The sequence below is a fragment of the Papaver somniferum genome, chromosome 1 (genome assembly GCF_003573695.1).
Source record: "Papaver somniferum cultivar HN1 chromosome 1, ASM357369v1, whole genome shotgun sequence".
NCBI lineage: Eukaryota > Viridiplantae > Streptophyta > Magnoliopsida > Ranunculales > Papaveraceae > Papaver > Papaver somniferum.
In genome coordinates this window covers 220,029,451-220,101,539 of record NC_039358.1, presented here as the reverse complement: position 1 = coordinate 220,101,539, position 72,089 = coordinate 220,029,451, and the positions used below count along the sequence as shown (strand labels likewise).

The window sequence follows — 72,089 nt, the reverse complement described above, 5'->3', positions numbered from 1 at the left end:
AATGGTAATGGTTATCAAAAGGATAAATTCGTAAAGACAAAGACAAGATCCGATGCTTCCAATTGGAGAAAGACTAATTGTCAATCCAATTCTCTTCCAAGAATTTTAGAAGAGAGTAATGGGAAGAAGGTTCTGGTTGTTCCTAAACGCACTCAGAAGTGGATACCAAAGAAAGTCAATGATGTTTTAAGTGTGAAAAGGAATGATCTCCCAGAAGATTCCATGACTATGGAGAAGGCATTATCCATGATGTTGGAGATTAACAAGTTTTTTGGAAAAATAGAATTGGATGTGAAAGATTCTAAAAGCGATCTGTTTCATGATAATCCAAAAGTCACTTGTGGTGAGCAAGCCATTGTTCACCCCAACACAACTTGATTGTGTTGTAAGTGCATACTCACCAAGAAATGCCCTGCTATGTATACGGTGAGGGAAGCACAAGAATTGGGGCGCACAGATTATGTTCGGTAAGGCTGTAAAATTCAGTTGGGTTCTTCTAAAAAGGTATGACTATAAACTTGATCAATTTTTGTGTTTATAATAATTCATGTACCTTTCTTATCGTTATTTTCTACCTAACTTGATCTGTGTTTGAGGTTCTTAAATGTTTAGGTATGAAAATAATAGTTCGGGATGTTTGGACTTCATGGTACACCTACCAGGTATGAATAGCATCTTTTAAAATCAAAATCCAGGTTTATAAGTTCGTGGACTTGAAAAATTTGTTTGCAAACCCGTATGCATATTTGCCTGTAGATGTCGATATTCGGTCGACTTGGTTTGGCCGTAACTTCTTCGTCTGAACTCGGAATGAACTCATTCTTTTTGCATTCTCTTTCTTTATGAATTCTCTTCAAAATGGAGATGAGAAACCTTGAATTTGTATGAGTTAAGATGTGCACTACGAGTTTGTTTTGATGCTTAGGAAACTTCTTATGAGAATTTATTCTTGTTTTTGAAGGATTACTAGAGTTTGGAATAGCAATTATTGTGATTACACATAGCTATGTCCAACGTTTTCATCTTCGTGTTTCTAGATTTATTGGTTTAAATTCTAAAAATATTTGGAGGATAATTATTATTGCAGTATTTTCTTGGTTTGTTATATTGCAATATTTTTTATGGGATATGTATTGTTTGCATCCGTGGACTTGAAGGTCCGATATTGCGGTCAAAAGTAAAGTCGTTCATGAATTGGTATTCGTATTGATGAAAGGAAGAATAGACTTTTGACATATACAAAAGTTATGCCTATGCAATCATGTATTTGATGGAAAATAAGATTAAATCTTTTGTGTGACAAGGATAAAGTCTATTATGTTGTTATGCATATAATGATGCAAAGATAGAATAGATCCTTGTATGTAATCCACGGTATTTATCTTCATTGATACATCTTGCTAAGTTTTACCGTGAAGGCTCCATTGTGTGTCTTATGTTGAGCACCTTACAACTAAGTCGATTAACCTTGGCTTTGTTGGTTGTTCAGTAAGATGCTATATGTTGAGCATTTTGAACTAAATTAATCATCCTTGGTTATTTAGTTTGTACTCCATAAGTTTTCCTTCTTATGTTGAGTACATGTACGGTTAAGATGGTCATGTACCATGATAATCTTAGTCGGGGTTCCATAATCTCTTATGTTGAGCCCAAAATAATTAAATTGATTACTTCTGTAATTAGTTTGATTGTTTGCTTTTTGATTAGATTAATTATAAGATCTCTTGTAATTAATCTAGTTGAGTTTTCATATATTCTACAAGTTCTTGTGTTGAGTATATGAACGGCTAAACTATCATGTTCTATTGGTTAATGTAGTCACGTATTCGGTAAGGTTTTCCTTATGTTGAGTACTTGAACGGGTAAGTTAGTCACCTCCATATGATTAACTTAGTCGTAGCCTGTTGCTCCGTGAGTTTACTTATGTTGAGCACTTTCGATTAAATTGATCACTTTTATAATTTTGATTTAATTGCGTATTCCAATTAGAATATTCATGGGTTTACTTGTGAGTATTTTGGTTGAGTTTTGTATATAAGAAATCATTCACATGGTTTTTGGTGTCCAAATAAAAATCCTTCTTTTCTTTTGAAATTAAGGTCGCTCTTGTTGTTCCTTTAGGAATGACATCAAATGGGGGAGAGTTCTTTTGGACTTGTGCTTAATGGTAATATCTTGCGGGGAGTGCGGCTGTGGAATTTTATAGGGGTTATCTTGCGTCTTAAAACTCCTTGATGAATGTTGTTAGCTTCGGATATAATATTGCACCTAAATTAAGATGATATGTTGTCTTTCTTTTGGTCATGAAATGTCTCTTGTGGAAATTTCATTATGAATCCGTTCTTATACCTTTGCCAATTTTATTGACAAAAAGGGGGAGAAATATTGTAGGTCACACTACAAATACATATGGTTTTCGTATCATTGTGTAAGGGGGAGTGGTTTCCATGATCGAGATGGAGTTTTGACTAAGGGGGACTGATACATATCACCATAGTATTATTGTTAAAGTCGTGATGCACTTGGACTTTGTTGTTCATAATAATACTATGACACTGTATAATAATGATCGAGAATCTCGATTTCTCTCATTGTTATAGTTGCGGATCTTCAACAACGGTGATACTAAACTTACAACCTTTGGGATCATTGGAGTACTTGGAAGGACGAAGATTTCAAGGAACGTTGAAGATTGGACTATGGAATAGGAGCCACTACAGTTTATCTTTTTTGTATTCCATATGTAATAATAGTTTTGTCACTAAAATTAAAAAAAGGGGGAGATTGTTAGAGCATAGCTCGGTCAACCTCGCATGCGTTGCTATATCAAGCATGTTTGTCAATGTTAGTGATCAAAACTATAAAGTCTTGATTTCTAGCCTATTAGCTAGGTCTCGGACTAGGATAGAAAAAGTATAGTTGAGCTCAAGGACTTCATGGTGATTCAACGACAATGAAGAAGATCTACACCAAGGAACCGTGGAACTTCATCAACAAAAAGGTATGTGAATACTTGAACTTATCTATCACTCGAAAATTTATCTATTCTTCTCCTAATTCTTATGAGACAAAATTCGTATGCTATGTAGACTAGATCATATACACTTGATATTTCGAGCTGAGTATTCATTGCTTATCTTTTACTCGAAATCATGTGTTGGTAAAGTGTTTCGCTTTAATCAGCTTTATCTTCACCTAGTGACGAAAGTCATGAAAGTTTCAATCACTTTGAGCATTGGTCTGACGTGAATCAGTCTGTGAATAACGGATACATAACGTCCTCTAAGAATGTCTCAATGATTGAAATGAGAGTTTAGATTACATAACCATGTGTTCCTTGAACCGAAGTTTTCGAACTTTGTTGATCAAGAGAAATCAGTAGGATTGTGGAATTGGCTTTCCAAGTCCGCGAACTGACGGTAGTTCTCGGCCGAGAATTTCTGCTGGGATTTCCAAAACTCGTTTGTGTGCTAAGTCCGCGAACTCAGTCCGCAAACCCAGTCCGCGAACTGGCGGAAGTTTTCGACCCGAGAATTTCTGCTGATTTTGGAAAACTCAACCGATTAAATTAAGTCCGCGAACTTGTTTATGAGCTTAAGAGATTATGATCTAAAGATGTGCTCTGAACATGAAAGATTAATTATTAAGGAATGCTTTATGAAAACTGTGGATATAATGTTCATGAGACGATTCTAATCGAATCGAATCATCTTTGTTTCATTTGCGTCTTGTGTAGTTACATAAGATCTCATAGCACTTAAACAAATCTTAACTAGTTCATTTGAGTCAATTGAACTAGTTATGGTGAAGAAGAACATGATTAATATGAGATGCTCATATGGTTGACCTTTTGGGTTATCATGTTGAACCAACATACATGTACTCGTTTGGGCATGGCTTTCTCAAACCCAGTAAACGTATACCCAATTGTGTGTGACAAGCTATGTCTTTCGATCTAACGGTTGAGATATATTGGCTTGAATCTAAATCAGGTTTTCATCTAACGGTGGATAGAGTTTTCTTTGTACCTAAGGAAAAACCCTGATTTGAAAGGCTATATATAGGAGACATCTAGCATTAAGCAAACCTAATCCCCACACGTCTGTGTGCTACTAGTGCGCTCGCTAGAGTCGATCTCCATTAACCCTTGATTTTCTTCTCTAAAATCGGATTAACGACTTAAAGACTTCATTGGGATTGTGAAGCCAGGCCGATACTACTTTTATCGTAGTTGTGTGATCTGATTTTGCATCTTCTATCGTACGAGCACAATCTGTGATTGGATTGAGATCGTGAGAGTTCTCCGATAGGCAAGATAAAGAAGTCACAAACATCTTCGTCTCACTGTTTGTGATTCATCGACAAACCGCCAGTGTAGTCAGGAAGGATTGTAGAGAGGTGATTGATTAATCTAGGCTGTTCTTTGGGAATATAAGTCTGGATTATCAATTGGTTCCTGTTACCTTGATTTTATATCTAAAGACGGAACAAAACCTAGGGTTTATCTGTGGGAGACAAATTTATCCTTTTGATAGACTTTTCTGTGTGAGACAGATTCGTTTATTATGAAGTCTGTGATTTTGGGTAGCAACAACTCTTAGTTGTGGGTGAGATCAGCTAAGGGAATCAAGTGTGCAGTGTCCTGCTGGGAGCAGAAGAGTAGGAGTACAATTGTACCTTGTATCAATGGGAGATTGGTAGGGGTTCAACTATAGATCAGTTCGAAGTTAGTTTGCAGTAGGCTAGTGTATGTAGCGGCTTAATACAGTGTGTATTCAATCTGGACTAGGTCCCGGGGTTTTTCTTCATTTGCGATTTCCTCGTTAACAAAACTTCTGGTGTCTGTGTTATTTCTGTTACGCATTATATTTTATATAATAGAAATAATACAGGTTGTGCGTTCGTGATCATCAATTGGAAATCCAACTTTTGGTTGTTGATTGATATTGATTGATTCTTGGACATTGGTCTTTGGTACCGTCCAAGTTATTCCTTGTATTTGATAAAGACCCGCTATTTATTTTAGCTTGAGTAGAAATCAAATCAAGAGAGAGATATTAACTCCTTGAGACACTTTTATCTAGATTGAGTCTGACTGTCTAGTTGATTCTCTAGCAAAGTATTTCAGAGTTAGTCCATACAGATTGCTAAGCGAAATATTGGGTGGTGTTGTTAGACCCCCGCTTTTTCAAAGTGCATATCTTGTAATGTAGTTTTTTCCAACACTTGCGTAGCCTTGCAGGACTAGTGAGGAACCTAGAGATGTGCTTGCATAGCCGTTATATGAGACATTGTTGATGCGAAGGTGCAGGTTTCCTTTTCTAAGTCAGGTTTGTTTACTTACCTATTATGAGCTCTCCAAATATATGTTTTACATTACTCCTGCCAACAGGTGCAACTTACCACCATAGATTTTTCGGAGTGGATACGTATTAGTCGTTAGGTTTGCTGTAAATGAAGGAGATCGATGCAGCTAACCTGAAAACTAATACGTTCTCCTCTCTAAATCCATTGGTGAATAAAATCTTATGATAATTAGTTTTTCTTGTCATTATTTTATCCTGACTGAAATACTCACTTACTACCATTCTCTTTTTGTTTTCTGAGGACTCATTGACCGGAAGACGTGAAGTTGGAGATATGTTAGTGTCGCAATACCATCTGAAGTGAAGAACAAGATAAGAGACTGTTGTCTGTTCCTGCAAGGCTATTTAAGAGATTGAATAAATGAATGCTTCAAATGATTTTATTTCGAATTTTTGAACATGTCTTGAAGGATATCCGTTGTTTCTCTTGCAGATAGTGCTTACCTTATGGAGATTGATGATGCAGCAAGCCTGACAAACAACCTACTTAATTCCAGTTGGTGAGTAAACTCTTACCACAGTAAAGTTATGGGCATTACTTATCATTATTTTGGTCTCCTCTAAATGAAAATTTTGGTTGATCCATACTACCATTCTCTTTGCTTTTTGAGGATTCATTGATGCAAACACCTGAAGTTGGACAAATGATGAACAAGTGAGACCATGTTAGCCTTGCAAACTTGTACAAGCGAGGGATTAACTTGTAACCAAGATCAAGATTCTTGAATTAAGTTTATCCCTGCCCTTGTATTTGCGTTGCAGGACATTGATAGAGAAATATAATTAGAACTGTTGATGTGCAAGAATACCTGGACATGTAGACAAGTTGGAAGATATGAGACAGTGTTGGTCCTGCGAAGCTGTGGAAGTATGACAACTGAGAAGTAAAAAATTCTCGTCTCTAATTCTTATGGTGAGTAAACTCTTGCTACAACTTTTCAGACTTTTTCATATGAACCGTGTATTGAATTGGAAGTTACAATTTTGTCAAATAAATATAAACTTTTGATACTTAGGTTGTCAATTTTCAAATTATTATGATTGAATGGTATTCAACAATGAAAATATATGAAATCCAGAATGACAATGCACATGTAACTGAATGATTCTTTGTCTCTCCTGCGAACATTGTTTCCAATTTGATTGTCACTAATTTTATTGTTTGCAGAATCATGTAAAACAAAATGCCAAAATTACTGAATGAATATTTCTCTCCTATGAGATCAGTTTCTAATTTTGGTTTCTGTTTCGTTTATTGTTTTGTCAGGATACTAGAATTGATGGGAAGAGCTGTTTAAGGCTACTATGATCTCAATGGACAACTTCTTTTGGCGGATAACAACTTTTTTCAGCCAAGGTATATATAATGCAGAACAACACTTGCTTATATTTAGAAAACTGCTGAATAACACAACCCTTCTCATTTGATTATAACCATATGTGGAACCATGTATTTTTTAGGCTTAAGCAGTTATTCCAATGTAAAGATGATACTCATATGTACTTTACATATGTGAATGATTGAGGAGTATTTATTCCAGAACAATTGAATGAATGAATTCCTTATGCTGCTAGAACGAGAATGTATGTATTGTGGAATGAGATTGAATTCCAGAATAATTGAATGAATGAATTCCTTGTGCTCCTAGAATGAGAATGTATGTACTGCGGAATGAGATTGAATTATGGGTTTCATATTCAGTATTGCAGGTTCAGAAATGAATTGCAATGCAGCTTCAGAAAATAATTGTATTTGCAGCTTCAGAAATGGATTTCATTGCATTGCAGGGTCCAATTATGGGAGCTTATTTATAACAGTAAAAAAACGTTTTTTTTAAACTATTTTTTTTACCAACGTCAAATCATCTTTATAATATTTGTTAGTAATTCGCACACCTGGAAAATTCTTTACTGTTACAATGAATTGTCAACATCTAAAGGCGTTAGTCTATATGTTACAAGCGATAGACACGTGGCAGGCGACAAACGTTACAGTCAGCTGTTACGAATCGAATCGTTACAGCAAGCTGTTAAATCCAAAATGTTACAATCAATCATCAACGTTTAAAGCCGTTACTTTAAATGTTAGAATAGATTGACACATGTCGTACGGCAGCCGTTACACTGAGATATCACGGTTGCAAATCGTTACAATAACTGTTAAACCCAATCTGTTACAATCAACCAAACAACGATTAAAGTCGTCGTTTACACACAAAGTCGTCGTTACAGTATATGTTACACCGAACTATTACAGACCAACAGTTACGATCTGCACAATAACGGCTATCTGTTACAATAAAATGACATCAGATAAATCTTGTGCTGACTAGATAACCGTTGGTGTATTTATTCCAACGAATGAAACCATTATTTAACAAACTTTTATTGTAACAAAATCAACCGATGATAAATTATTGTAACACTAATAATAACGACACTTTTTCAACGTTTTTCTAACGTTACAATATATAGGTAGTAAGTTTTTTCGACGTTACAAATTTCCTGATTTCGTGTAGTGACAATAGGATTACTTATCAAGTAAATATGAATTAACGTTTGTGTAATTTACTTTAATTATAATAAAACAATTATAATGTGGAAAATAAAAGTAAATGACACAACAAGATTTTGTTAACGAGGACACCGCAAATGCAGAAAAACCCCGGGACCTTGTCCAGAATTGAATACTCACAGGATTAAGCCGTTACACAAAATTAAACCAACTTCGTATAGTTGAGACCAAGCAACTAAACTTATAGATCACCTAGTTCCGCATGTATTCCCACGCATCCAACTTATGAATAACTCACGTACTTGGAACAATTCCTTTGGTTCGTATTCCAAACAATAAAGGAACAACAAATATGTTTGGTAGCAACTCTCTTCAACCAAGTGACGTGAGTTCGACAAAGGCTCTTCTGTTTATCTCAATAAACTTCATCGTCAGGTTCTTAGATCTATCTTATTCTCGACTATCGAAGTAATTGTTAAGATTTTGCAATCAATACTTTTAATCACAAAGAATTGTATTGATTCTGATCTACACAACTAATCAATCCAATCTACCACAAGGATAAACCGATTATAGTTGGATCCTCTATACCGAAACAAGTATTTTGCACATCAAAGATTATGAACCCCAAATCAGAAATCTTCAATATCTTCTTTGTCTTCAAATCTTCTTAGATCTTCAATAAACGCATGCACACAACAACTTGAATCTCTTGTGATCAATCACGCACAGAACGGAGTCTGTTAACAATGGATTATTACAAGATCTTCTTTAGAACTACAAACAGTCTAAAGATCCTTGTCGAAACTTCGATCTAGTTTGAGTGAATCTTATATCAGAAGAGAAGATTCTCAAGCATAAACAAACTAGGTGCAATCAAAGTTCAACCACCATTAGTCAATCAAATCAATCGAAAACACAAGATAAACCGCAGTTATCTAGTTTCCCACCAATGGTACTAATAGAGCTTCCCAATCCCAAAGAAGACTTTAAAATGAGAGGTCGTAAGAGATTTCGCCTAATTAGGTTACTCTCCTCTCAATATAGGCGGCTTCACTAGTAAAAACACAACCAAGGAAGTTTGCTATCACGAAAGATTAGTTTGCTAGAAATGCAAACTTCAAGTATTTATAGACAAGGAAGTTTGGACACCAAGGAATTTCCAAAACCGAAAACATTCTCAAGATATGCACTATATTCCAGATTCGGTTTCCATAATTCCTGGAAATGCTCTGTCCAAAATAATGACCGAAAATATCTTTGGAAAATCTTTAACTAGTAAATGCACATTACTAATTCTCATTTTCCTAAAATAAAATTAAGACCTTAATTAAAAGATTCTTAACTTATTTATGTTTCGATCCTGAGATTTTCTTCCTTTAGCTATTAAGGAATAACTTTGAACAATTAAAGATAAGCGTTACTGCACATGTTCAAAGTATGTCGACATCCTTACTTTGTAAGTCATCTTTCATACTTACAACCTTGAAACCGATTTGCCACACTTACACACAAGTTTAGAATTGGTTCATATGACTTTCAAGAACTACGTGATTGATCAAGAACACTCAACCACAAATCATGGGTTTAACGATTCTACCAAAACAAGTTTTTGTTCTACCTCCATGTGACGAATGTGCATAGTCACACTAGCTTTCCAAAATTCGGTTGACTAGGTACTAGGATCGGTTCCCCACATATATATGGTATCTAACTTGAATGTGTTGCACATGTCCATAGGATCGGTTCCCCTTTGCCTAAAATCGTGTTGCACATGTCCATAGGATCGGTTCCCCTTTCTTCTATAAACATGTTGCACCTCGTACAAGGATCGATTCTACTTTGTGATGTGTTGCACCTCTTACTAGGATTGGTTCCCCTCTACCCAGAGACAGTCTTACACAAAATCACAAACTCGATCATACCATCTCAGGTGATTACTTAAGATCGGTTTCACTAATAAAAGTCATACCAATACATAAGTCAGGCCTTTGTGAATAGTTTTACCAAGAACACAAACAAGTCATGAATGATGATACTAATCACACATATTGATTGTTCACAAGATATACGATGAATAAATAAAAATACCAATAACACCTGGCGATATCCTTTTCGATTCACAAAACAAGTTCATGAATTTACTTCCTTAAGACACATGTGAAACATTGTTTCCTAGGATGAAATCCTCACCTCATACTCATACATAATCACAATATCATTTAAACGATTATGTCGATGTCTTATCTACAAATTTTAATGGTTAAGAAATAAACCTCTATTGTATTCCTTAATACTATGTCTATCTAGAGTGTTCATGCTTCGCAGTTTTGTTTTCAATATGCACGACTTGAAAGATACATTAGGGAATGAAACAGTTCAAGTCAAATATCACTAACCTCAAGTGGAAGGATGGTGTTGTCGTTGTAGCTTCTTACTTCTTCACTTATTCAAGTCTTTGCAATACTTGTGATGTCTCATATCCTAATACTTTCAAGCTAACCTATACGAAGTTGACTCTAGTATATAATCAAGCGACTCTTTAAATGAGTTTTGATTCACTAAAATATGACAACCAATCTTGACATACCAACGCTTGGTGGGTTCAACCAAGCTATGCTCTAACAAAATATGGGACAATCTTTTCCCCCTGGTTATCTTCATTTGACATATCTTCCATTCAACGTGTTTGTGGACTGCTTTTCCTTTATTTTTGTCACTTTTTTTGTTCACTTTCAAAATTGGAGGATTTCTTTGTCTTTTAGCAGAAATTTTTTCTTGATTAACTTCTAAAACTTGCACTTTCCTTTTACTATTTTCGATCTTTTTTAAAGTTGTCATATATCTTAGAAACAACAGCTTCAAGTTTGGCATCAAAAAAAAGTAATAGCTTTTTGAGACATTTCAATTGAGGAATATAAAACACTATAGTAAATACTAATAGAGATTTAGTAGAAAAAATTCAAGAAAAATAAATTTTGGTGTGAGTGGAGTGGAGTGTTTCAAAATGGTGGTAATTTATAATGATAAAAATGTAGTCGTTTTTTACTGTAGCAATCTAGCCGTACTACACTTAAGCCAACAACGGTTGTACAATTGCCCGCTCGTGGCTTAGCCTCAACCGCCAGGTGTAGTTTCAAACTAGATCGAACATTTTAGAGTATCCCATTTTTTTAGGCTTTCGAATTTTAGGCTTTCGAATTCTTCATTACAAAAAGGTATACCAAAATTCCCATTTTTTTGTTGCAGTTTTTTATTTTTGAATGCTAGCACACAAAAACACCACAATCAAACAAGAACAACTAAAAAAAACACCACCACCACGCTTGATGGTTGCAAAGTGCAACTAGAGTATTTTGCTAACAGATGAACCAAAATAAAATGTGATACTAATCACCAACTTCATTGCCAGAGAACGCAAAAGCAAGTCCCATAAAAGTGACATTATAAAAGGTGATATTTTGTGGTTCCACCTATTTGTCACCCACACTTTTCTTATTTGCCACTCTCATTAGAATTTCTAAAATAATTTTGGTTTTCAATTCTACTTTTCCTATTTACCATTTATAAAAGTCAAAACCAATTTGACTATAACTACCCATTATTTTTTCTTCTTCTCCATTGATCTTTGTTTTCATTTAAAAACCATTAAAAAAATATAAACCCTAAATTTAGAACTAAAAAAATATGTTGATTAGGACACCATTATCGATTTAATGTGCGGATAATCCATAAATCATCATTATGGAATATTCATGATTGAAATTTAGGGAAAAAAATCCAAACTTTATAATCAAACGTCTAACAAGACTTTGTTTATTCAACCGAAAAGATATCCATTGAAGAAGGTTTGGAGGTAGTGGTCGTTAGTCCGTGTTTTTTTTCCCATTGAACTAGTGGTCATCAGCCGTCCAGATACGGATTATATGGAAGATTTGATTTAGATTTAATTAATAATATTAATCATGTATCATCTAGGGTATAAGACTATGGATTATATGGCATTGACACCCACTCGTCATTTCAAGAGCTCTATTAAATCAATGAGTTCAATCCTACAATGGAACTGTGGAAGTACGCAACCAACAATCAATCTGTAGCCAGCAAGAGGTCTTCAGTTCTACCAACAAAGGAGTAGTAGTATATATACGCTGCTCATCACCCCTAAAATTTTGGAAGTACGTAGCCAGCAATCATTCCATAGCCAGCAATAGGTTCTTCGCTTCTACCAACAACGAAGGAGTGGTACATATCATCACCACTAAAATTTTCCTACTTTCATTTATGTATTCACTGGGCTGGTCGGTTGATGGTGCCGATGATCTTCTTTATCTTCCATAAAACCACTTTTTGATGATCCAAAGTGTTTTGAGACTTGGTGAAGAAGATGATAATCAGTGGAGGGATTGAGTTGAAGAACGGTGGGGGAGTAGAAGACGGTGGCCGATAAAAATTACTTCGGTTAAATTACTATGTTACTTGGGATTTTTAAAAGTTATTTACTGGATGGTTTTATTGTTGGGTATAAACAAAAAAGTCAAAATGTGGTATCTAGGATATATGAAGAAATACATGGAACTATATTCATTTATGTATTCACTGGGCTGGAACAAAAAAGTCAAAACTCGGGTTGGTAATTAATGAGGGTGGCAAATAGGTGGAACTATATTTTGTACGAACGCAAAAGAATCTTTGGTAGGTAAATGGCAAGAGCAAGTCGCATAAAAGCGAGTTAATTTCCCCATTTACCTTGCCACGTGTATGGTCAGTAAATGGCAAGAGCAAGTCCCTCGAAAGCAAGTTAGTTCTTCATTTACCTTGCCACGTGTATGGTCTGATTTTCCAGCTTAGAAAATAGGCAAACATACAATTTATGCACCTAAAACTAAAAATAAACTAATACATATACTCATTCTGATACGGAAAAAATGATATTGTCCCCTATTTTTAAGTTAAAATGAAAAATGATAATATCTTTTTTCAGAAATAGTGATAATATATTTTATATTCGCTGGGTCGGTTTAAGAAAACCATTAAACGTAGATATAAAATTCAACTAATTAGCATTTTTTTAATTCGAATACGTTATATCTCTGTAATACATTATTTCTCTGTCCAGAATTTTGATGTTCGGCCATGTCTGAGACCATCGATTCAAGTTGAACCAATCAACTCAATTTGAGACGAGACGAGTGTGCTCGTATTTGAGCTTTTGCGGATCCAATTTCCCCCTTTGTCCTCTCCTCTGTAGGGGTGGAAATCGGCAAACTTGCCCATTTGCCAATTTTTTCACTGCCACAGGACTTTCTCTAACCTGTTGACCCTTATTTATTTTCTCACTGGACTTTCTCTAACCTGTTGACCCTTTTCTATTATAATGTTATTTACAAATGCCAGTAAAATTCTAAAAATCATATCGGGTATATTAATTATATGTCCCTACTTTTAACACCCAATAAATATATCCTTATTCAACAATAAATATGTCCCTAATTTTTTATAACTTTATTCATTTAATATTATATTACCTTAGTACCCTCACCCATATAATATTTTTCTTTATTTCAAAGTGGAACAAATTTCTTCCTCTACCACTTCACCACCATCACTAGCACCACCACCGCCAACATTCAACTACCATTCCACCACCACCGTTCAACAACCACCACCTACCAACCGCCGCCACCACTAACATTTCACCACCACTCCTTAAGCACCACCATTACACCACCACCAGTCATTCACCACCACTAGTATGTTGCCGCCACCACTACAAGTTCGTCGTCGTCGCCACCACTGGTTCAGATATTTTTATATCAACAACAGTAGTTGATCCAAATAAAAATAGAACCAACAGTAGAAGTTCATCTAGTTTAGGGGATCAACAACGATAGTTGATCCAAAAAAAAAAAGGATCAACAGTAGAAGTTGATCCAATTTAGTGTATCAACAATAGTTGTTGATCCACTAAAATTGGATCAACAATGAAAGTTGATCCATGTAAAATGGAGTGAACTTGGAGTGAGTCGAACACGCATCATCTGACATGGAGTCAGTCATGCTACCATTGCACCACAAGTTCAACATTGGAAGAAATTTACATGATTTAAACTACAAAGCATGATTTAAACTACAAGCATGATTATACTTATCCAAGGAAATATCGTCAACAATAGGAGTTCAAAGGATCAACAACAGTAGTTGATCCATATAGATGGATCAACAACCATAGTTGATCCAATAAAAATTGGGTCAACAACAGGAGTTGATCCCATTGATGGATCAACAATCGTAGTTGATCCAATAAAAAATTGGGTCAACAACAGGAGTTGATCCCATAAAAACATAAAAACAAACAAAAATTGATCATCACCTGTAGCTTCATAAACAACAACAATTTCACCTCCTTCATTGCAGTAGCCAACAACATCATCCTCTGCACCCTAACATACATCTATTTATCTCCAATCCATTCTGACATACATTAGCAGCAATTCATATATGCTAAAACACATACCCATTTATTCACCAGATGCAGTTTCAGATCCACCAACAAAACCATCAAACACCATCTATAATCCATAGCAGCACCACCATTGTCTGCTCTGAAGATTCAACACCAATTCAAACCATCTGAACCACCATGAGCTTAAACCCTAGCTTCAATTTCTTCAAAATCACAAAATCAAATCCTAATTTCACTAAATCACCATTTCTGCTTCATTCTCAACTTTACCACAAGGTCATGAAATCAAGCTGAATCGACACACAACAACGACATCTCGTTCATGAATCATCTTATATCCACAATCATTTGAGTTCTTCCCAACTGAAATCAACACAAAATCAATTTTGAAATCTTTGAAACCTAAAATGAAACCTAAAATAAATTTCAATCGATATTTCGATCGAAAATCTTTATCTCAATCGATATTTCGATTGTAACATTAGCAAAAAAAGAAGGAAAAACAACGGAGACGGTGGTGATGGTGGCGATGGCTGTTCTAAGAAGAGAAGGAGAAAGTAATTTTTGATCTGGAAAGATGGAGATGTAGATTGTGATTAAGGAGATGATGGTGGTAGTTATGGTGATGGTGGTGGTGGAACAATGGATGGTTCGCTGCTGGTGGTGACGGAGATGGAGATGGTGGTGGTGACGATGGAGATGCTGCCGATGGTGGTGGAACAATGGAGGGTTCGTTGTTAAATGAAGAAGAAGAAGAAGAAGAAGTAAGTAGGGATAGATAAAAAGAATAGATAGGAAGGCAAATTTGGAAGAAATAAAAACCTTATTGGATTCCTGATGGGCTTAAAGATGAAGAGGGACATCTATTGTGGGATAAAGATATTTATATAGACCATTGAAAACAGAGACAAATATTCAATTACCACAATGATATTCCGCTGATTTTTTTTTCTCTCAATCAACCGAATAACACACGGAGGGATGTCAACAGCCAACGTCCTGGTGGGATAACCGTGAAGCAAAGGGGCCGGCTGGCCCGGCTCCATACTCAATATTTGCTTATTTAGCCCTATTGTCTTGAGAGTTGTGGCGGTGATTTAAAGATCAAGAACCGGAGAGTATATATGAGCTCTATATAAAGAAGCCTAACTCAACAACAGTGCGGTACGTAACATCCATCCGTCTGTCTCTCCGACTCCCTCTCTCTATCTCCATCTCTCTATCATACCAGCAGTCATGGGATGTATCAACAGTAAGAACCAGAAAAAGAAAATTTTTCCTCATCATTCTGAAGTCGAAGTTTCAGAGAAGAAGGATGATGGTGAAATTAACGCTGTAGAGAAGAATAAAAACAACGCTTTCGAGAAGGAAGGTGGCAATATTTCTGAATTATCTGATGTAAAAGAAATTGATCAAGTTATTATGATCAAAGGAAAGGGTTTAGAAGATATAGTTAGAAGATATGAGGTGAGCCAAAGTAACAAAATCTCCATCAAAAGTGCAATGTGGATACTAAAACATGAAGTGCAATGTGATTCTACAGAAAGGGAGTTTCAAATCTTGATAGATTTCCTTGATAAAGATGGGGACGGGTTTATCAATATTCAAGATTTTATTAGAGTTTTCACCTTCAAATCAAAGTAACTAGCAGGGTTTTTGCTTGATGATCAGCAAATATGATAATTTGTTGATCAATAATTAGGGCTGTCTTTTTCTTGATGATCAGCAAACTAGGATGTTTAATTTTATTTGTTTGCTCAATGAGAATGTTTATTTGACCGGTAATTAGGGTTAAACTGTATCATTTTCTTGTTTAATTGCCGATCATTAAGTATGTTAATGTTATCTAAAAAATAAATAAATTCAGGGTTTTTTGGTTCATTATCTTCTTACAGATTGTTTGCGTAATTCATAAAATTTTCTGCTCCTGCAACACACACTATGGCCGATCAAAAAAAAAACACTTTGGATTATTCCTTGCAATCAATAAAACTTTGGTTTTAGCCAATAATAATAATAATAATAATAATAATAAAAGTCGAAAAAAAAATAGGCTTGAACTGCATTAAAGCAAAAACAAAAATATGTTGCAGAACTATAAGTCGAAAATAGGCTTGAATCGAACTTTTACATACTACAAGTGCTTAATAATAAAAGTCGAAAATTCGCACAACTTAATCAAACAATGAAAAGTTATTACTCTAGATCTTCTTCCTCAGCTCGCAAAGCAAAGTGTTTAGCTTCATACATGTCGCTAAAATCTCTACCAAGAATTTTCTTCTTAATCACATCGCAAAGCCCGTTAATATAACGACACACTTTTTCTTCTTCGTTGTATTGCACATACTGCTTGTGCATCTCGGCAACCATCTCTGACCACCTACTAATTTCTTGCAATCCCTCTTCTACTCTACGAAACTGAAGATCATTCCACCATTCTAATGCAGAATACTTAAAACTAGATACTGCAAGTTGAATTCGCAGTGAATCTCTTACATCCATTACATCGAACGTTGAACGTATTCGCTTGACACGTTTTGGGAGCAAGGCTTACCGGAATCCATTATTCTACTATTGAACTTGTAGAATTTGTTTGCAAACTAGATGTTAAGTTTTTTCTCTCAGTTGTGCAGAGAACTATTTTTATTACCAATCCAATTTATACATAGCCTTTTGGACACAATTATGTGTCTCAAATATCTCTTCTGACGCAAACATACAAACTTTCAAAAGAAAACACTCCCACATGATGAAAACTTTTTCTCCGGCCCGTTTTCATCTATAACAGCAAATACCGGATGTATTCTCATGCCTACAAAGACTGTTTCTGGTTGATCACCACACAAGCGATGAGTGAAACTTGGAACATAGAGATCACAACTTGAAGCCGATGGTCAAGCTATATGGAGACACTGTTGGGTATTCCTCTACCCGTAAGTCCCATTGGAAATGTAGGTAAATTGTAAGGACACAATAAAGTGTATGGAACTTTTACAGGCCCAGCTCTATTTTTCAATTTCTCATCATTGTTCATCTCCATTATTTTATTTTCAACCTCCTTTAACTTGTCACCAAATTTCTTAAATGCTTCCAGTGCTGCTGCGTCTTTAGTCCAGTAATCCGGGTATTCACTTTGTCCAAGATAGATTTCATCAGCAGAATGCCTAGACAAAGTCTCGATGAGGGATAAACCGAGGAGTGCGATGAACTGACTGCTAATTGTTTTTAAGTAAACCGCGTCTGGGTTTTTCTCGAGCTCATCATATTCAGGAGTACCTGGCTCGGGAATGAATCGGCGGCTCATGGTTGGACGGTTCGGATGGTAACCTGCATATGGATATTGTCCAAAATTCACTGCTGCATGGTATGCTGAAGCTAGCCACATAATTGTGGTGCATGATTGAGTTAGTTCTGATAGACTTTGCATCTTTGGCCACCACGGCTCATCTTTCAAGTCACCGTGACCCTGGGTTCTAAGCTCCTCCCACCATGTCTGTAGCTCTGTATCACTTTGGACCGACTCATCATTAGGATAGTAGATTGAACAATATTCACGAACCCAATCATTTATTGCTGACCAGACTTCTAACCCATCCACTGCATATGGATAGTCCTCAATCAATAAGCTTAGGCCATGAGGTTTGCTTGGGTCTTTAACGGCCATACCTCTGAATGAAACAAAATACTTGACAAGTTTGAGAGATACACACATGACATATGTATTCATCTGGAGAAAATTATTTTTTGCAAGTCAATTAATTACCTTTTAATTAGCTCTTCTGGAAGTGCATTATCTGTGAAAACCCATTGTTTGTACGCCAAAGAAGAAAATTGCATAGAGTATTTTGATGGAAATACAACTAATTCTACTAAACCACCTTCACTAACAAGAAGTTGGCGAGCAAAAGCATTGATATTCATCGTATCTCGAAAATGAGGCTGCAAAAGCTTGTAGATTGGATGGAGAACACTTAATTGTCTATTAGTAGCAATTATGAATGGCTCAATTGTTGCATGTGTGTACAACCTGCAACATGAAAAAGTTATACCAAACAAGTTAAAAGGTGTTGGGCATCCAAATATTACAATGGAAAAATTAATTGATAAGTTACCAGTGACTGCAAAGTTGATGACAAGAAGAATCATTAACAGCAACATAAGCTTTAGCCAGCTGCCAGATGGAACCCTCTACACCTTCTTGAGATGGTGTGACAACTTTATTGACAGCACCATGAATCTCGCCATCTGGGTGAACCAAACTCAACTCAATAGCCAAAGGTTTTAAGGTTCCATCCTCTTGCAATAAGAGGACTGTTCTAGCGGCATAGCATTTCGTTGATGTTGAATTTATGAGATTCAAGTATGGTATAGTTTCGTCAATGTGATCTAGTACGAACAGCTTTTTCTTCTCCAATGCCTGCCATTTGAAAATGTTAATCTTACATAATAGTAAGAATGCCCATGTTGGAACGTCTAATACTGCGAACTATTGAGTAGGAATTATTTCTCAAGTAGTACTACCTCATTTACGGTTAGTCCATTTAAGTTCTTCTCAATATGCTCTTTGGTTATTGAACTTGTGTGGTCTCCGTAGACTTGGGGATCAAGCTTGCTAGTTGGGGGAAACTCCTGTGGTATGTAGCATATCGAGATTAGGACCAGATCTGTATATAATTAGTTGCAATCAAAATAAATTTATATAGCCATTTGGATTTGTCTTTATACTTGGAGAAGGGAAATGTCAACTGGGTTTACACCGGAAAGCATTTCTCTTGCAAATTCTTCGTCACTCCTCCAAGCAGACTCATCAACTGAATGCAAACATATCATGTAGTGAATGATAAATATCAGTTATATATACATATATTTCAAACTACTTTCATCCGGATTTTGAAACGCGAACATACCGTGGATCACATCAGCCTTTGGGAATTTGAAAGGTTTTTCACCATCAGAGCGAAAAAGTTCTTTGAAAAACTCAAAACCGCCACTTGAACTCGATGAATTTGGATCTACAGGCTTCTTTTCATATCCTTTGTAAATGCGTAGCACGTCTTCAAAGCTATCGAATTCGTTAATTGTTTTATCACATATACCTTTTATTTCTGGGGGAAGGACCTGACTGAAGGACTTAACAGAGATAGCTAGAAAATCTGACAGCTTTATACGACTGAACTTTTCATCTCTTGGACAATAGATGTTTATGTTAAATGGACACAATCTGGTTTCGTACTTTGAATCTGCAATAAATGGGTAAATTAGCATTTGGCCAACTATATACGGATATAGGTACTTTTCAACAATCAAAGGAGTTAATATGCACACAAAATTAATTAAAAAGAACAAAATCAACAATTCCTGGATGAAAATGACAGTTAGATTTTGATACTGTTTAAATGGACAAAAATATAAAAATAGTCTGGATGTAATCAGTTTCATCCTGCCCATTTTTAAAAAAAAATTATTTTCAATTTACACAGGATGCATCCAGTTTCATCCTTGCTATTTTTTAAATTTATGTCAGGACGAATTCAGTTTCATCTTTGCCATTTTTTTTGTGTCTATTTCACCCAAACTAATTTTTATTTGTCCATTTGAACCGTGTTTTAAAAATATGTGGACAAATGACCCATTTTCCGTAATATGCATGGGTGGTATTTGACACCTTTGTTGCTTGGCTTTCGACCAGTCCTTCCCCTTCGAGGATAAGGAAACTCTTTTGACCCTCCGAGAACAGGACGGTTAAGCCCCACATCGTTGTACACTGCATAGTCGTATACTCGATCCCAAGTCTGAAGTTCTCCTGTTCCATCGCCTCTAAGATTTTTAAGCTCGTCTTCTCTATATTTACGTAGAGGTTCTGGTGTGTTACTTGTCAGGTAACTCTGCCACGATCATAAAAAATCACTACACGATCATTTCATTCTTTTTTTTTTTTTTTTTTACTTTGGACATATTAACAAGCACAAATAAGAGATATTAGTTGTAGCTTGTGTGTTTGTGATTACCTGGTTCGCGAAGAAAATACGGGTATACTTGTAGTATTTGGCAGGGTAAACCCATGAATTGCAAACAAAGTGAGCAGGACCAGAACCAGGCACATCTTCTAGGATTAGCGTTTTAAGAAAGAACTCACTGTGATGATGATTTTTGATAAAGAAAGCACCAGGATTTCCAATTGATTCATCCCATTCAAATGTAACATCAAATTCTACTGATTCTGCCGTGAAAGCTGATATCTTGTGACTCCAGTCTTCCAAATAAGCTTCTTTACCAACCTTCCCTCGCATTTCATTTTCTACAATAGTAATATTATTGGTCAATATAGTTTGACAAAAGTCATACATCTGGCTAAATTAGGTGCCTAGCTAAAAGGTTTTTTTTATTCTTGTTGACTCCTCTGAATCTGTCTCATCTAACTCAAAATTTATTAAATGATAGAGCTATAACATTTTTCTGAATCCAATTAAGCATGTCCTCAAGGAGTCGGGACTGCGAATCAGATGTATGAGCCAAATCAAAGCTCGAGTTAGATATCCTAAAAATAAAAAATAAATTATCTGACTGTTCGAGTCAGACGTAAAGTCAGATTCAGATGGGGAGTCGCATTCAAATAAATACCGCCTAAGATTCTTTTTTTTTTTTGATCCGTATACCGCGTAAGATTCTTCTATACATTTCATTTTCTGGATGGATGATCCTCAAGTTGAGAACTCTGACATTATTAAATATTAATGTTTTAAATGTCAAAATGATTAGTATTCTTATGGATCGATGATGACTGATGAGCAAACCATGCAGAAAAATATGTATATATATGCATGACTGTTTCAGATCTAAATAATTACGCGCCAATTCAATTTTGACTGACGTTAAGATTTAATATAACTAGTTTCCATGAGCAATTAGAAAGAGAATTCAGTTAGTTGGTTACCAGGGTCGCCAGTAATAGAACTGATGAGTTGCAAACAAACTCCATAACCAAACAACTCATGAACTCGATCTAACATAGAAGCACCAAAATCATTTAAATCCAACAGATTTTTTTTCACTAGCACAACTTTTCCTTTTATCTTGATGATATTTTCATTTCTCGCATCTTTATTCGTTCCAAAACAACTCATAGTGACTGACGAATAAGTATCTCCAAAAGATCGTAAGGACTTATAAGGTTGATAATGAAGAAGAGTGAGTTTTGAAGCACAATTTATAGACATATAAGAATAAATTAATAGAAGTACAGTAAGAAAAATAAGTAAACAAATATATCCCTGTTTCGCCTACTAGCTATTCAAAATTCAAACCCAATAGAGAGAGTACTAGCTAGTTTGTAAACTACCAGTAATCAGACATCTTCATTAGTAGTGACTCCATGGTGAGGGCCAAATTATCATCCTAAGTTAGTTGGTTAAGAATAATTTTCTGGTACAGTTAAGTTGTTGAAATCTTTGATTCCGGAAAAACCATGGCTGCTAATGGGGATACCAAATTACTAGGAGGAAAATCCATATAAGCTGAAATGCTTTTCAGTTTCTTTTATATGAATTGGCAATGTTGGGAAAACCAAGATATCTTTTAAGTTTGAAACCAAACTTTTGGGAGTCATCGTGGATATCAGTAAAATAGGCAAGACTTGGCAGTGTTTTTTTTAGGTTGTTAAAACTACAAGAACATATTTGAAAGACACGATCCACGTCATGCAAAAACGTGATTGCAAAAACTTGTATCCCATTGCATTAACAGCAACATCTCAACTGTCAAGGTTGCAAAACCTCAAGAACAAATGAAGCAACAAGTCCTGAGAACGTACTTTCGATACATGCTGCACAAACTACAAATATAGCTTCCAATACGGTGATGATCAATTAAAAACACTCAAATGAACTTGTTACGATAGTAATTATTTTGAATTCTGTGACTATGATTTCTAAATAATATATATACTGTATCGATTAAGAAAACCTACAAGGGATTCCAAATCCTGATGGGATTCCTTTTATAGTTTTAGGAAAGGTGTTCAACTTTATGAATGAGAGTCCTTAAGTAACTATGATTTATTGAACATCTACATAAGCAGAAGAGTGTAGTTTCAATGGACGTACGCACATAACTTGAAATTAGTTTAACAATTCTGAAAGATTTTTCTAAACATGAGTGAGCATGATGAGTTTATGGATGCGAATGATTTTATGGAGCCTGACCTTGCTGAAGGTGCAATCGATCGGGAAATAACCGAGATGGCATCCGGATATTGGTCAAATCCTGATACTTTCTTGGATTGCCTTGATACAGTTGACAACATCTTTGAAGTTTCTAGGTCCAAGCCTTATGCACTGGTGTGGTGGATGAATGATCTCCAATTGAGACAGCTACAGGAAGATGTACGGAAAGTTGCTGATTGGTTACGCGAGATGTTGACAAGGAGGTGGACTTATCGGATTTACCGTAAGTTTGTACCGGATACGTATAATACTAATAGCGCATGCACAAAGCTACTCAGGTGCAGGCAAACAGTCGGTATGAGTGTCTCAGAAGTTACATTCAGGGACTCCAATGGGTGATTCAGTATGATTTGATAATTCGACCCGTTACACACATGAAGGAAGCTATAGAGATTGCTTGTAAATCCGAGATGCTGTGGAAGTTTACCCTTGAAGCTGATATTAATATATGGGAATTGAGAAGAAAGAAGGGAAAGAATGCAGCAGAGTTGCTTGCACCTCTTTGAAAAATTTTGGCTTTAAAAATTAATGAAATATTTTTATACTTACCCAATTTCAGTTCATTGTTTCTGATGATTTTTTTTCTTTGTTTGTCTTATACAATTTGATGCAACACAAAGGCCAAAATACCACAACAAGAAAGTGTGAATTACTTGCTCATTTTATTGGCACAATATTCTGGAATCAGCAACTCCATGGCTTTGAGTGAGATTGACCCAACTAAAATCAGAAGTCGCTTAGGATTACCCCCTCCTGACACCTAAAATCTGTTAGCCAGGACATGCTAGTGCAAAAACTCAATTGCGAAAACTAATACCCAAATGCAATAACAGTAAAATCTCAAATTTGCAAAAACTCAAGGGCAAATGAACCAACAATTACTAAAGAGGCTCTCAAAATGGTTCAACATGACACCTCATGTATCTGATTATTCCTCTACAATTTCTTGAGAAAGTACTTTCAATACATGCTGTACAAACTACAAAATATCTTCCAATAATTCAGGGTAGTCTTTCGATGACAACGACTTCAGCTATTCAACATCAAACCCTTTCTCTTGGAGTTCAGAAATGACCTCATTCCTCATCCGGAACCATAACTTCAAGGATTCTTGTTCAAATTTCTTCGACTGTAATTGCTTCTGAAAGTTGTCGGAGTCATTTCCAGAATCAACAAACCCTTTTGGACTGATGGTGGTTCCGATCATGCCCCCACTTGCAACAAACTGCTCCATTGCTTCTTCATCACCTGGATAAGGATATTTCCTACGCTCGTAAAGATGAGCCATCTCTCTCTCTTCCTGAAATACAAAGAGAAGATGATCTAGAGATTACATTCTTACCCTCGAGGAAAAAATAATATCAGGATTTGCCAACAAGATTAGCTGATCTCAAGACAACATTTAGCGAATGAATTGGTTGTTGAATCCACCAAATCATCCGAGATGAAAGGTTTCAAATAAACAGCATTAGGTAATATCATCACCTATTAGTTTAGACAGAGGTCAAAAACTGAACAAACTGTAAATTACTAACAAAAGCTAGAGGGAGAACTGTTCATTCTTCAAAGCAGTCTCAGATACATGTCCACAAAAGTCAAAATGTGTACGTTATGAGCATTGAGAAGATAAAAAATTGAAGAAAGTTACGAAAAAGATCCGAAAATTCTGATTTCTGGCTTGAGTTATTCATCCATGGCATACACTCGACTGTGTTGCAACAGGATTTCGAAAGCATCTATTATTATACCAACTATGCACAATACCGTTAGAGACCAGAAAATGGTGCAGCTTCTATCAAGATTATTACAGGAACTTCTTTAAATATTATAAGCATGTATCATAATACCAACTATGCACAATACCCTTAGAGACCAGAAAATGGTGCAGCTTCTGTCAAGACAATTACAGGAACTCCTTTAAATATTATAAATAAGAAGAGGATTCATGTGCGAAGGAGCTATTACCTTAGGGCGTGGCATAAGTGTCCACCAACCAAGTGGAGATGTTTCATTGTACCACCAAGCCAAACCAAAGACCGTATACGTGCAGAGTAAAGCTTTGCCAATTTGCTTCCAAAAGTAGCGATCTTTCTTTCCCATCCCTATTGTTCTGCTTGTAAACCATAAATTAAAATTCTCCTAGAGTTTCTAAAAGAATCTTAGAAAACTAAATATGCTTCGTCCAGATGAATAGTAAGAGAGACAGATAACGGAACATAACAGAATCGTCGCTCTATTTTCTTACTCAGAGTCAGACATGTTTAAACTTTCAATTACATTCAAATGAGCACAGTTTAGAAACTAGTGTGATACCTAACCAACAAACTCTACGCAACCATGACAGGATTAGTTACTTAACACCTCCTTTTCATCAAAAAATCGTAGAACTTTTCCTTTTTATAGACAGTTTCAAGAATGTGTCACGAGAAATCAAGAGTATGTATCCTTTGTGAATAGTTTGTAAAAGTGAATGTGACCCCCAAGCATTGGCAACACATTAGTTATTCCCCTATTAGCTATTCGGTTTTTCAATCCCGCCTTATCAGTTATTACATACATAATTTGCAACCTTAAGAACCCACATAAATAAAATTTTACCCAGCCAGGTTAAATCTTCTTGCAATTACACGCATTCAATCAAATAATTCAGATTCACCTAAAACCCAAATCAAATTTTCAAACATAAGAGAACAAACATATAACAAACTGACCACAAATTTTAATAGGCTAGTAAGTGCAAAATTAAGTGAACAAACATATAACAAACTGACCACAAAGTTGGGTTTTGGTTTAACTTACTTCAGAAACTTCTCTGCGTTAGGTAAATTCGCCATGGAAAAACCTGAGGGAGAAATTACACAATTTTTTTCAGTTAGACATTTTATCGAACAAACTCAAAGCATCAAGAGCTTATAGTGCAAAATCCTAAATCAATTACAGTATACAAATCCAAAACCACATAAAAAGGAGAAGAAAAAACGCCTACCTCTAGCCTTAGCAAAAGTTTGACAGTCCACACTACTTCTCCAGCTATGTATGATTCTGATGAAATTGCCAAAGAAATGGTTTAAATGATGAAAAATCCCCTAGCTGGGATCGATTTGGGGTTGGGTTTTAGGTTATTTCTTATAATTTCGCGTGTCAAGATTTTGAGAGCATTTGCACACAGTTGGGGATTTTAATCTTGACCCTTGATGGGATGCAGAAGAAATCGATGGAATTGGTTTAACTCGGGGGCAACTTTTCAACCAGCTGATTTGATTTTGCTCTGGTTTTGGACCTGCTAGGCTAGAAATTGTTTGGCAACCAGAAGTTGAAAGCAAAAGTCTTTTTTTGGTCGCGCACAGATCACTCTAAAAAAAAAAAGAAAAATTATTTACCGATGTTTCAGAAAAAATGATGCTCCTATTTTTATTTTCATTTTTACCTAAAAATAGCCAAATTGAACTGTGAAAATGTCATTTCTCCTGAAACGGATGGAGTAATATCAATAATCAAATTACATAGCGGCAACATTACTTTTCCTGTTCAAGCAGTAGTAATCATTCAAGTTCACAAACTTGTTGAAGACATTTTAAAGCCAACTGGGACATACTGGAAAATAATGTAGTCATAATGTCCAAGAGTTTTTTAGATCAGGCACTCTAGACAAAGATCTGAATCATTCCTTCATAACTCTCATCCCAAAAATCTTCACACCCCAATCTCCGGGAGACTTCAGACCTATTAGCCTGAGCAATACAATTTATAAACTCATCTCAAAAATATTAGCTAATAGACTAAAACCCATACTCAGTAAAATAATATCTCCAAATCAATCAGCCTCCTCGGTCGTCAAATCACAGATAACATCATAATTGCTCATGAACTCATCCATTCGATGAAAACCTCCAAGAAAAAAAAGGATTTCCTGGCTTTAAAGCTTGACCTATCAAAAGCTTTTGATAGAGTCGAATGGAGTTTTATTGAGAAAGTCCTATTAGCCTTTGGATTTTCAGATATTTGGACAAAACTCATCATGCAATGTATCTCAACTACCTCTTTTTTTATTCTTCTAAATGGTTCGTCGGGACCTTCTTTCAATACTTCCAAGGGTTTACGTCAAGGGGACCCATTGTCTCCGTATCTTTTCCTAATTTGCATGGAAATTCTTTCTAGACTTCTAGAAAAAGCAATCGAAGACAAGAAGATATCTGGATTTCAAATAAATAAAGAAGCCCTGAATATATCTCACCTATTTTTTTGCGGACGACTGTTTTCTTTTTACAAAAGCGGACCTAGGAGAAGCGAAAAGCCTATTGGAGATATTACAATTATTGGGAACATCACGGGCCAAATGGTTAGCCTACAAAAATCTAGTGTCTACTTCCGTCCAAAAATTCATCCAAGATATGGAAAAATCATAGCAAAAATCCTAAAGGTCCCTTTGATGACGAAAAATGATAGATATCTGGGACCCCCGCTTTTTTTCGATAAACACCGAAAATCCAACTTTGAGCCGCTACTACAACGTTACTACTCCACTTTACAAGGATGGAAATCGAAATTGTTATCTCAAGCAGGGAGGACGGTTTTGATAAAATCGGTCCTTCAATCCTACCCAACCTACCAAATGTAAGTGTTAGCTCTACCAAAGACAACCCTTGATCATCTCGACCGCATTCAAAGAAATTTTTGGTGGAAAAAAGATGGCCAAAAGCGACAACGAGGATTTATTCGGGCGTGGAAAAACATATGCAAACTCATTTCTCAACGAGGACTAGGAATTAAAAACCCACATCAGTTTAACTTGGCTCTGCTCACAAAACTTGCCAGCAGGTTAGTAATAGAACAAGACCATCTTTGGATCAAACTCTTAACAGCAAAATATTTTCCAAAATCCCAACCTCTAGAAAAATCCAGAACTTCGAATCTATCGTGGATTTGGACCAGCATATTAAAAGGTTTGGAGTTGATTAAGGGCAACTTCATTTGGCAAGTCAAAAATGGAGCCTCGATAAAAATCTGGGAAGGCAGATGGATTCCTAATGCGGATATAATCCAAAAAGTCCCCAACTCTCAAGATCAAGCACCAATAAGAGTTCAAGAGCTAATCTCGGATCAAGGTAATTGGGATCAAGAAAAGCTAAACCATTTTTCTACCCGGAAGATAAGGAAAAAATCCAAGCTTTAAATCCAAGGATTAATGAGCAAGACATTATTAGATGGAGACATCATCAATCAGGAAAGTTCTCTGCCAAAAATGTCTATACCTATTTGGCCAATCTGGATCTTGACAACATTAATACTCTAGATTTTCCATGGTACAAGGTCTGGAGAATACAAGCAATCCCAAGAATTAGACTTCTCATCTGGAAAATAGCACAAAAAGCGTTACCCACGTCGGCTAGACTAGGTGCTCATAATATGGAAATAGACCAGATTTGTCAACTTTGCAACGACCAAGCACAAAAAACGGAAACTCATCTTTTTTGCGAGTGTTCTTTTGCTAGAGCAGTTTGGTTCGGACTATCTCTACAAAATATAATTTCCAGGACACTCACAGTACAGCGACTGATTGGATTAAATAGTGGATTAGGAAGCTAATTTGAGTCATCTACAAGGAAAAATATCCACCATAATTTGGTTCATTTGGAAATACAGATGTTCGGTAATTTTTGAGAAAATCCATCCAAACCCAGTCAGCTTAATAGAACAAATAAAGAGATTCTTACATTCAATCTCGTACAATACCCCTCAAAGCAAAAAGCAGACTCATGAAAAAACACCAATTAGCAATTCTTGGTCAAACCTAAATTCGGACTGGATCGTTTTCGTTGATGCTTCTTATGAGAAAGAGAACTCTTCAATGGGATACGCTTTTATCCTTTACTTTGCGGATGAGGAGACTTTTATGCATATATCGGCGGGCTCAGAGTGGACAACGTCAGCCTTCCACGCAGAAGCAAAGGCCTTCCTAAAGGCGGTTACATGGTTAAAAGAAAATATTTATCAAGTGTGATCATCGTAACAGATTGCAAAGCTCTGGCCGATAGCTTAAACAAAGTACAGTCAGACTCTTCGTGGGCGACAGAAAATACATTGCAGGATATTATGAACAAATTGGGCGACCTTCCGCAAGCTGAAATGAAGTATATAAGAAGAAACAACAACAATGCAGTGGACTACATTGCTAAAGAAGCGCGGATTAAAAGATTACAGCGTATGTCGGAAAATTTATCTCACAAGGTTCAAAAATCTAGCATTTATTCTAGTATCTTTGATAACAATGATCTTGTAAACCTAATGTACTACCTTTGCTAGTTTTAATATATATCTTTTCCATCAAAAAGAAAAAAACTTGTTGTCAGACAAATAGTTAGCTGAACACATTTCAATTTTCACCTAATGTTGACACCTAATGTTGCTGCAAGTAAACCAAACTGAACCAGTAAATAACTGCACATAACAAGTGATTTCCTCCAGAACTTCTGCTTAGTATTCACAAAGTACGATCTATCCATAACTAAGATCTCTGACATGCACAAAACATCCAAGAAAGACACAATCTAAAACAAGTCATGCTAGCGGCAAAAAGATAGTAAAATATTTACAAGATCAGGAGTTTAAGACGTTGGCGCGCAGATGCAAGAGTTTCCAGACTACAAAAAGATTAAAAGCAGAAGACACAGACGAACAAAAGAAAGAACTTTTAACTACGAAAGTAAGTCATAAACACGTGTGGGAGATGAGTCGCGGGTCATGTGCTATAACTCAGATTCAGATATAGCTACTGAGTCAGGTTCATGGCCATGAACCCTCAGGCGGTATATGCACATGTGAGGGCCTCCATGGTTCGAATCAAAGTCAAATCTGACTGTATTAACAATCCGGTTTTCTCCTGAGTCCACTTTGAAGGTTTGTGCACTACTTCTGTCAAGATCATAAACAAACTCAGACAGCATAAACATCTTCTTCTCATCCTGACGAGATAGATCAGCACCACCACTAGCAGCAATAGCCTCACTTGTTTGATACCAGCCAGAGACACGGATGTCCTTTGGAGCACTCGATCTGTCATAAGCTACGCTCTTAGAAACATGTTCCACAGTCACAGCCTCCGGAATAATTGCTGTCCGCAACTTTATTACCACATACCCAGACCTTCCTTGGAGAGGAAAACATTTACCTGGCTCCCCAAAACTCGGTTCCAATACCCTTTGTGCATCACGATGAGCTCCATACTGGTTCCTAAAAGGAAGCCAACCTGAACCTTTTGTATGCATGAAGGGTTCAGAATGGTCAAGTACCCAGCCTCCCCCAGAAGCTAATGCATAATCAACCATTCCAAGTCCATCCGCTGCATGTTTCTCAATTTCTTTTTCAACGATCTCCTTAGCAAAAGCCCTGATATCATCCAAACTTATTTCTTTTTCGCTTCCATCAACATTGTTCTTCTTAAAATCATCCAAAAATCTATCAAAGTCTTCCTTCGTTAATATTCCACTATCCTTCAACTCAGCAAAAGATTTACCCAATTCATCCGCCTTAGCTTCTAACCTTTTCAACTCAGTCTCATACTTGACACCTTTTTCTTCAACTTTTTTAGTAATTTCTCTTCTTAAACCACCAACTTCACTCTCAATCTTCCTTTCCACAACTTCCACTTGAACTTGCATCATCTTTGTAGTTGTCTTCAGAAACTTCTCCACCTCCGCAATTCGATCCTCGATATCTGAAGAAACAACACCATCCCTAGATTGAAGAGCCAAAATCCGAATCATTTGCACAAGCCCAACAAGTACAAGAAGAAGCACCAAATTCTTGGCAAAAACACTGAGTAGAGTCCTCCATAAGGGTTTCGCAGGGGATCTAGACACGACTTTCTTACGACGAGGGGAAATTGTGGAGTCCCCAAGACCTTTCTTCACTTGCACAGATGATGATAAGTTTCTCTCTCTATCAAGTGGAGTTTCTCCCCTGATGGTATGGCTCAGATCCCTCCCTTCCTCATTCCTAACAGGTTCAGAAACTCCACCACCACCTTCTTCAACTCTCTCAAAGTTGGCAGATTTCTTTTCCATAACCGTAACAGTTCTTCTCCTTGAACCCTGTGACAAGGAAGGGCTATTGCTATTCACTGCTGCTGCAGGATTTGCGACTGTTGATGCAGACATTGCTTCCTTTAAACTCTTCAAACCCTACCATTAATAAAAAAGATAATATCATGAACAAATAACTGGAAAACTCTTGTAAAAGAAGTATCTAATAAATAACTCTGGAAACAGAAAACCTAATTTGGACACACCCAGTTAAAACTCAAGCAAAGACAAAAACGAGAAAAAAACTTCGTAGTGAAATACAAAGAAAAAAACAAGGAAAAAACGCATATCTTTCCAGTGTCCACTTTACACAGATACTGCAGTTCTAAGTATCTATGCAGTCGTCATTCCAGTGTCTACAATAGGACCTCCTTAATCTTAGCTTATTTTTTATCAACGCATGAAAACCAAGGAATTTCCAGACTACAAAAAGAAGAAAATCAGAAGACATGTACCAACAAAAGAAAAAACTGCAACTACAGAAGTAAGTCAAAAAACACGTGGGAGGCGCAGGTCATGTGCTAAAACTCAGATTCAGATATCAGATATAACTACTGAGTCAGGTTCATAGCCGTGAACCCACAGGTATTATACGCACATGTGAGAGGCCCCATGGTTAGAATCAAAGTCAAATATGGCTGTATTAATTACCCGCTTTCTCCTGAGCACACTCGTGCAAAACAGATACTGCAGTTCACAATATTTATACAGTCGTCATTCCAGTGTCTATAATATGGCTTCCTCAATCTTACCATTTTCTTATCAACTCATGCTAACCAAGAAACTAGGTAATACCGAATGCATCATATAGTTCTATCAGTATGATACCAGATTATCTGCAAACCAAATTAGTAACTTCAAAAATTACAAAGAATCGTGGAAATAACGTCAATTGTTTTATACTCCACAAAAAAAAAACAGATTCCTTCATCTAACAACATGGGAATAGTTCACTCCTTCATCTAAAATTTGAAATTTCTGCAACCAAATATGGCTATCAGCCATAAGTCTATGTACATGAAGGAAGCACTTAAAAAGAACACCCTGATAAAGGAGGAGCAAGCCAATCGTGATCTGAAATTAAAGCATTTACCCAAAATTCCCAAATTAACCTCTTTAGTCTAATGACTCTCATCCTTCCAAGAAGAAGACAACTTCACATGTACAACAAATGTAAATACAGTTTTTAATCCTGCCTCTTTTTAGCATGTGTTTAGTTTTCTATGTTGTGCACACTGCACATCTAATTGATAATGATCACGTGCTAATTTAGCATATATTGGTAAATATCTCTCCTACAGAGAAAGGTTAGCCCGCTCATGGTCAAGACAAAAATGAGGATGTTTTCAATGTCCAAAATACAAATTCAGCTTTTACATGTATTTAAGCCCTAACATTAATATAAAGAGATAATATCATGAACAAAAATATTGGAACACTAGTCCCTAAGAAGAACTCTGGAAACAGGAAACCTACTTTGGGGAACCTGTTTCAACTAAAGCAAAGACAGAAAACAAAAGAACATGGAAAAAAAATCATAGTAAAAGTACGAAGAAAGAAACAATGGAGATCTTTCCAATTTCCACCTTATCACTAAACAGATACTGCAGTTCTAATTATGCATCCAGTCGTCGTTCTGTGTCTAAAATAGGGCTTCTTCGATCTTACCTTTTTCCTATCAACTCACTGCAAACCAAAAACTAGGTACCACCAAATGCATTCTACGTTCAGTGAATCAGTCAGTAAACGTCAGGTGAGCATACCAACAGAACCAACCTCCCAATAACTGAGTCCAAAAATCTCAAACTCTATTTGCTATATCCAAGACAATGTATGTTCTGTATACCCTTCATCATTTAGTAGACAACATTAACAATAGAAATTCATAGCAAATGTAAGTCCAAGCAGTGGTGTTATTCGCACTTGCTCAACTGATGTTCTACAATGGCTAAATCTTAACATAAGTTACTATCCCCTTCTTCATATTTTACTACCCGACTATCTTCAACCCATTCAGTAACTTAAAAGATACAAAAAAGTCATGAAAAACCTCAGATTTGCACATATTGGACACATAAACCACAGATTCCTTAATCTAACATGTGATAAATTCACTCCTATTTCAATCATATAAGTCATTCGCGATCCAACATTAAACGCTAGCCCCTAGGGAGCCACAGAACAACAACAACAAAGCTCAAAATCACCCACCAGAAACTTCTTGTAGCAAGTCTCTCTTACTGTCTTCGTTCCAGTGTCTATAATAGGGCTTCCTCAATTCACCTTTTTCTTGTTAACTCATGCTAACCAAATACATCAAATACAGATCATAGTAATAAAATCTTCTACATTCAGTCAGTATACTAACTGTGTAAGGAAACAATCCTGGAAAACGTCATTCCTTTAAACTCTACACTGACACATCGAAGAATACTAAAAGCAAAAGCACAAGAGTTCCTAAATCTGACAACACGTGATAAGTTCACTACCACCAAATGCATCATATATAGTAATAATAATCTACAGTCAATCAGTGTACACTATCTGACTTCCTTCAACCCAATTAGTAACTCGATCATATACACTCTACACATAAAACACAGACCTTAACCTAACAACATGTAATGAGAATTTCAATCAAACTTTATATGATTCATTCATCCAACGTTAAACGCTAGCACCTAAATAGCCAAACCACAACAACAAAGTTCAAAATCATAGCAAGACTATATAAACTACAATGCAACTACTCAAGCAAACCAAAATGGACATAAAACTTACCCAGTGACCAATTTCGAGATAAATTAATACTTCAAATGAGTCATATATGGTACCAACAATCTACCTTCAGTCAGTATATCTTACGATGAGCATACTAACAAACTCAACCTCCCAATAACTAAACACAAAAGTTTCAAACTCTATTTGCTAGTATCCAATACAATGTATGTTCTGTATACCCTTCATCATGTGCTAGACACAATAAACAACAGAAATTCATAGCAAAGGTAAATTCAAGCAGCGGTCTTATTCAGGTAAGCACTTGGTCAATTGATGTTTTACATCGACTAAATCCTTTAACATAAGTTACTATCCCTTCTTCACATTTTACTATCCCCTTCAACAACCCAATCAGCAAACCTAAAAATACAAAAAAAAATCCTGCAAAAACCAGAGATTCCTCTATCTAACAACATGTGCTAAGTTCACTCCGACTTCAATCATATTCAACGATTCGCATTTCATCATCAAAACCCTAGCGCCTAACAACAAGGTTTCAAAAACACCCACCAGAGATTTCTTATAACAAGACTATATAATAACTATTCAAGAAAACCAAAATGGATATAAGAAACATGTTAACTTCAAATTTGACGGACAATCTAAAAGAAAACCCAAATTCAAGAATCCAATTTCAACGAAAAAAAATCCAGAAAAAGAATCACATTACTGAACTAACCTTGTTGGATATTGATGAAAGAGTGAAACCCTAGCAGATTCTTGAAGGTATTCTGGAACGATGATCTCTCTGCCCTAATCTTTTGAGATATCTGGAAGTCAAAACCGTAATGTAGATTTTCTCTCTCACAAACCCTAGTAAGTCGGTGACAACAAAAACAAGAATAGGGGGAAAATAGAATTTTAGTTTTATTAATATTCAAAATGGTTGCAAACATTTGCCTGCCTACAGGCCCTACGCCTCACCTCTTGCAAACATTGGGGTTTCTTTATGGGGCCCACCTCCTACAAATATTTGAAATTCTTTTTGGACCCTCAGATTAAAGGATGGGGCCAGTCCAACTGGCTGGGTCCGCGTAGGGATTTTGGTCCGGTTTTCGCGTATCAAAAGAAAAAAAAAAGGGAAAACCGTGTACTCACATTCAAACCCTAAAATGGGACCCTGTTTTCTCCTGAGGGTGCGCCCTACATATTTGTGTGTATACGACTTTTACCTAGTTTAAAGTGGTGGTTCATATAGAATCATTAATAAAATATTTAGATTTTTATTCTGAGTAAAGTTCAGAGAAAGATTACCTATCCCTAAGGGGACAGTTTCCCAAATTATTATTGGATTTTCTTTGAGATATTTGTTCGTCGATCTATAATTGCTCTTTGAAAAATAATGGAAAACATGTCATTTATTCGATGAGGTTGTGATGGCCTCGCCTCTTCATTTTCATATTTGTTTGCATGCATTCTGAAAGACTCTTCATCTCAAGGGTAATTATAGCATCTAAATCATGACATACATTTTTGACAAGTCTTGTGTGTATTTCAGTAAGAATCTAAGTCCAGAATTTTGTGATAGTCTTGCTCATGCTCTTAATATGAATTTAGTTTTTGACTCAGAAAAATATCTTGGAGCACCTCTGTTATTAGGTCATTCTAAGATTAAATCTTTTGATCTTATAGTTCAGTCTTTTGAAGTTAGACTAAAAAACTATGTCAATACTACTCTAAATCAAGCTGGTAGATCTACTATTATCAAATCTGTTTTGAATTCCTTGCCATCTTATAAAATGGGATGTTTTTATATACCTACTACTTTGATTGATAAACTTGATTCTTTGAAAATGAATTTTTGGTGGGGGCATAGGGCTAAGAAAGGAATTAAATTCATAGCTTGGGACAACATTAATAAATCTAAGGATTTGGGAGGTCTAGGTTTTAGGAATTTGGAGACTTTTAACATTCTTTTTATATGTAGGTTGGTCTAGAAAATTGTAACTTAGAAGGAATAATTATGGGTTCAAATTCTTGGTTCTAAATATTTCTATAACTGTAGCATTCTTCATTTGTAAAAAACTTAATGAGAATTTCTCCTGGATAGAGCTGGCAAACGGGCGGGGCGGGGCTGGCTTGTGACCAACCCGCGGGTTACGGGTTAATACAAGCCTAAGCTTGCGGGTTAAAATTCTTCACGGGTGGTTATTTCTCCAACCCGCGCCCGTCCCGGGTAAAGCTTGAGGGTTCACGGGGGCTCACGGGTTAGCTGGTTTTTGTTGAGTCAACTCGCCAGAAATCGATTTCTGGGCTATTTCTGGCCAGATTCAGGCCATCTAAAGCTCCTTCCCTACAACCTATGTACTTAACATTCATCTAATTCATTTGATATTTCGATTCAAAAACTAAAAATTGCAAAACTAAACTAATTTTGCATTTAAAGGATTAAAGGAACACATACACTAGTCATTAGTAGTTTAGTACTTTAGTTACAGTACTTCATCAGTTCATGATGATATTTTCAACAAAGCAAAAAAACCTCCGATAGTAATACCATTGTTTGTAATTTGTATCACCAAGTGTGACAATAAAGATATTAATAACCACTTCCTGCACAAAATATATATTGTGTGGTTAATCAAAAAAAGTGTTAACTGTCCAAAACATCTCCAATCTCTTTTCTATGCAATATTTGGAGACACTGGTAAGTGATAAATAACTGTTTTTCCAAAAAACATTCTCATATTCCATGTCTATCTTTGAGTTGCTCCAACTATTCAATATGAATTTGTAATTTCAAGAAAAAATAAACCAAACAAAAGAAAAGATTCGAGTCAAAAACATGGAATTTGCATAATTACCCCGCTTTATATTGAAGAAGTACGCATACTAATTAGACGCATAAGAACTTACCTCCTCCACATCCTCCACTGCCCCATCCTCCACTGCATCAGGTTCAAATCCTAATACATCTTCTTCAATAATCTCATTTTCCTCATCCATATCTTCTTTTCCTACATGGATAAAAACAACCAATGATATATATAAGATTTAGACATTCAACTAAAAAAATATATTACTGATTTACTTACCAATTTCATATTCTCAATCACGAGTTGTTATCAACGCCTCAGCATTTTTAGGTAATAAGGAACTGCGAAATCGATCAATTACCCTTCCTCCAATGTTAAATGCAGATTCTGAAGCGACAGTTGAAATAGGAATTGACAAAATATCCCCTGCCATTCTTGAAAGTACTGGAAATCGTTGTTCATGGTTCTTCCAATAGTTTAGGATGTCGAGTGGTTAATTTAGACAACCTTTGTACGACTCGCCAAGATATTCATCTAACTCTGACAAGTCAGTTAGTACATCACCACCACGTTCCTGTGTTGCAACATATTCCTGCATGAAACAATCTAGAAGTGAGTGAACTATGAATATATGAGTCTTAAAAGTCTTAGAAACAAGCTAACACCATCACATACTACATCCACAGTTGACAGTAATTCAAAAGACAAACAGTATTCTACTACAAGGATTTTTAAGATGAAAAGCAATAATTCAAAAGACTAAAATCTTCACAATATAACTGGGCACCACTAACATGAATTAGAGTTAAGTAAGCTTTAGAATTACCTGGAAAAAATCACTCCCTTCTTGGGAAACAGAATTCCCACCATTTTGAATACCCAAATTTTGAGTTGCATAACTGTTGGAAGCTCTTGAACTTGACAAGGTGTAATACTCATTAAAAAGTGTTGTCATATTACGACGCACTTTATTAACTTCATGTTCTAATTCTCTCACCTCAGGATACAACTTGGAGTAAGTAAATTTCACAAAATTCATTTTCAATCTAGGATCTAACACAACTGTCATAGCCAATATAGGACTCAACTCCTCCAGTAACTATCAAATTTTGCTTGCATCTCTTTTACCATGTTCCTAATGAATTCAATATCATTTCTGCTTTCTTTCTTTAGTAACACCTGAACTTGACAAATTCTTTCAAAATACAGATTGGAAGTAGGATACTTACTACCAGAAAATATCTTTGTGAGATCATAAAACACTTTGAGAAACTTTGTAACTACTTTAATTTGTTCCCATTCTTCATCAGTTGGACAGTCTTCATAGTCTGAATCCACCAACTTCAAATGAGAGAAAACTGGCTTATACATGATACAACTATCTAACATAAGATAAGTTGAATTCCACCTGTATAAAACAAACATTCAGTGAGTATATAATAAACACTATTACAATTCTCTAACTTTATAAGTTATAACAGAATAGAAGCGGAATCCAACCTTGTCTTTACGTCTTGACGAATACCCCTTTTTATTCCAGACATTCCTAAAGTATCAACAATGTCCAAGAACTTTTGTTTTCTTACTTGGGACTTTTTAAGGGACTTCACTGACGCTCTTATCTTAAGCATGGTTGGATCAATCTTCTTAAGTCCTTCTTTTACAATAAGAGCTAAGATATGAGCACAACAACGCACATGAAAGAATTTTCCATCGTCCAACAAGATCTTCTTTGCAACAAGTCTACTCTTCATAATTCGAGCACAAGCTCTGTTATTTGCAGCATTATCCAAGGTGATGTTGGATACCTTGTCTTCAATTCCCCAATCTTCTATCATAGCAAATAACTTAGCAGAAAGGTGTTCACCTGTTTTGAGGTAGTAGAAAGGAGAAAAGTTAACATGAATTTATATTGAAGATAAAGAAATAAAAGTAAGTTCTTTACCTGTATGAGGTGGTGGAAGAGGACAGAAATTCAGAAGCTTCTTTTGCAACACCCAATCTTGATCAAGATAGTGCGCAATTAAGCTTATATATCCAGTAGTTGTTAAGAAGTCCACATGTCTGATGTTAGACATATCCTACATGTAAGGGTGAGTCATACACATTAGCACATCATATTAATCAATCACTCATACATAAAAGTATAAACAAAACATATGGGTCATTAGGATTTGAAATTTTGAATCATACCTGGAGCAAGTTTCAATCTGTTACGAATAACTTCTTTTTGTGCTTTATGTTTCTTTACTACATCGGCTTTCCCAGTATTCCTTGATATTGGTTTAGCATCCTCATTTAAATAAGTACATATATCCTTAAATTCTTTCCACTCCACCAAAGCAAATGGAACATTTCTTGCAATGAGTAATGCTGAAAACGGATCTCATAATTTCGTCTGATCAATTTTGCGTACGCGGGTAGACAGCTGGCCATTGTTTGCATATAATATCATCTTCCCTACGTTTATAGACTGACGCTTAGGGCACTTATGCCTTTTCATGGCTGAGGTTCCACCTTTTTGGCTTTCATATTTATATCCTACATTACAAGCTTTGCACACTCCCTTCTTTGTTCCATCTTTATATTTAACGAGTTTAAAAAATTCCCCAAACTTGGGATATAAGTTCATTTTTATTTCCACGTGAAACTGGTGCAGGACAGGAAGGTGCACAACCAACAGTTGGATCCTCATTCACAGAATCTAGCATCTCAACATCATCATCCTCACCGTCACTACTCATAACATCATTATAATGGTCTTGTAACTCTTGTTCTTGTACACTTGACATACTGGAATGGATTGAGCCACAAAGAACAGGTCAAAGAGTCATTCAGAAACGTGAAAAATACATAAACAAAAAATATAAGCAAAACATCTCATTTGCAAATTACAAGTAACAAGGTACATCATACATGTAAAGAAATTCCAACAAAACTATTATAGTACAAGTATTTGCAAGTAACCCAAAACAATAGCATAAAATTAGAGCTAAACACATCAGAGATAGTGACTAATTAAAGCTAATTGAGAATCACCAAATACCAATGCTTCTGCACCCCTAATTAGCTAGTATCCAATTCAATTTAAGTGCCAGATTCAATATTCAAAAAGTTTAACATTTTTTACAAACCGAAACAAGTATCATTCTTGCAAGTTGTATCTAACAAACAAATCCCCTAAATATCTGTAAAGCATACTAATGAGTAATGATACAAATATGAAACAAACAAAATAAAAATCCAAGCAAAAAAACCCTTTTTTTGTGGAAAGAACACAAACATCATGAAGTTAAGAACACATGTACTCAAGAAGTGTTTGCCAATCTTCACGACAGTCCTAAGAACATTAAAGATTTCTTAGGATTCCTATGTAAAACCCTAGAAGAAGAAAATAAAGACGAAAATAAATAGGAGAATCTGATTACCTGCCAACCTTTAATCTTTAGATCAAAGTACCTGCCTTTGATCTTTAGATCTAACACATTTTAAATTTGTTGTTTTCTCCGTCAGGACTCAGGGAAGTATGAAGAAGAAGGAAAAAAAGGAAGAAGAAAGAAAAGGAAGGTTGCTGCTGCGTTAGGGTTTCTTCGCTTTTATATGGGGGAACTGGGGAAGACACATAAACGGTTATAGTGTGCGACACGCGGCCTAAATAATATATGTGGATGTGGGTGGGGACTGGAGTTACGGGTTTACCGGTACAACTACGGGTTCACAGTACGGGCCGGGTTAACCCCTTTCTTCACAAGCCACTAATTATCCAACCCGCGCCCGTCTTGTTTAGGAACCATCCGAGACGGTTGCGGGTTTTCACGGTACGGGCCGGTTCAACCCGCGGGTTTTTGGCTGGTTTACCAGCTCTACTCCTGGATATGGAGAGGAATATACAGGTGTATTGAAACTATTAAGAATAATAGTTTTTGGGATATTATATGTGGTACTAAAAACAAAATTTGGTTAGATTGTTGGGTCTTTGGTCCTAATCACCCTCTTATTCCTTTTGAAGGTCTAGTTAATTCTGTTTCCTATACCTTTGTTGCTGATCTTTTCTATGCAGGCACTAGGACTTGGAATGTGCATTTAATTCATTATTTGTTTGATTTTGATACTACTACTAAAATTCTTGCAATGAATGTCCCTGCAATTGGTGAAGATACTCTTATATTACTTCTACACAGGAAATGTCATTTCTCTGTAAAGAGTGTTTATAATGTACTATCTAGACCTTCTAATCCCCCTGCAGGTACTCAAACTGTCTCTCCTCAGGTTTGGAAAGCTCTTCTGGAAGTTACTTTACCTCATAAAGTAAAACTTTTTGTTTGGAAGTGTCTTAAAGACATAGTTCCAACAAGAGATAAGTTATCTAGATATAAACCACGGATTGAATTGCATTGTAGTTTATGTAATCAGCCTATGGAATGTAGCAATCATCTTTTTTTTATATTGTCCTTATGCTAGATCTGTTTGGTTGGCTCTAAATATCAATGTTGGTAACATTATGGTTCGACGTGGTTCTTTCAAGAATTGAATTATTTCTTGGTTCTCTGTAAGAACTAACTTTACTTTTGGTGTGGGGATTACTAGACATAACTTAAACAAATTGTTTATGGTGTCAGTTTGGACAGTCTGGAAAGACAGATGTACTAAGATATTTCAAAATATCAGTCCTAATAGGTTTATATCTATAGATGACATTAATAGGATGGTGTCCCTACTACTAATCTTGGTATATATAGTAATGTTGTTCTGCAGGTTCAGAAATGGAAACCTCCTGATAATGGCTTTGTTAAATTTAATTTTGATGCTTCTTTTAAACATGACACTTTACAATGAGGCATAGGATTGATTGTGAGAAACTGTGCAGGTACTTGCATTGGAGTGCAAGGGCAATTCTTCAATGGAGGAATGAGGGGAGGTGTTGAATCTGAAGAACTGGAATGCAAAGCAATGAAAGCTGCTGCTACCTTGGCTGTTGCAAAGAGTTTCAATAATGTCATCTTTGAATCAGATTGTGAGGTCTTAATAAAGTCCATCAATGAATCAACTTTCTATGTTCATTGGATGAATCAATCTCTACTTTTAGATAATAGATTTCTTTTAAGTAAAATTAGTATGGAAGTGTGTTTCAGTTAAGAGGGAAATAGTTTGGCTGATAAACTTTTTAAGAAAGCTAGAACTTCACAGTCAAATTTTGAGTTTCAGAATGATCTATCCCATGACATTCAAGGATGGGTTGATCATGATAATCTTGTAATCTCTAACTAATCTTCAATATAATCCATTTTTTGAATCAAAAAAAAAATCATGACATACATTCTTTGCTCCAAAATACGCATATGTATATATGTATCTACTTTCTTAAAAAAAAAACATAAAAAAAAAGTGTCTGAAAAGTTTTATCTGAGAAATTTTGAGTATTTTCTAGGCATGTGTAATAAGTAGTTTAATTCTTGTTAGAGAATCTGAGTGTATGTACGTGAATTGTGTGTCTGTGTGTGTCAAAATGTGCTCGTGTCTACTACGCGTGATAACTGCAAGATGACAATTAATCTTTACTTTACCTACCGGCTGAGAAGGTCACATATCGAGTCTGTTAAATAGTCAGAAAGGGTCTATGTATGTAAGATGAATCGAAATGAAGAAATGAAATTGAATCTGAGAATATTATGAAACGACATCATCTCTTCTCACATGGTATCAAATACCTTGTCAAACCCTAAAATTCAAAATCTCTGAAATCTTTTGCTTCTCTGTAATCATCAATGCTAGCAAACACATTCATTTAACATTCAAACATCCGTCAAAACTATATGCAACCAATTATCCTTTATGGAAATCTCAAATAGCTCCATAACTTCGTAGTTAAGAATTATTTCGATTTGTTGACGGTTCCTTTTCATGTTCGGTTAAGTATTTCAGGAGAACATTTGTTGCTGGTATTGAAATTGTTGAATTAGATCTTGAGAATGAATTCGTTCGCAATCATACACATACATATTGGGTAAATCAAGACTCTACTCTTGTATCTTGGTTATTTTCTACTTCTATTAAAGAAATCCACTCTCAAGTTCTTGATCGTACATTTTCTCATGAAATCTGGACTTGATTGGAGAATAATTACAATTCTACGACCAAAATTCGTCTTAAGTGACTCAAAACGGATCTAATAAGTTTGAAGAAATATCATATTCCAATGTTAGTATACTTAAAAAAAAAAGCGCGTTCAATTTCACATCAATTACCACATATTGATAGAGCTATTTTTGATGAGGATTTAGTATTCATATCTTACAAGGTTTACCTTCTGAGTTCAACGCATTTAAGACCTCGATCTGTACATACTCAACAATTGAAGAATGGGAATCTGATAACATCTTCAGAAATCTTAGCTTTGCCGCTATCTGAAGAAGAAAGAGTTAAATTTGAATCGAAAATTGATTTTACCACTGCTTATGCAAATGTGTGACTCAACAACAACAATCAGTTACTGCTTTACATCCACATGACTAACAATTTACATGTGATCATTACTTTCTACACAGTGATTATCATTCTTATTCAGGTAATCCATCTCCTTATCATTTTGGTACTCATAGTTGGACTTCGTATCCTAATCGTGCAAACTTTGAAAAATCTGGTAATTTTAGCTTTAGAGGTGAAAAGACGAGGGTGCCCAAATACACCACAATCTTTTATTTATCAACCTATAAGTCTGGTATCTTAAGTGATCATCTATGAACATAGTCGAGACAATACAACTGAAGTATTATATCTCGTGTGATTGTCTATGGACGAGGTCGAGACAATACAAAAACAAGATATTTACTTGAAAATAGTTATGGTAAAAACCGACTCATGATTAGGATCAAAGTTAAGTAATTTGGATTAACGTATAAGTGTAATTTAATTTAAATTATAATAAATAAATTATAATTTCGGAATAATAAAGTAAATGACACAACAAGATTTTGTTAACGAGGAAACCGAAAATACAGAAAAAAACCCAGCACCTTGTCCAGTTTTAAATACTCTCAGAATTAAGCCGTTATACAAAATTTAATGCCAACTTCGTATAGTAGAGACCAAGCAGACTACTTCGAGCTACTAAGTTTCATTAGTATCCCTGCGCCTTCGACTTCGAGAGTCATGCACGTGAATCACCACTCCTTTGGATCGTATTCCAAACAATAAAGGAACAAAAGCTGTTTGGTAATCACTCTAATCAATCTTTGGTGAAAAACATATTTACGTTGTTGACAAAGGCTCTTCCGTTTAAACTAATAAAATCCTTTGTATGGTTAGATCAACCTAAACTTTGATTACCGAAATAATCAATATTTAGATTTTTAATAAATAAATATAGAACTCATATAGTAATTATAAGGTGATGCCGATATCACACAACTAGACGATCAAGTCTATCAAAGATAAACATGATTCTAGTTGGATCCCAGCCGATCAAGATGTGTGCACAAGATTCACAAAGATACAAAAAACTAATAAGAAAATCTTCTTCGTCTTCAAATCTTCAATCTCCTTCTTAAAACCTGCTCAACACAAACTTGAATCCTCTTGTGATCAATCACACAGAGAACGGAGTTTGTTAACAACAGATTATCACAAGATGTTTTTAGATCCGAAAATGGATCTTGTTGATACTTTGATCTAGTTTAAGTGAACCTTATGTCAGAAGAGAAGGCTCTCAAGAACAACCGTTAGTCAATCAAATCAATAATGGAAAACTAAAATAACAATGCAAGTATCTAGTTTCCCACCAATGGTACTCTTATAGCTTCTTGATCCCACAGAAGTCTTTAAACGATCTATCGTAAGAGATTTCTCCTAACTAGGGTACTTTCCTCTCCGAATAAACGGCTCCACCAGAAACTACATGAATGAAGTTTGCATGGCTCTTAGGATAGTTTGTAAGAAATGCAAACTCAACTATTTATACACCAAAGTTGTTTGAACAACAAGGAAATTCTAAAACCGAAATTATTGTCAAGATGCAATAAGTGCAAAATTCGGTTTTCCTATTCCCAATAAATGTCAAACTATATTTCCGAATCTCTCGTAGAAAACTTCTATTATTTGTCTAGCTCATTAACTAATAATCTTTTTCTAGAGTATATGCTTTTATTGCTGGAAATGAAAGCATATAAAATCAAAGATCATAATTGGTTATTTAATATTTCGGTTTGGGATCACCTTGAGTATCAATGAATATATTTGAACAGTAAATGATATGAGTTGTGCACATGTTCAAATAATATCGACATCTAGAAGATTCTCATCTTGGAAAACCTTAATCCTTAATTCACACACATCATGAAGAAATATGTGATGGAAACTTGATTTTGTTCATGGAACCGATTATACCATCACTCCAAAGTAGGTTGTGACCAGTTATAACATGATTCCCAAGATAGGTTTTAACCGTTTACACCTTGACCCACAAAGTAGCTTGTGACCGGTTACACCTTGCTTCCCGAAGTAGCTTGTGACCGGTTATACATTGCTTCCCAAAGGTAGCTTGTGACCGATTACAACTAACTTCCCAATATGTCTTGTCACCGGTTATACCTGTTTTCCAAAGTAACTTGTGACCGGTTACAACTTGCATTCCAATGTAACTTGTGTTCGGTTACACCTTGATTCTCAAAGCATCTTGTGACCAATTACAACTAGCTACATAATATAGGCTATGACCGGTTATACCTCAACTCTCAACAAAAGTTAAGATTGGTTCTACCTTGTCATATTGTATTGACCATTCAAATATTCAATAAAGAACCAGATCTGAAAAGATGATGGTCCCCAAGTACACCACAATCTTCGGGTCTTCAGATTAATACTTGTATGTCTCAACATTCCTAGATTTTCTAGTCTAACCTAAACGAAGTTGACTCTAGTAATTAATCAAGTGACTCTATATGAGTTTTGATACTAAAATATGATAACCAAACTTGACATACCAGCGCTTGGTGGGTTCAACCGAGCTATGCTCTAACAAGAGGTAATAGAAATAGTGGTAGAAATAAAGGTGGATTTAGATGTGGAATAAACTTTGCAGGGGGAGATTTGGTAGAGCTAACGGTCCACACCGTTTTCATCCTCCTTTGAAGTACAATTACTATATTGAGTGTCAAATCTGCAGGAAACCAGGTCATTCATCCACTGAATGTAGATACAGATTTACTTCAAGTGATGATTCCATGGTGCGGGCTTACAATACTTATTTTGATCCTTACATTGAGGAAAATGATGATTTCTGGTGTCATGAACCTGGGACTTATGCAATTTATAATGATGATTCTAATACTTCTTCATCTGGTTAGGTACCAGACCCAGGAGCTACTCATCATATTACTTCTGCTTTGTCCAATCTCAATTTGCGTTTTGAATATCAAGGAACTGATCAAGTGTGTGTTGGCAATGGTTCAGTTTGCACATTGCTCATATTGGCTATCTACTTTACACAATGATTTTGTTAAGTTCGCTATTCGTAATGTTTTTCATGTGCCATCTATTACCAAGAATTTGATATTTGTGCTTCGATTTACAAAAGAAAATAATTGTTTCTTTGAATACTATTATGACAAATTTATTATCAAGCCTTTGGTTACACACAAATTTCTACTTCATGGCCCTGTTAAGGATGGTCTATATCTCATGGAGTTCACCTCTGCTCAACTCAAACAAGCTTTAACATCTCGATTTTCTTCATCAACGACTTGGCACAACAAACTTGGTCATCCAGATTATCAAACTCTGAAGCATGTTTTGACTTCTGTAGATGAGATTATTGATTCCCATTTCCTCTACTATTTTTTCATCATGTCAGTTAGCTAAAAGTCATGCACTTAAATATCCTAGTACTTCAAGTAATACGGCATATAATCCATTGGATTTAATCTGTTCATATGTATGGGTATCGCCTATGTGTTCTATTATTGGATTTAACTATGATGTGTCATTCAGATATTCATTTAATAGACTCGATCACTTTGTATCCGTTATCTTATAAATCTGAAGTGCTTGCAACTTTGTCAAATTTAAAACTCTAGTTGAGAATCAACTTAATAGAAGAATATAATTTGTACAATATAATTGGAGTGGTGAATACATAATTGTTTCTTCTCATCTGGATTCTTGTGGAATTGGTAATAAAGTATTTTATCCTTATTCTCATGCTCACAATGGCACGGTTGAAAGAAAACACAGACACATTGTATAAACTGGTTTGGCTCTTCTTTCTCATGCTTCATTACCATTATCATATTGTTGTTATGCCTTTGAAACAACCAATTTTCTGATTAATATAATTCCAGCACCAACTTTGCATAAACTATCACCTCTTGAATGTTTATTTTAACGGAAACCTAATTATCTCTTCTTATACATTTTTGGTTGTTCTTGTTATCCATGAAACTTCAATCATTATAAACTAAAACCAAGACCTGTTAAATACATCTTTCTAGGTTACATTCATATGCACAAAGGTTATAAGTGCTTTAATCCTCAAACCAACAAGATTATCATATCCAGACATGTAACATTTGCAGACAATGAATTTCCTTGTGCAAGTTTGTTCAGATGTGGTTCTTCTAGTAATGCAACACTATCTACAATGTCAGTTCATCGTACAACTTCAGGTACTTTTTGTAATAAAGTGGATGTGCCATTATCTACTCCCTCAGTTTCTGTTGCACCTTAAGTTCCAAATTATACTTCTACAGGTGTTCTTATTATTTCTATACATGCTTCATCTGATGTTACTTCTTCTGTTATTTCAAATGCTCACTTTATGACAAAAAAATGGGAATTTTTAAACCAAAACCAAGAGTGTATGTTTCTTAAGTTCAGTATGTGTGTGGGAATTCCCCGGCAGCGGCACCAAAAATTGATGCAGTTTTTAAGTGGTAGTAAAGTTCGTTCAAACTCGGACTTGTTGAGATTCGATTTTAGACTTATAAAAATAGAAAATATATTCACAAAAGGTTGTCACAGTATCGAGAGGCACTGAGACTCAGGATTCCACCAAATTCCATTCATGTGATTCAAATAATAATTCTAGACATTTATAGCTCCAAAGATAACAATTATAGACTCTGTTATTTGCCAAAAGTAGATTTTTTAAAAGCAATGACTGTAAATCAAAAGCATGATGTATCAAAAATACATTGACCAAGCATACACCATCAAACGAAATCACACACATTCAATAAAAATCATAAATCGATTAAAAATCAATGCAAATAGTCATAAAAGAATTATTAGAATTACCACATGCGTGAAATAGGGCTTCCTCCGTCATCCCAGTGTTGGGGTTTAGCTCCTCATGTTCAAAACAAAATCAAAATAATTATTCATGGCTCAAACGGTGTTTTTATTGAAGAAAGGGATCAAAAATAAACAAATTAGTGAATCTGCAACGTTTATAAGCGTTACAGAAGTCACTGTTACAGGTTTATAAGACTGTAGCAGAACGATTGTTCTCTGGTGTAGCAGAATTTGCGACTGTCTCTGTTCGTCCAATGTTCTTCGTTTCCTTCTTCTTCAGCAGCGGCAGAGATGATATTCTGCACTGCCTCTTCTTGGCTCTGCAACTTCTCCAAACCCTCCGTTCGGTACCCAAACTCCCTCTACCCTTTCTGGGACTCGTAGCAACTCCTTATATACACAAAAACCTAATCGAATCCGAGTATATCTCGGATTATTCTTTTCTGCCAAGTTACGGACTCTTTTTCTGTCAAACTCTCTTCACGCGTTTTTAAACTCTCCCAATCCTTCCAAACTCTTTATTAGATAACTATGAATGTTGTGGAAGCTTTCCTAGACGTTTAAACTCCCTGAATTGTCGAGAAAATCTTCCAACAGCAACCCGTGAGCATATCACCTCTGTTTCAATCTCCCGGCTTATCTATCCCAACTAATCCCATGAAATCACCCATACTAGCATTGTATATCCATATCACGTCCAGCCCATGAGAATCAGTGATTGAATCTCATTAAAACTCGTCCGAAAATCCAACCCTAAATCTGTCTGGTGAGAAAACATTTTCCCGCCAAAATTTGTTTTCAAACGGTGAAGGTGACCTCCCCCTTATCCAGTTCTGGTGTCCCTTTAGCACATTCCCGAAATGGGTTACCCCTTATCCAAAGTGAGAGTCTGTATAGTAATTTTCTCCCACGAGCACAAAAATCGCTTTTCGAGCCAATTTTGCCGCAAAAGCTTATTTCTCCAAAATACCTATAAAGACATAAAATAACCAAAATAAGTACAAAATCGAGCACTAAAAATATATACAATTGAGATATATCAGACACATAAATGCGTCTATCAAAGATATTACGGTACCAACCTGTTATACTGGAGCTTGTAAAGATCCTAGGTGGAAAGCTGCAACGGATGAAGATATCATTGCTTTATTTCAAAATGGTACTTGGAAATTGGTACTTGCTTCTAGTGGTCAGAATGTGATAGGTTGTAAGTGGATTTTCAGAATTAATAGAAAGGTTGATGGTTCTATCGAAAGATACAAGGCAATACTAGTTGCAAAGGGATATAATCAAGTAGATCTTTCAATTATCAAGATACTTCCAGTCTTGTAGTTATCCAAACTACTGTAAGGATAATACTTTGCATCTCTCTTTACAAAAAATGGCAAATCAGGCAATTGGACGTCAAGAATGTATTTTTGCATGGTCATTTATTAGAGAATGTGTTCGTGATGCAACCACCAGGATATGCTGACAAACCTCTTCCAATTCATGTGTGCAAGCTTCAAAGGTCTTTGTATGATTTAAAGAAAGCTCTAAGAGCTTGCTTGTATAAGCTTAGTTAGTTTGTTGTCAAAAATGGTTTTAATTATTTCTTCAAAATCACCATTTCTTCTTTTCTTTACATTCTCATATATGTCGATTACATTATGGTGACATGAAGCTCTACTTTTGCATTTGATCAGTTGATTTCATCTTTGAGTAATGAATTTGATATCAACGATTTGGGTGCGCTACACTTTTTCTCAGGTATCTAGGCTACTAAAAACTCTACTGGTGTCTTATTGTCTCATAAAAAAAAAACTCTAATATGTTAATCAAGACTAAGATGCATGATGCTAAGTCTTTCACAACTTCTATCTCAATCCCTACAAATGCACTCATTACTATTCCTTTTGAGGACCCAGTTTTATATAGAAGCACAATGGGTGCCCTTCAGTATGCAACTATTACAAGACCGGACATAACTTTTGTTGTTAACAGAGCTTGTCAACGTATCCAGACTCCATCTGATGCTGATTAGTCAGATGTGAAACGTATTCTAAGATACCTACAAGGTACTCTCACATATAGTCAACAGTTTAAAAGATCATTTTCTCTACAGTTGCATGCATATTCAGATGCAGATTGGGCTGGTGACATGACATATAGAAGGTCTACAGGTGGTACAACAATTTTTCTTGGTCCAAACTTGATCTCTTGGTGCTCAAGGAATAAAAAGTTTGTCTCAAGGTAAAGTATAGAGGCTGAATACAGGGCATTGGTTAATGCTACATCTGAAATTATGCGGGTTCAATATCTACTTCATGAGTTGCAGTTCTTCTCTCCAAGGGTTCCATTTATGTGGTGTGACAATATGAGAGCTAATTACCAGACATCTAATCTCATTTTTCATAATCGAATGAAACATATAGAGACAACTTTTCATTATGTCAAGGAGATTGTGGCATCTAAGGAATTGGATGTGCATTTTATATCGACTCAAGACCAAATAGCATATATCTTCACAAATGCTTTATCCACTACAAGATTGATTCTCGGTTTTGCAAAACAAGCTCAATGTCTCTGCTTCCATAGACCCTGGACTGAGTGTATATGTATGTGTATGAATTGTGTGTATGTGTGCCACAATGTGCTCGTGTCCAATGCACGTGTGATAACTTGTAGATGACAATTAATATGTACGTTACCTACATGCTGAGAAGGTCACTTATAGGGATGCATATTGGGTCGGTTTTGGCCTCACCCGTCATCCAACCCACTAATCGCGGGTAACATAAGTTGTCACCCGCAACCAACCCAATATCACAATGGGTCGGTTTTCACCAGATCCACATTACAGCGGGTTGGGTTGGGTGGCGAGTGACGGGTAATCCGTCCTTATTTTTTCCTTTCAAAATTCTTCTTCTTTATCGTCTCACCTGATCAAGTCTTTACTCAATACCCCCTCCTCTGCTCTGTTATGTTTTGATTCTCAAAACCCTTAATCTTTCATAAATTAGAAGAAGAAAGAAAAAAAAGAGAAAGGAAATTGGCAAGTTGCAGTAAAAAAATAATAGGTTATACAAACAACATTGTTAGAGCACTGCTCGGTCGAACTCGCAAGCGTTGTTATATTAAGCTTGTGTGTCAAATTTAGTTGATCAAAACTATATACTTGATTTCTAGTCTACTTAAAGTTATGTCTCGGATTAGGATAGAAGTGTGTAGTTGAGCTTTATACTTCACGGAGTTCACCAATTGAAGAAGAGGATCTACTGAAGATCTTGAAGGAACTTCGTCGACAAAAGGTATGTGGAGACTAAAACTTATCTATCACTCAGTATTTCTATTCAGTTTTATCTACAAATGAGACTAAGTCGTGTAGCTATATAGACTGTGTGATGTACACATTTGAAATTTTGAGTCGAGTCTATCTCTTTTATCTAATTCTTGAAATACATGTTTAAAACTTAGAAAACTTCACAATCTACTTGACAAGTTTAGTTGTAAACAATTTATTTTTTGGAAACTAAAAATTGAGTCAAGATGATCATGTGAAAATTACCTTGAACATCTTACATGATTTGTGTGAGACAATCATTTGATGTTAACTAGGGAAGTTTCGTATTGATCAATTGATCACTTGAAAATTACTTGAAGCTAGTGGTATGTGTAAGATTACCATTGTTGTCTCCAAGGATGTTTCAATAATTGAATGAGAGTTTTAGAACTACTATCAATGTCTGGATACAGCATAATATGCGTACCTAGTATGTGAACTGTAAAGTACTAGTTCAAGTCCGGAATTCTTGTTCGCGAACTAGGTTTGCAAACAGGTCTACCTGTGAAAGGTACTGAACTGTGGATTGCGAACATGGTTTGCGAACGGTAAGACTAGGCAAGGTACGGAACTGCGGTTCGCGTACTCAGTTTGCGAACTCAGTGGTTAGGTTCTAAAACCGGTAAGTATGACAACTCATACTCATGAACTCAGGTTCATTTGCAAACTAAAGTCTATGGAACTATAATGATTTAAGGTATGAGAATTTTCTTTGAAAACCGTCGCATTATGTTCATGAATTGGTTCTTGTATAAGTACTTTGTACTATCGATTACAAACCAAATCGAACATGCTTCAAATTGTTCATGGATATTTCTATGAGACAGTGAACATTTGAACAACTCTGTTATAACACATTTAGATTCATTTGATTATCTATTATGATTGATTGATTATCATATTTGATCTAGAAGTGTTAGATGAATATGGCTAAGCTAAAAGTGTTCATATGGCTAACTTCGGTTAACTATTATTGAGCCAACTTTCTATACACATTTAGATATGGTTCACCCATATCCAAATATAGGTATATTTCATTTGTGTTTATCAAGCTAATACCATCTAACGGTGGAGATTAATTACTTATTTTCTAACCAGACTTAGCTTGAATCTTAAATCAGGAGTTCATCTAATTAACGGTGAATATTAATTGCTTTGTTACTATATCTTAGCTTTGATTGTAAGCAACCCTGATTTGAAAGACTATATAAGGGAGAACTCTAGCGTCTGGGAAACCTAATCCCGACACTTCTGTGTGTCCTAGTTGCAAGCTAGAGTAGATTCTCCATTAACCTAGGTTTTCAGTTCTTCTGAAAACCATTGTAGGGTTAACGACTTGAAGACTTCATTTGGGATTCGTGAGCCAGGTTCAACTATTTTCTTTGTAGTTGCGTATCCTGATCTTACCTTTTCTATCGTGTTGAAATTAATTTTCTCTAGATTTATCTCTGATAGGTAAGATATAAAAAGTAATCACAACAGTTCTTTGTCTCAGACTCTTATCATTCCGCATTAACTTTTTATGTTAATCAGTTGGGTTATTGTGAGGTGACTAATATTTCTAGGATGCTCTTCAGGAATATAAGACCGTATTATTAGTTGAGTTTCCTCTTCACCTGATTTTTATCTTAAGACGGAAACAACAACCAAAATAGAATTATCTGTGGGTGACAGATTTGTTTATAAGTATTCGACTTTGGGTCGTAGCAACTCTTAGTTGTGGGTGAGATCAGCTAAGGGAATCAAGTGCGCAGAGTCTTGCGAGATTCAAGAGGCGTAAGAAACACAACTGTACCTTAATCGGTGTGAGACTTAGTTAGGGGTCAACTACATTCCAGTCCGAAGTGAACTTGTAGTAGGCTAGAGTCTGTAGCGGCTTAATACAATGTGGTGTTCAAGTCAAGACTAAGTCTCGGGACTATTCTGCATTTGCGGTTTCCTCGTTAACAAAATTTCTGGTATCTGTGTTATTTCTTTTCAGGATTATATTTTCGTTATGTAATTGAAATATCGCAGGTTGTGCGTAGTTCAATCACAGTTCATGAATCCCACCTTGTCTGTCGGATAGGACTTGATTGACACTCGACTATTGGGCTTTGGTACCATCCGAGTTATTCTCATAAAAATCAGGTTCACGTACAGATTTCTATATGTTTGATTTATTGATTGTGTTGAGAAAGAGATAAAAGATCTTTAACATATATCCTGATTGAGACTCAGTAACTTGGTGCTCTCAGAATTATATTGGAGTTTAATCCATACAGATTGCCGAACGAAATAGTTGGGTGTGATTGTTGTACCCGCGTTTTCAAACATGGTTATTATCATTGGTAAGGTGGGGATGGATTGATTTAGTAGGAGGAAGTAGTTGTTGGAAAATCATTTATTTATGATGAAAAGGAGATGGAAATCAAACAAAAATCAAAACATATGGGAAAGGAAAGTAATTGCCGATGAGCGAATTGTAGGGGATGATTGACGTAGTCTCATGAAGTGGTTGTAGATCTACGACAATATGATAGAGAAACGGAGATGACAATGTAAATAAATGAATAAAAGGATGATTAGGGTTACTGATGCACCGTGTACTTCCATTTATTATAAAGCATATGCGTAAATATCAGTAAATATGTTACAGTAACAGAAACGAGCAATAACAACAACTTGGTGTGGTGGTACTACCCATATGCCAAAAAAACACCCGTTAAAACGGTCACACCCATATATCGTGGTCATGAGGATCCCTGAACCCCGTGCCTATATAATGCCAATAAATAGGAAATAACGACAATTTTTTAGGGCCTTTTTTCCGTTTTCACACACGTTATAACCGTTTTTTTAAAATTGAATTTTACGTTTTTTCCATCTAAATAACATTTTAACATAAGTTTTTTAGACAATTTTTCCCGTTTTCACGTCAGTTATAACCGTTTTTAATAAAAAAGAATATAAAAGTATTTTCTTACAATTCTTTATATTTTAAATTAAAGATTAAAAAATTACAACTAATATTTTAAAAATAAAAGAATAAAATAATAATATATAGAAAACGTTATAACAACGTTATTGGACCCGTTATAACTGTTTTCACGCACGTTGTAACTGTTAGATAGGAATTTCAAACCATAATTCTTTTTCATTTTCTATCTAACCGTTATAACGCCCGTTATTTTAAAATAACGTATAAAAAACACGTTTTTACCTAAATAACCCGATTTTTATCTAAAACGTGCTCAAACTTTGGGTGGTATAGTGTTGCTGTCTTATGTGCAGTGGGGTCCACGGCTGAATACGAGTAACTAGCACCTACTGTAACTAGCTTATACAAGCGTATTTAGGACCGAAGAATTTTATTAGAGCACCACTATGGTGCTAGCTATCCTTCTCTATTCCTCAAATGTAGGGAAGGGATGACACTTGAAAGGCAACCTTGCGGCGTATTATTATGGGTTTTTCTAGCATTTTCCAAAAAGTTTCTGAAGTGACCTGATTCGAGTGCTAGAACCTCGTAGGGGTTTCCCTCGTACATATAGCCACTCATTCAGAAAAACACATACGCCTTTTTCTTGGTTTCATAAAAACGTTATATCAGGAGTTGGAGGGGTGGAACTTCCCATTTTACGTGTCCGGTAAAATAACATAAAAACGTTTCCGTAAATTTTTTCCTGGCTAGAGCAACAAAAGAACCAGAAGGAAATTAGACTTCGATTTTCAACAGAACATAATGATGAACACAACAATCAACAATGGATCAAGAAATTCTCAGAAAAAATGGTGGATTTTACTCATTATCATCCTCCTCACTCTCACTCTCACAAATTAGTGCCTCACTGCCTCTTGCAGTTCTCAGTTTTGTCAATAATGGAAACCCATTTTCTCCATTAGTTTTCATTATCAACAAAACTTGCACAAGAACTCTGTATCCGTCTCTCTGTTTCACCTCCTTTTCTTCATTTCCTTCACCTCCTCCATTAATAGTATTAGAGACGATAAAGATTTATGTACACTGTAAATTTTAATAGTATTGGAGACGATAGAATCCTAAACCAAGTGTTACCTGCAACTTCTTTTTTCCAACACAACGAAATACTTCAGAGTAAGGCTATTTTCCTCCCTAAATTTTCTTTTTATTCTCAATTTTCTCGTCCTATCCTTTCGCCTGTTTGGTGACGACTGACCCAACCAAGAACACACCCTAATTCACAGCACCACAAACACAACACCGATGGGCACAGTACTGGAACTCCACAAAAGATATGATTGGCAGATCTGAAGTTCTTGTAATCACATGCAGTCGTCATCTTTGTAGAAAATGGGGGGTTGTTAACGCGTACTTGAACGATTGCACATCCGGCATAGGTTGGCCCTAACATTTGCAAAAGTGCAATGCTCGCAATTCCAGGAAGATGAGTCTTCTTGGGGTCTACTGGGATCAGTAGAAGTAGTTCTAGATGTAGTTCCCTTGCCCCCTCCCACCTCTTTTAGTTACCCCGCCTTTGAACTTGTTGTCTTACTACAGGCACCTTGTGAGTCTACGTCTGACAGACCATTTTCCAATGCACGTACCAGATTTTCAAAGTAGTTCCGAGTGACACTGTTGTTAGAGATGCAGTTACCAATTAGTATATAAAACAGCTATTTTTTACAATCAGGTTGTGCATAAGCCTTCAAAGTCCTGTCAGAACTTTCTCCCTCTGAAGAAGCAATCCAAGCTTTGTACTTTTAATCTTGGAAACTTATTTGGAATATAAAATTGCAAACATAAATCTAATCCATGTTTTCAGAAATTTAATTTTAGATGACTAAAGGCCAACACATTATTCGATGAAGGCAGCATGCTTCAAATTTTAAAGAGTTCAGCCAAGTTAGATGTACCTAGTCAGTCCAACTAACTTTGTTTTGAAGTCGTTGAAGCCCTCAGATGGACCTTCCGCATTGAGGTATGTTTGTAATTCTTTCTCTGCACATTGATGAAGCCTTTCCAGGCCAGACTCAGCCTCACCTGAAGCAGTAACAAACAGACATGAGAACAGGGAAAATAAAATTGGCAACTCTTACTACAGAAGGTAGGGTTAGAAAATGAAAATCCTACCTTGCAGATACTCAAAGAACTGTCTCTTTGCATGCTCGTTTTCAGGTAAGTAGTATCCGTACGCATAGGTCCACTTCAGCACACGTCTGCATTCAACAATCTGTGGAGAAACCAAACGAATCATATTAAAGACAATGTGGTTTGACGTCTAATAAACGGGGGAATGACTATAAGAGTTACCTGTAGCCATGCTTCTGTAATGAACTTGAGCTGCGTCTCAGATCGGCATTGTTTGTCACTAAGCTTCTTAATCTACAAATGAAAAAAAAAATCAGGTTTACATACAGCTGAAGTTCCTTATTTTTCGAATCTTGATCACAACCTCTGGTAACAGGCAAAAGTGAATTTGATCTTACTCAAGACGCTACTTTTTATATAGAAGGAAAGAGATAACCATCCCTACGTCCTGTGACTTCTGTCTAAGAGAGAGTAAGAGAAGGTAGGTACTTGTCTCTAAACATGTTTTAGCCGTCCTATTCAAGAGCTTACAGTCTAAGTTGATGAAACTGAAATATGGCTATTAGCCTCGAGTCTATAGAGACAGGCATTGATGGCGGCACTTAAAAAGAACACCTAGATAATAGAGGAGCAGACCAATCCTAATCTGAAATTACAGCATTTACCAAAAACTCCCAAAAGACTACAATGTTCATCAAACCCATAAACTCCAAAATTAGAAACTTCTTTAGTCTTCGGACTCTCATCCTTCCAAGAAGAAGACATCGTCACATATACTACAAATATAAATAAAAGTACCGATCCTCGCTCTTTTTTAGCATGTATTTAGTTTTCTAATTTGTGCACATTGCACATCTAATTGATAACGATCACTTACTAATATAGCATGTATTGGAAAATATCTCCTACAGAGATAGCTTAGCCCACCCATGGTCAAGACAAAATGACGATGTGTTCAATTTAATAGAACAGAAGCTCAGCTTTTACATGTAGCATCCCAACAGAATCAAAATTCATATTCAACAGTAACACTATAACCACCGACACGCCTCTAGATGAAACATCAGTGGGGAAGATATTGCAAAAATACGAAAGCAGAAATATTTACTTACATGCACAGATTGCATTTGCTGCAAATCCACAACTGCCTTTAGCCTAGACTGTAAATGGGAAAAGAAAAATCAGTTAGCATCTGGTAAATACTGTACATGTGCCCTGTAACTGCAAGTCAACTTCTAACATAGAGACAACTGGTAGAGATAGTGAAATCATTTTTCATGAGCATACATGGCCACTAGGAAAGTTATTATATCAGATGTTCAGCGTCAATCTAAAACAGTAGTACCAAATCTAATCATTTCTTCTTTCTTGAGTATAAATTTATTAACATGATATCACAGTTGTATACAGCCAAAAGAAAGATAAAATCCTACTACCGAGAAGATTAAATCAAATGCAAATATTCTCAAAAGCACTATTAAGGAATATATATATAGACAACCGAAGATCAATTTCCTCATCTGATAAACAAAACTTACCGACTGGTTAGTCGCCCATCTTTCATAGTAATGTGTATATCTCTCAAAAGCATTTTTAGCCATTTTTCTTCTCTTGTCGGCCTCATCATATCATAACAGAAAACCAAGAGAAAACAATCAGGGATTTGGGGTAATAAATTGTCTAGAGTTTTGGTCCAATTTACTATGAAACTATAAAGCAATAGAAATGTACCAATCCCTCTTGCTTTGTTGTCTCGTAGTGATTGCATGCATGAAAACCTCCTGTCCTTTTTCCGTTATCTGACCAAGCACCAAGGCAGAGCCTGGAAGCATATGAAAATAGATGTCAATGGCCAAGTCCAAGAGACGATACCATATTCAAAACAAATACAAATGTAAAAATTATAAGTATATCAGAAACTTATAACCAGCCAAGATATAAGAATTTTTTTGACATGGATGAACCAATTACCAGCAAAACTCGAATTTGCAAGGTGCGCATGTAATATGCATGCACCCCCGATTTTTCTCAATGGGTCGTTTGCATTTTGGACAAGGCTTGGAGTTGGCTAATATCCTGAACAAAAAAATAGCAAAAACATGTTGGCACCACATCTGGATTGTTGCAAAAAATGAAATATTCATATTTGATTCAAAATAAATTTACCAATTCATGTTTTTGTACTCAGCACAATTCTTCAAGATCCACTTGGCAACAGTGACACAGTCAACTGGTCGATGCGCCTCCTCGGTACACTTCAAGCGGAATTGAGAGAGCTTGTAAGGAAAACAACACCTATGCATTAAAATAAATATGGTACAGAAACACCAGCAAAAGAAACCTACATTCCAGCAAAAGCTAAATGAGCAGTTGCAAGAAACATCAAAGCTTGAACTACTACCAGCAATGAAATCAACAGCAAAATCACAGCCTGGCGCAGGGCACCACTTTATCTACAGAAGAGCAACACAAAGAAGAAATCAAAAATCAAACAGGAGAATTGCATGAGTGATAAGTCTAATAATGTTCCATACTGAAGACGGAGATAATGATAGTAAGGATACAAGTTACAAATTAAAGTCAAAACAGTTCAACAAATTGATATGACAACGGCAACTTAGATTAAAAAAACAAAGAAAAAGTAGACTAGAACATACTCATGAATCATGAAAATGAAAGGTGAGATCCTACAAAAATAATTGTTGTATAATAGTTCAACACATGCAACCTGAATATGGATGATGGTAAATATATCTAGCTAAAATAAGGACAGACTGAAAATGCACAGGTCACTAAAAATGTATGGAGGGCCAAGTATCACAGAAAGATAAAAAAGTTGAGTACTTAGAGATCCAGTGGCGGCACTTTATAGTATATATTGACTCTCTCAACCTAAACTGTCAGCTTTAAGCCCCAATATCCATTGTCCTTTCCATGCATGTAAACCAACAAAACACGGGACAGGAGGTATCTTTTAACTCTTGCGCATGTGGAAGCACAAAGGACTTGTAAATGTGGCACTTTATAGTAAATAACAATCATACGACAAAAAAATATAATAATAAGTAGTCAAGCTTACTATTCATATGGAAAAGAAAAAAATAATTAGTCAGCAAGCTTACCTTTTTATTATCTTCAACGTAAGATCTAAGAGTGTAACAAGAATACTTCTGCTTATCTTCCTCAGAAACCAATAAATTAATCAAGTCTTGACCAACAGCAGCCCCACAAGATGGATCGGGACATCTTAACATCAAACACCCAGGTCCATCATTAATTGCTGTGCTAACATAACCTGCCAAAGTAATACTATTGTCTAAGTTGAAAGTAAATATCTCAGCTCAAACAAAAATCAGGGAACCATAGCTGCCCTAATAGAAGTCGCTGGTAAAAGCAAAAAATCTTCTATAAGACGCTGAATGGAGAGAAGATTAAGTACCAAATATAATGTGTATGACCATGAACACAACAACAAATAAAATGGAATAGAATATGTAAATTGAAAAACCGGAAGAAAAAACATGAAAATAATCATAGCTTTTCACTCTTCCTAAGAATTATAAGTGAAACTAACCTGTCCAACACGCGCTACAAAAGTGATGACCACAAGCAGCAGCATACATCCTACCACGAGGATAGGCCTCAAAACAGATCCCACAATTGAGCTGGGAAGCAGAAAATTTTGATCAGTAAAAGAAGCATACCATAACGTCAAAGAAATACAACCACCATGTAAAAGTTAAACTATATACTCACTTCCTTCATGTTCTGATTTGGAACGACCGAATTCTCCAGCAAACCTGTTGCCTTGCGAACCCATTCCTCATCGGCGAACCATGCGTCATACACCTTACTGACATCCCTGCACAGTTGCACAGCATAAACATTGTTTCAGAAGTCAATGTAACATAGAGAAAAGGGAAAAGCAATAAAATGAAACAAAAACAGGGTATGATAATATAAGAATGCAGCAAACGCCCAGGATACTCAAGCAGCAATTGAAACGGTTATCATATTCTAGAAGATTTACCAATTATAGTGATGGAGCAGGATACTAGCTGATACTCTTGGAATTGAAAGGACAGTTGATATCCTTATAATCACTTCTTCCTGACGCTGACGTCTATCGTCCTCATTCAAGACGGTATAACTCGGCTGACACTCGCGATTCAACATTAAACGCTAGCCCCTAGAGAACCACAGTACAACAACAACAAAGTTCAAAATCACCCACCAGAAATTCCTTATAGCAGGTCTATTTACTCAAAAAATACAAAGAAATTCCTTATAGCAAGTCTATTTACGTCATTCTTTATACACTCTACAGATAAAACGCAGACTCCTTAACCTAACAACATGTAGTCAGAACTTCAATCAAACTATATATTGTCGACTCATTCATTCAACATTAAACTCTAGCGCTCAAAGAGCCACACAACAACAAGTCAACAACAGCCACAAGACATTTCTATAGCAAGACCAAATAAACTACAGTGCAACTACTCAAGCAAACCAAAATGGACATAAAACTTACCCATATGAGCAATTTCGATACAAATTAATACTTCAAATGAGTCTTATATAGTAACATCAATCTACGTTCAATCAGTATACCTTAAGATGAGCATACCAACAAACTCAACCTCACAATAACTAAATACAAAAGTTTCAAACTCTATTTCCTAGTATCCAAGACAAATGTATGTTCTGTATACCCTTCATCATGTAGTAGACAACATAAACAATAGAAATTCATAGCAAAGGTAAATTCAAGCAGCGGTCTTATTCAGGTGAGCACTTGCTCAATTGATGTTCTAAACTGACTAAATCCTTTAACATAAGTTACTATCCCTTCTTCAAGTTTTACTATCCCCTTCTTCAACCCAATCAGTAACTCAAAAAATACAAACAAGTTGATTTAGTAAGAACAATAGTTTTTTAGGGTTGGAAAACCCCAGATTTGATATACTCTACACATAATCCACAGATTCCTTAATCTAACAACATGTGATAAGTTAACTCCGACTTCAATCATATTAGCAATTCGTGTTTCATAATTAAACCCTAGCGCCTAACAACAAGGTTCAGAAAACACAAACCAGATATTTCTTATAGCAAAATGGATATGAGGAACATGTTAACTTCAAATTCGACGGAAAATCTAAAAGAACCCATGTTCAAGAATCCAATTTACGAATTAATTTCAGAAAAATCCACAAAAATAATCACATTACTGCACTAACCTTGTTGGATATTGATGAACCCTAGCAGATTCTTTAAGGTATTCTGGAACGATGATCTCTCTGCCCAGAAAACCGTAATGTAGATTCCTCGACCACTAGCAAATGAGATATACTTTGGCGAATGAACTCAACATTTGAATGCTTTATGGGTTTTTTTTGTTTTTTTTTCGCTGGAGCTGCCAATTGCGAAAGTTGCTTTTCTTGTTGTGCAATGTCTATGTATCAATCTGCTTTTGTTGGGAAATGACTCATCTCTGACAACATTTTCATTTTTGTCGCTCATGATAATTCATGTCTACAAGGAAAAGAAAAAGAGAAAAAAAAACTCACTTTTAGGTTTGAAAATTGACATGAAAATTGACATGTCAAAGACTTTCATCGAAGGTGAATGGGACTTTATAATTGTTATTCTGATAGCAAGGGCTATGGGTACTCTAAAGGAACACTAACTCGCAATGGACGAGGATTCAACGAAATGAATGAGAGAACTTACTATGGACAAATAGAAAAATGGCATTATACGGAAGACCGTCATCCGTGTAGTAAATTTTTTTTGGAAATTTGGACCAGACGGGGACTGTCGCCCGTCCAAAAAAAAAGAAATTATCCAGACGAATGACTGTCTCTCGTGTAGCTTTATTTTTCCAGACGAGGGACTGTCAGTCGTATAGTGTTACACTACCGACCACTCTTTCACTTGAATGGGACTTTCTAAATTGTTAAAAGGATGGGCTCGCTTTTAAGATCTATGTCGAAGACTTTCGTCAGAGTTGAATGGGACTTTCTAAATTGTTACTCTTAGAAGGATGGACTTCTGCGACTCTTGGTATAATTTAATTCACTAGTGTATCAGCACTAGCTCCTCGGCTATCTTTATTAATGGATTTCCTAGCAAGCCAGGTCTCCGTCCGGGGATCCTTTGTCCCCGTACCTATACATTTTATGTATGGAATCTTTTCGAGAACTTTATCTAATGCGAAAAGTAAAGGTCTCATCTCTGGATTTAAAATAAACAATAACTGCCCTCCTATCAGTCATCTCTAATCTATTATTCAGCATAACTCTAATCTTCTGAAAGTCCTAGATGATAATGGAAAAACATCTGGTCAAATTATTAACTTTTTTAAACTTGAGATCATTTTTACTCCTCTCATTCCTGGTAGCGTGGGAGAGAGATATAATAAACATCCTTAGTGTGAGGAAAAAATCTGACTTGATAACAAGTACTTAGGGGTCCTCTAACAGCCAATATGTACTCATCACTCTATTTCAAGTTTGTTTCACTCCACTCGGCTATTGGTTGTCGGTAAGACATACTCACAGCGACATACGAGAGCTGCACAGCAACGCGACCATTGGCCAACAGGTGCATATAGTTGTAACCGTGCAACTATTTCAAAATAACGCCTGCTCATTGAGAACGCGACCATTGGCCAACAGGTGCATATAGTTATAATCGGCAAAAAAAAATCAAAATAACGCATGCTCATTAAGAACGCGACCATTGGCCAACAGGTGCAATCTGCAGGAGATGTCTATATAAGCTTTGCTCGTATCTCCTTGTAGCAATCTGCAATACGAAAATCCTTCATACTTGTTATTTTCTGTTGATAATAATATTTCATCAGTAATTGTGATGGAGATGTTGTTGGAATTGACAACCGAGATATTACAACGCCTCGAAACAACAGAAAGCGTTTTAGCAAGCAAAAGGGTTTGCAAAGAGTGGAATAATGTCCTTGCGGACAAAAAAATTGGACTCCTTTTTGATATCACACACGGAATGCGGAAAGACAAAGTTACTCAACTATTTTATAGAGAACATATTAACGAGGAAGATTTCAACTTGATGGTAACAACTAATAATAATCACGTCCCACATGAAGGAATCTATGAATTGACTAATTCGCACCCAATAGTTGGATCCTGCAATGGTCTGGTATGTTTTTACATTTCACACCACGGCATACAAGATCATGTTTACATTATGAATCCAACAACGCGGGAGCACATCCATCTTCCACAACTAAGCATCCCAATTGCATGAGATCCAATACTTTCATGGTATCTGCGGTACAACGTAATTGGGGGTTTCGGCTACTGCCAACGTACCAATTGGTACAAGGTAGTTCGCATTGACAGGGATGGTATAGTTCAAATATACACTTTAGGAAGGACTCCTTATACTTTTCGGGGTTCAGGTGTCTACGCACATGGTTGTATTTTCTGGAAGGAGTGTCTTAAGCACAATATAGTATCTTTCAATTTAGACACCGAGACGTTCCATGAACATTCGCCACCCCCGCATCATATATATGGGGGTCAATTTTGGATAGATTCTTACCTATTACTTGGGATGGTGATGTGCGGAGATCGCCTTTTATTACTACATCCACGAGGAGGTTGATAAGCCACAGATAGATTTCTGGGCACCCATATCCGAAGAAAATATTCATACATGGGCACCTGGTCCTGGCGGGGAATGGAATTGGGATCAAAAGATGAGCATTGGAAAAATATGGGGATGATTGGCCGACTTATAACCCGATAGCCTTTGGAAATAACAACGACCTCCTATTGTGGCAGAATAGGCGTTTATTGCGTTACAATACACTCACCAGAACTTGGACGGAAATTTGAGGGACAGTACCGTGAAAAACATGGGTTCGAATTATTACTCACATGAGGAGCGCAGTCTCCTTGAAGAATTTTGTTGGACAGTCTGAAAAATGTACTCATGATGTACACCCCACTAACACATTCCCTAGGTTATCTATGTAGTTTTTTTTTCCCATGTAAGCATTTGATTTGTGTCGTGTTTCCTTAAACTATTGATTAACACAGAAACATATTTCGTGCTATGTCAACATATATCTAGACTCTGATTGAAGCGACGTGTTGGCATCATCACACCAAAAACTTCCATGTACAAACCTTTTACGGATCTCACCCTAATTCAAGAAGAAACGGGAAACTTGAATCAAAAGAAAAAAATCTTTGTAGCAGGTTTCTCAACCAAATAGTATCTGTTCAAGCCCATAACGTAATAGGCTTTTTCAAGGAAATTCATTTCTTGAACAAGATTTTCCATAACATGGAATGCCTTTTGTTTCACGGATGGTGATTGGTGAGGAATGTACTTTGTTGTTCGAAATATTTTGTACCACTAACCCCCCCTTCTTCAATCCACTCTTGCATTTCAAGGACCCGTACACAATAAAATCTTTAGATTATGTCAATCTCCTTTACCGGATTTACATAGGTTATACCTCTCAATTAAGAACATGAGTGGATAATGTAAAGATTCCAATCTCTTGATGCTTTCTCCAGCTGTTTACAAGATAACTAGTGTTGTTCTTCTTCTCCTTCCAAACAGACTCTTTGATTAATGACAATAGACATCTCTTGTTCTTATAGAGGTTAGGTGTACATGAATTCTTTCGCATCTTGATGTAGGAGAGAGTTCTATCAATCTTTGGAACAAGACTTTCCCTTGTTGACACCAAACGGTCGTTGGTTGTATGAAGAAGTTGAGGATTTTGAGGAATAGGATAGCGAGGATGGAGAAGAAGTTTTGTGAGAATGATAATTAGGACGGGATAATTTATGATGGTGATTCGGGCGATCCCCTCGGAACAATAGACACAAGCATACCCTTCAGAACCCCCAGCGATCTCTATATGAACTCTGCGCAAACTTATCATCGGTCATACGATCGATAATAACCGATATGAGCGATAATTCAACACGGTAGTATGAGCGACAAGTCATACGGGAGGAGCAATTGTTTTTCGATGATCCAATCGTATTGCCCGTATGACTTATCGCTGATACTCCCGCCATGAGTCTATGACTAATGGTTGATATTCTCGTTGTTGTCCTGTACACCAAAAGGACTTACGGGTCATTACGAAGTTTCTTTTCACCCCTAACGGTATAGAGTTCCTTAGTTCGTCAATATGAAATGGCACGTCCATACGGCAACAATATTAAAAAAGCCAGTTCCCGTCTGAACCATTACAACATGATTCTATTATCCCGAAAGACGTCACCAAGAGGGCTTCTGGTCTCTTAAGAGACTTTAGGTGGGGTAAGATCGAAAACAATAAAGAAGGCTACATGAGAGGTTGGAATAGATTGTGTAAAAAAAAAGAAATGAGGTAATGGTCTAAAGGGCCTAGAAACCATGAATATGTCCTTAATTGCCAAAAATGGTCGGAGGCTATTTCACCAACCAAATTTCATACTGGAAAAAACCATAGAAGCCAAGTACTACTCTGACACAAACCTTTTTCATGCCACCTGTAATGAAAATCCACCATGGGCTTAAAAAGGTATCTACAAGGGAATTATGATCATAAAAGTTTATAGCATATGAAAGATAGGAAATGATAAAAATGTCCATGTATGGAATTGGATCCCAAACTTGAAGGGACTACAACTGAACTTTGTAGACTTTGACCAAATGAATACTTACAATTGGTTGAAGATCTTATGATTGAAAATAGGTGGAATTTGGACACTCTTCAAATGTTGTTTGATTGGAGCACTATTGAAAGTATTCTCACTAAAACTCCTGACAGATCCAAGGAGGACTATCTAAGATGGATTGATAATGACCAAGAAAAGTTCTTTAGTAAATATCTCTCTGATTTATTAGATATAAGAAGAAAGAACAAGAAACACTCTGGCTGGAAAAAATATGGGATCTTGTTGTGATTCCTAGAATTCAATACTTCATATGGAAAATGAAAAATAACATGTTGCCTTATAGTGAGGCTATTTATATGCATATAAACCATATTGATTCTATTTATGTAATGTGTGCAGGAATCATATAGAGACTGGTAAACATGTTTTAATGTATTGCACTTTTGCGAGAGTTTTTTGGGCTCGTTGCTCCTTAAATTTGGAAAATATCACTCATGGTTTTGATTCTTTAGAAATTTGGTGCTCTAGCTGGTTCCATAATACCATTCTTACATTTGCCTTCACCGCCTCACGAGAAAGTCACTCTTGAAAATATTCGGGCGTCCTCGTGGGGCCTGTTGTATAGAAATACTTCTTTCGCTTTAAATATCTAATTTAACCTCGATAAATGAATAATTTCGTCAAATGAATAATTTTTTTTGGTACCGACTTGGGCAAAGGAGCTAAATGAATAACCTCTCTAAATGCATTAATGTATAAAAAAAAAGGGTCCTTAAAGGCCAAATGAATAATCACTGGATTCTATATATAAATAAATAAATAAATGAGTCCTTAAAGGCCAAATAAAAATATAAATGAATAATCACTAGATTTCATACAAAATATACATAAATAAACCAAAATACTTCATCCAATCAACAATGCTCATATAAAAAGTTATTTTTTCTTAAAAAATGCATCTTATTTATCCTTCCACCTAAACTAAAATGCACCATATCCTTAATTTTTGCAATGCATGTATAATTTCTGGAATATTTTGCTCGTATTGTATCAAGTCATTTTTTATGGTGATTACTACTTAAATTGCCTCTTTTGATGACATATTTGGTGTCGCTCTACGTACTATCATCTAGTTCTGGATCATTCTCATCATTTATTACAAACTCAATAATTTTTCTATCTGTAGGCTATTCCGCAATTGAACAAATATTCTTGTTTGGATAGTGCAGAAAATGTCCAACCCCTTAAATTTCTATACCATAAATTAGATATGACATCAATTAATTCTTGATTGTTTTCTTTTAATTGACCAATTTCTGGTTCGGAAACATCAAAATATTATATGTAAAAGCTAAAATTACTCTCTAAATTAATAAATATATATTCATTTACCGATAAATGAATATATTACTCATTTATCGATAGAAATAAAAACTCACTAACTGAATATTTCTCATATATATTCATTTAAGGTCCTAAGTGTATTCATTTATGGAGGCTAGACTGTTTTGGGAAATTGATAGAAAACATTCGTACTGATGGGTGAAGTGGCTTGTTTTGGCTTCAGCTCAAGGGCAGTTAATGTGTATATCCATAATAAGGTTATGCATTCGCTTGGACCAAAATTCACTTGTATGCGCCTCTATGAACAACTCATTATTAGAACAAGCCACGTTTTCAGAAGACTTTTATCAAAAAGATTACAAATTTCTTTTCATCGGGGTGTAAAATTACTCTAATTGTAAACCAACCAGAAAATGTCCCTATTGGCATGAAAATGTTTGGATTTGAATGTCAGGAGTTTGGATTTGAATGTCAAAATTTTGGGTTTGAACCTCATATGAATTTCCCTCACTACATGTTGCATAAAGAATAATGTATCCACGTGTGTTTTAGTTTCATAAGAAAATAAAGTAGTTCTAGACATACAACATTTTAGACAACACTAAAACAACCTCCTCACATGGAGTTAGCAGAGGGTCCACTTTTGGGCCCTATAATTAAAAGTTATATGAGATGGTTGTTTTAGTGTTGTCTAAAATTTTTGAAAAAAATATTCTTGGTACTTATCGGGAGTTGAATCCGAGTTCATTTTCATTGTACCTGTACAAAAGAACTGAAAAGGAATTAGACGTTGATTTTCAACAGACACTGAAATAACTCCTCTTATATCTGTTCTTCTTGCAAACAAAAAGAAACAAATGACAACCAACAATATGTTGCTGCTGAAACATCCTAGAATGGATCAAGAAATACTCGGAAAAAATGGTGGATTTTACTCATTATCATCATCATTAGTCAATACTATCACTCCCACAATTGGTATACCTCCTCATTAGTCAATACTATCACTCCCACAATTGGTATACCTCGTACAACTCTCGGTAATGTCAAATAGTGAAAACCCGTCATCTGACATTTATGATCCAACAACTCCATCTCTTCAACTACACAGTTATCATCGAAACTTTCCAAAAAAATTATATCGAACTTTATGTTTCAACTCATTTTCTTGATTTTCTTCATCTATAAGAATCAATTGTCCAGAATGGCTTCTTGAATTTTCTATCAATAGAACTGTAAAATTTGTTCAAGACTCAAGAATTGTTGTGTTATAGATTTACCCCTGGATTTTTTGGAATTCACGATACAAACTGAAGGACAAACTAAAACACGAAGGGAAAATCACGTCGTTTTGTCTAGAGTGTAAGTCTATATTGCCTCTAGTTTTGCAAACATTTATGCAAATTTCTTACGGAAACAGAAAAACGGAGCGGATGTAACTTGGTGTATTATGTGATGAGTTTGTAAGAATACAAATCTATAATTTTACGATCAAGGCTTGTTTGGAAAATAAGAAATTAACTTCAAAAAAATTATAAATATATTTAATTAAGGGGAAATTTTTTTTCTAACCCGAATACTTTTTTTCTATATGAAAAAGTTATAAATATATGTGTAACCCATAGTTAGTTAAAAGGTGACTTAGATTACAAAAATAGCGTTTTTACATAAATAAGAAGTCCATTTCTTTTTATCTTTTTTTATTTAAACAAGTGATGTTAATAAGTTGATAAATGATAAATCCAAAAAATGTGCCAAAAAAAACTCCCAAAAATAATTCATTTGACAAACAATAGTACCTAAAAATGCGCTTAAAGTAACTCCTTTTTACTTCATTAATTATCGTAAAATAACACTTTTTCACCCATGTTGTTTAACTGAAAAAAAAAGAAGAAGAGTTTTCACAATTTAGTGATAATTGAAATAATGATTGATTGGGTTTTGTAAAAACTAGTTCGGAAAATTTGAATTTTCACGGGTGCGTGATAATCACAATTTTCACATTCAAGTTTAGTGGTAATCTTAATTTTTATATTTGAGTTATTTGTAAAAATCGCAATTTTCACATGTTGGAACCAGTTATTTGTAAAAAATCTCAACCATCACCAACCCACTCAAAATTCTTGTTTTTATAATTTGATGAAAATAGTTATTTTAACTTGTTGGAGTCGTTTGTTGTTTGTGAAAAACGTCATTATCACCCGTTCATTAAAATTATTATATCTGATAAAGAAATTATTGATATTACATTTGATTACAAAATATAATCAGGAATACTTTCCAACTAATATGTAAGATATGTCACTAGTATGAAAAAAATTATCCAAGTGCAAATTTATGTACTTTGCTAAAATAGTCAACTAGACATATGCGAACTTCTGGGAATGGGAAGCATATAATTTCGATACAAATAATGATAAAGAAGTTCAATGTAGAAATATCACATTGGAAATAGCCTTTGAGTATCAAATGAGGAAGTGAGTAAGAACAATAAACATTATTACAAACTACTTATTCTTTCGTGAAATTATTTTTTTTATTTTCATCCCAAAGTACCATTTTCTTTTAGTCTGTAATGGCAGATTATATTAGTCCACTCTTGGAGTACACCTCTCGTCTATGGCCATGTGTTGCCTATAGAGCGAATTATGTTCACAAACTTGAAGATAACTACAGTACTTAGAGGAATCCATAGATCATTTGCATTCCCAAATTGAAGACATATTAGTAAAAATTGAGATGGAAGAAGGTGACCCGTATGAGCCAGCCAAGCGAATGCATTTGATCACTTGCTGGCTCACAAGAGTAGAAAAAATCTAGAAAGAAGAGTGAAAGATCCTAGAAGACAATAAAGATATCAAGAATGAAGATTGTCACTGTCTCTGCATCGGAACTTCTTTGACAGAGTACTACAGACTCGGGAGGTTGATATTCCAAAAAATAGAGGACACAAAGAGGTTGTCGGCACTGGATATCGAATATCTTACTCATAGAAGCACACCAGATCCTCTGCAACGGATGCCAGTGGATAGAGTTGTGGGTATGGGCGCAAATTGATTGAGGTAGTGCAGTATTTATGCAAAGAGAGAAATGATAATATTAGGAATATAACCAATAGGGAAATGATAATATTATGTTTATATGGAATTGGAGAAGTCGGCAACACAACTCTTTTACACATGGTTAACAATTTCTATGCGGAAAATGAAAAATATAGATTCGATATGATAATTTCTTTGGAGGTGTTAAAAACATGTTAAATATTTCCAGACATATGAGTTTTTCATGTTCCAACTTATATACATCTCGAAATCCATTAATCATAGAGAAATATACAACTAGAAATTATAAGAACAAGCCAGAATATAACCAAGATCGATTTCTAGGGTTGGTCATGCCACTTGGGTCAGACCTGGAACCGGTCCTAAATCCAATTTGAAGTCGAAACATATAATTTAGAGGTCCAAAACACTTTAATACATGTCCGAAAAAATGTTTTCTAACATCGTTATCAAAGAGCATATTCAAGCTAAACTTCAATATTAATAAATAATAATAAATTATCTATTAGTGTCATGTGAAATAACGAAGGTATAGAGAACTATACTTCGTAACTCTAAATACTTAAATTGTCAAACAGCTGATATATATCTTTCCTCTTGATACATATATCATAGATAATGATCAAGCCGTCTATATAATAAATACTTGTAAACAAAGTTATGTTTTCAATGAATACAACTGTAAGGACATCATAGAAATGGAATATGTCATAGTCAATGAGTATTAATCTCATTCTGAAGGATGATGTCTTCAATACGTCTTCAAGTCTCCGATGAATAACTAGAGCATGTCTTAACATTTATATGCCTAAGTCTAGACAAACGAAGTTGACTTTAGTAAGCAATTCAAACAATCGAGTTTTAGAATTAAACTTGACGTACCAACGTTTTTGATGGGTTCCGAACAAGAAGTGTGTTGTAAAGTAATTTAGTTTTTCATTCAGTAAAAGTAAATGTCACTTCTTTATTTTGTAGGGAGATAAAAAAATTATTATATCCTTTATCCAAACCATTCAAAACATGTATCATAAGATCAGAATTATGAACACTTTCACTTATAGCTTCTAAATTGTCCGCGATTACCTTGATCTTATAGAGATAATACTCAACATATTGATTACCTATCCTTATGCTCTTCAAAACCGGTTCTTCAACATAGTTTTATTAACAACAAACTGAGTTGTAAAAGTAGTTTCAAGAAAATCCAAATTTTCCTGGCAAAAACAATTCTCAAAACATCCCTGAAAATTGATTGAGTGAGAATAGCCTCCATAGCATTTGGAATAAAACGATCTACTTTTCTCCAATAAGTCCAGGATTCAGTGTAAGAACATCATTAACCATCATATATCGAGCTGGTTCTTGCGCAAAATCATCAACATACTCAAAAAAATCAGTCGAGATAAAAATCGACTCAAACTGAACTTTCCAAAGCAGATGATTGGAAGAATCCAAGTTCAAAGATACAAAATTTGATATATTTGTAAAAAGTTGGTGAAATTGTTAAATATCTTGATTCGATGAAGTTCCACCATTGTTGTTCTTTGTTGGTATTGTTGTTGTTATTAGCAGCAGAAGGGTTATTTTTTAGATGTTGGCACTGAAGAATCAAGAAACTTCTCAATCATAAATATTGAAAAAAACTGTGAAAGAAAAATCTAATTCTTGAACAAGAAGCACAAAATTTGTTACAGAAAAATGAATCTTGATAAATTTCAAGAAATTGCAATATTTGATAAAGAAATTCATTCTAAAGATCAAGATCCAAAAGATACAATAAAAGAAGAATAAATCTTCAACTGAAATATGAAACTCAAGAACAATCTTGATATGAAAAATAAAGAAACATAAATTTATTATGGGAGAAGAAGTAACATTCTACTAAAATGTGAAATGAAATAAGAATCATATATAAAATCTTGATAAACTTTTACAATTCTACAGATTCAGAAACCTATTTTGGATCTCAAACTATGAATTAACATGAAAATGAAAATAAGGTTTCTCACAAGATCAAAAAAATGCTAACATATATAGCTACTATATAATCAGAGCTACATGGAGAAACAAAAGTTTTTCTAATGATTTTTAGTAACCTTTATTATATTATCATATGCAGTGAGTTGTTAGAGGTAAATATATAATATAAAACTGATAAATAAAT

General features: G+C 35.5%; 3 protein-coding genes and 1 pseudogene across 4 annotated transcripts; all 4 read right to left on the bottom strand.

Moving 5' to 3' along the window:
* Nucleotides 1–16,975: 16,975 nt before the first annotated feature.
* On the bottom strand, nt 16,976–21,501 carry LOC113316453 (probable linoleate 9S-lipoxygenase 5). The gene is made up of 9 exons (XM_026564630.1): nt 21,282–21,501; nt 20,356–20,645; nt 20,013–20,232; nt 19,255–19,587; nt 19,073–19,158; nt 18,869–18,976; nt 18,460–18,764; nt 18,111–18,374; nt 16,976–18,015 (listed from the first exon to the last, which is right to left on the bottom strand). Exons 1-9 carry the CDS (start codon nt 21,469–21,471, stop codon nt 17,247–17,249), a joined length of 2,565 nt encoding a protein of 854 aa, XP_026420415.1. The 5' UTR covers nt 21,472–21,501; the 3' UTR covers nt 16,976–17,246.
* A 1,918-nt stretch (nt 21,502–23,419) lies between these two features.
* LOC113316459 lies at nt 23,420–25,863 on the bottom strand. The gene is made up of 4 exons (XM_026564637.1): nt 25,556–25,863; nt 25,369–25,411; nt 24,535–24,679; nt 23,420–23,869 (listed from the first exon to the last, which is right to left on the bottom strand). Exons 2-4 carry the CDS (start codon nt 25,401–25,403, stop codon nt 23,603–23,605), a joined length of 447 nt encoding a protein of 148 aa, XP_026420422.1. The 5' UTR covers nt 25,404–25,411; nt 25,556–25,863; the 3' UTR covers nt 23,420–23,602.
* Nucleotides 25,864–29,004: 3,141 nt separating this feature from the next.
* On the bottom strand, nt 29,005–34,282 carry LOC113316439 (SUN domain-containing protein 1-like). Of its 2 annotated transcripts, XM_026564625.1 has the most exons (3): nt 34,111–34,282; nt 31,302–31,486; nt 29,005–30,749 (listed from the first exon to the last, which is right to left on the bottom strand). In XM_026564625.1, exon 3 carries the CDS (start codon nt 30,723–30,725, stop codon nt 29,316–29,318), a length of 1,410 nt encoding a protein of 469 aa, XP_026420410.1. In that variant the 5' UTR covers nt 30,726–30,749; nt 31,302–31,486; nt 34,111–34,282; the 3' UTR covers nt 29,005–29,315. The 2 variants fall into 2 exon arrangements, with proteins under 2 accessions (XP_026420410.1, XP_026420404.1); XM_026564619.1 differs by lacking the exon at nt 31,302–31,486 and having other exon boundaries at nt 29,101–30,749; nt 34,111–34,281.
* Nucleotides 34,283–54,478: 20,196 nt separating this feature from the next.
* On the bottom strand, nt 54,479–61,374 carry LOC113316433 (annotated as a pseudogene).
* Nucleotides 61,375–72,089: the final 10,715 nt, after the last annotated feature.

Coding starts and splice junctions, on each gene's coding strand:
- LOC113316439 (XM_026564625.1), bottom strand. CDS start 30,725: ATGTCTGCATCAACAGTCGCAAATCCTGCAGCAGCAGTGAATAGCAAT.
- LOC113316453 (XM_026564630.1), bottom strand. CDS start 21,471: ATGAGTTGTTTTGGAACGAATAAAGATGCGAGAAATGAAAATATCATC. Junction 20,233..20,355: donor GTATTTTCTTCGCGAACCAG/GTAATCACAAAC, acceptor TGATCGTGGCAG/AGTTACCTGACAAGTAACAC. Junction 19,159..19,254: donor AAAGGCTGATGTGATCCACG/GTATGTTCGCGT, acceptor GTTTGCATTCAG/TTGATGAGTCTGCTTGGAGG.
- LOC113316459 (XM_026564637.1), bottom strand. CDS start 25,403: ATGGCGAATTTACCTAACGCAGAGAAGTTTCTGAA. Junction 24,680..25,368: donor AACGCAGAGAAGTTTCTGAA/GTAAGTTAAACC, acceptor GTTTACAAGCAG/AACAATAGGGATGGGAAAGA. Junction 23,870..24,534: donor CACTTATGCCACGCCCTAAG/GTAATAGCTCCT, acceptor TTTGTATTTCAG/GAAGAGAGAGAGATGGCTCA.